At 34.0% G+C, this 60,948-nt stretch overlaps 4 protein-coding genes and 1 non-coding gene across 8 annotated transcripts; 3 read left to right on the top strand and 2 right to left on the bottom strand.

Moving 5' to 3' along the window:
* Positions 1–1,068: 1,068 nt before the first annotated feature.
* TAF2 (TBP-associated factor 2) lies at positions 1,069–16,378 on the bottom strand. Of its 2 annotated transcripts, none has more exons than XM_085733642.1 (25): positions 16,188–16,378; positions 15,628–15,991; positions 14,726–14,871; positions 14,547–14,613; positions 13,161–13,360; positions 12,905–13,058; positions 12,267–12,351; positions 12,052–12,143; positions 11,417–11,542; positions 11,229–11,282; positions 9,469–9,537; positions 9,137–9,234; positions 8,696–9,040; positions 8,530–8,620; positions 7,744–7,869; positions 7,598–7,654; positions 6,904–6,983; positions 6,776–6,818; positions 5,119–5,205; positions 4,819–4,908; positions 4,442–4,500; positions 4,264–4,354; positions 4,019–4,184; positions 3,122–3,305; positions 1,069–2,556 (listed from the first exon to the last, which is right to left on the bottom strand). In XM_085733642.1, exons 1-25 carry the CDS (start codon positions 16,301–16,303, stop codon positions 1,368–1,370), a joined length of 4,179 nt encoding a protein of 1,392 aa, XP_085589768.1. In that variant the 5' UTR covers positions 16,304–16,378; the 3' UTR covers positions 1,069–1,367. The 2 variants fall into 2 exon arrangements, with proteins under 2 accessions (XP_085589768.1, XP_085589769.1); XM_085733643.1 differs by having other exon boundaries at positions 8,530–8,617.
* On the bottom strand, positions 13,778–13,850 carry TRNAF-GAA (transfer RNA phenylalanine (anticodon GAA)). The gene has a single exon. It is a non-coding gene; the product is annotated as a tRNA-Phe (tRNA).
* Positions 16,379–19,980: 3,602 nt separating the features above from the next.
* On the top strand, positions 19,981–28,494 carry LOC146902103 (transcription initiation factor IIE subunit alpha-like). Its single transcript, XM_085737994.1, has 10 exons — positions 19,981–20,128; positions 20,232–20,354; positions 20,451–20,571; positions 21,427–21,552; positions 21,731–21,840; positions 21,950–22,142; positions 23,547–23,738; positions 25,773–26,009; positions 26,147–26,339; positions 28,037–28,494. The coding sequence occupies exons 1-10, from the start codon at positions 20,109–20,111 to the stop codon at positions 28,132–28,134; spliced, it is 1,413 nt and encodes a 470-aa protein (XP_085594120.1). The 5' UTR covers positions 19,981–20,108; the 3' UTR covers positions 28,135–28,494.
* An 8,925-nt stretch (positions 28,495–37,419) lies between these two features.
* LOC146902102 (F-box/kelch-repeat protein At3g23880-like) lies at positions 37,420–41,995 on the top strand. 3 transcript variants are annotated; one of them, XR_015021464.1, is made up of 3 exons: positions 37,420–38,753; positions 40,312–40,472; positions 41,508–41,995. XR_015021464.1 is itself a non-coding variant. In XM_085732598.1 (2 exons), exons 1-2 carry the CDS (start codon positions 37,458–37,460, stop codon positions 38,741–38,743), a joined length of 1,113 nt encoding a protein of 370 aa, XP_085588724.1. In that variant the 5' UTR covers positions 37,420–37,457; the 3' UTR covers positions 38,744–38,879. The 3 variants fall into 3 exon arrangements, 1 of the variants encoding a protein (XP_085588724.1); XR_015021465.1 differs by lacking the exon at positions 40,312–40,472; XM_085732598.1 differs by lacking the exons at positions 40,312–40,472; positions 41,508–41,995 and having other exon boundaries at positions 37,420–38,427; positions 38,601–38,879.
* A 2,761-nt stretch (positions 41,996–44,756) lies between these two features.
* Positions 44,757–46,632, top strand: LOC146902101 (uncharacterized). Its single transcript, XM_085734802.1, has 3 exons — positions 44,757–45,124; positions 45,229–45,258; positions 46,170–46,632. The coding sequence occupies exons 1-3, from the start codon at positions 44,821–44,823 to the stop codon at positions 46,502–46,504; spliced, it is 669 nt and encodes a 222-aa protein (XP_085590928.1). The 5' UTR covers positions 44,757–44,820; the 3' UTR covers positions 46,505–46,632.
* The last annotated feature ends 14,316 nt before the right edge of the window (positions 46,633–60,948 follow it).

Below are 60,948 nucleotides of genomic sequence, written 5' to 3'. Positions count from 1 at the left end.
TTAACTATGATCATCAATAATATTATTATATCATTGTATTTTAATATTAAAATGATGCAGAACATACATAGAGTAGATGTTTAAAGGAGCACCTCTATTCATTAAGCTTTCTTCTATTTTTCTTCCACAATGAAAGTACCTATGAGGTATCAATGCTTAAGAAGTTAAAGAATGTTCCTTGAATATGTATGTGTAAGTACGAGTATTTTCAAAGATATTATAGTACTTTACTCATACTCCCTTAATCGTCATCACTTTGATATCAAAATTTTGAATGATAAAGAATCATTTCTCTATATAACGACTCCAAAGAAATTGCCGTTTTGATCATTCACCAAAAAAAGGATCGTGCCATTTTAGACATGCTTTTGAGGCAGATTGGGGCCTCTAACTCTAAGTAAGCAAGTACAAGACGAAGGACGTCACATCATTACATTGCAGCCATTCTTTTTGACCTTTGGAAATGTTACTTTAAAATTCAATTTATAGACTGTACTATGGAGTTTGCTGATATTGCTGTTACTCTTAGACTAGCCATACTGTTGTGTGGTGTGGTAGGTTTAAGCAACGGTACACTACACTAAGCTTTACCATCAAAGTCGCTAAGCCAAACTCCTTTTTCAGAAACTGTCTGAATGTTAAATAAATTATATTGAGGAAATTAGTACAGTACTACGTACTGCATTTGTAAACAGAATCTTGAACAGTAGTAACATAAATCAGACTACGATTTGTGAACAATCAGCCACTCTAACTTCTTTTTTTTTTAAAAACAGTATTTAAATTTGAATTGATGTGCAATGATTAATTAAACGAATTATCACTATCATTTATTTGAAAATATATTATTCTTTTCATATAGGCTTTTTAAAATTGTCAATAGATTTTATTTGTTATTTCCTTTAAAAGGAGGTTCAATTGTAAACCTGTACTCAAATGTACGCAAGCGACTCTTCCATTAAAGTTCATTCAAACTCACAGTACCTTACCACAAAATCAGCTTTACCATCTCTTCAGCTTTAGGGAAAAACGTCATGGCAATGAACAACATTACTTGAAATGTAGTGCTGGCAGTGAACGAAATATCTATATTAAACCCACTAGATTTGATATTACAATTTTAAAGTACAATACAACAAAATTGTAAATTTACAACTGATGCATAGTTACTAATTTACAACCGTAATCAAGACAACGCTTCAGTCACAATTTGAATACTATACGATTGAAATTGCAATCCCATAGCTCTAAAACCAGAATAAAGAACTAGCAACAAATAAAGCTCAAAGAATATCATACTATGCCGGATATTCAAAATAAAACTACAACCTAGAAAATGCAAGGGCGTCATTACCTTCATAAATTCTCTATGACTTGCTGAGCATTCGATTTTTAATTTTAATTCGAATTTTGGGTGCACCTGATGTACCTTCGGGTGGCACCGGTTTAGTATCAACCTTTCCGATTTCTGATACAGAATTATAACCACTGGGTTCAACAGATTTCAGCTGTTTTGCATCGTTAACTTCAGGCTCCTCTTTCTTACATGACAAGTCTATGGAGGATTTTTTTGCTTCATTACTTAGCAGTTTTGCCAATTCTTTTTCCTTCCGTTTTTTCTCTTTCTTCAATCGTTTTCGCTCCAAATATTCTGGGTCATTTTGCTGTCCCTTGTGACTTTCGTGTTTACGTTTCTTATCCTTATCTTTGTGTTTATGTTTCCCGCGAGCAGGAACTTCTTTGCCACATGATTCTCCATCTTGATCAAATCTAGTAACTGAAAGTGTTTGAAGGCTGGCAAATCGTCGTGCATCAGCATCTATATTGTTATCTTGAATAATACTAGATGGCGAAGGATCTTCAGGCTGAACTTGTGAGTAAACTACACTTGAATCGGCAGTGCATTGGAGTTCTTTGACCAATTCATCACCATCACTCAAAATCTTTGCACTACCGATGCTGGCAGTCATGCGGGAACCAGGATCGTAACAAGAATTAACTTCCTCGATATTGTGATTACTAATGCTAACAGTCTCGGCAAAATTCCTCTGAGGTGCATCTACTGAAACTGAACTGCTAGCTCCGTGATCAGTTTCATTACGACCACCTAAAGAACGTTCAACCGGTTGATTATCAGTATCAGCCCTACTGGTGGCAGAAGATTGTTTAACCTTGATTTTGATTAGCCTTTTTCTTTCATGGCTATTGGATACAGTATCTGTTTCCTTGGAAATTTCATTGGGAGCTTCAATTGGTGCTTCAGGGGGCAATCCTGTTGAGTCCTCTTTGGGAGTCTCCAGGGGCACATCCTTTAGAACTTCGACATGTACTTCTTTGGGAGCTTCAACAGTTTGGTCCTTAGGAGCTTCATTAAGTGCATCCCTTAAACCCTCAGTTATGATCAAATCTTGTGTAAGGTTTTGGGTGGAACTTGGCAGTTCCAAAGGTTTACTGTCGGAATCAATAACAAATAGGTTCCTCTGATAGTTAGATGCACCCGTAAGACTCATATGTAATGTTCTACTTTCTCTGGGAATTCCATGTAGAGTTGGAGGTCTGCAACATCATAATGGACTTTTAGTAAAACACGCACGAAAATTTATAGTAGGAAAGTATAAATTGATACGAACTGTAAAATAATATATTTTACGATTATATTGATTTCCTATCAAACAAAATTATCAAATTTCAAATACACCCCCCAGAAAAATAAATGGTTATGAAAATATTTCCCAAAAAGACCCTGCTAAGAAGTACCAACCCTAAAAATACCACAAAAATATCCCCTTCCAAATTAATTGATTAGGCTATCAAAATTACTCAACCAGCTGAAGGAAATTCTCTACAATATTTACATTCCATTGATTTGAATGGACTACAAGAATAGAATAGACAAAGTACATGTTAGTAAATAGGTGAATAAAAACGTAGGCAGGACCCAAAACATAGTTTATGAAAATTTCACAATAAACTCTTTTCTAGAGAAGGCTACAAATGAAACAACTGGTGAATTAAAAAAAATCATAAACAACTGCCTCAGGTACATACAATATTCACACAACAGGTTAACAAATTGGTGAGCTAGCTTTCATTTCAACAAGTATATAAGAGAACATTCTACCTTTTTGCCAGTATTTGTAATATGCAGAACAAATAGTGACGAAGAAAGACATTGTTAAATGCCATACGCCCTTCCAGTAAACTTAGCAACGAGACAAGAGTTTGGCTTGTAATTTCATCATTTGAACTCAAACCATCTCTCATCTGGCATAGCTTCATAACATGGGTGGCCAGTTTTAACTTGCCTGCAAAAAAGGAATGTAAATTTAACTTGCATTTAATAATGGGGAAAACAAAAATGAAAAGAAAAAGTATATCGAGACAGAAGAAGGAATCTTGCACAAGATATAGTGAATATAGTGAGTATGTGATTTACATATAATAGAGGGTAAACTAAATGGAAGTACAGTGAAACAGAAGAGTGATTTTTGCACAGGTTATGGTAACCAAAGTTGACAAGTACACAACAAAAGAGTATTGTTGCACAAGATGTAGAGTACGTTCCTTTCATATAATCAAGGGGAAATCAATGATGAAAATGAAAGGAAAAACTAGAGGAACAGAAAAGTGAATTTTGCACAATATATAGTTAGAATTTGCAACGTTGAAAACCCAGACAATTATGAATCATGTGATCAGATATAAAATCCCCCGTGCATATTAAGTAGTAACCGATCTTCTGGCTCAATTAATTGAAATTTGTAAAACCAATATTCAAAATGATTTAACCAATAATTGAATATTAACCATCCAAAACCAAATTTTAGACAAACCAAGAATATTTTGAAACCAGTCCAACTTTAGCTAGGTTTTCATAGATGGTTTTAATTTCACCAACTCTATACCAGTCCAACTTTAAGCTAGGTTTTTATAGATGGATTTCCTTTCACCAATTCTAAACCATTTTCTAGATTGCCAAACAACATCATAGATCCTTTCTAGGGAAATCATTCACAACCTCTTAAGGAAGGCTCCTCCTCAACATATTTGGTAAATAAAAGAAGTGCGGAATCAATGCCCTTGCAGTGGAATTCGAGATCAAGGAGTGCTCTGCTTGCTTCAATTCGAACTTGCCAAATCGCTTTTTGGTCTCTAAAAGGCTTTACAAGTTCATATACGCGATCCTGTAGTGAAGCTTTGGTGTTAGATATGTTCATTACAACCTTTGGACGGCAGTATGATACTAAATAAGAAGGCACCTACAAGAGGAATGAATCCTGCAAGCTTTAGGGCAATCTGGGCCAACGTCCGTATACAACTGACAGTCAAGACTCCATTGTAGCTTGGCATGAGACTAGCAGAAAAAAATCAGAGATGTCAAATTTCGTTACAATTTAAATTGATAGATCTACCATAAATAGTCGGGAAATTATCATTTTACCTATCAAATTGTAAAAGCCGGTCAATGCGCTTGAGGAGTGATGACAATAGAAGAATACTCTGTCATTAGTTTAATCAGACAGGAGCTTAATTATCAAAATGAGGATTTAAAAAAGATTATGATAAAGGAAGTGAGATCCATTTCAATTGTAAATATAAATTAACAGTTCATAAAATATGTACTCCAGAACAACAATGTTTGCATGGTTTACATAAATGGATATTTCACAGCTTAAAATCGAACATTTTACAAAGACGTTTATCAACTACCAAATCACGAAACTTTAAATTCAATAGCTGCTGTTTTGAAAGACTCAGAACGCTAAAATGATTCGTGCATGTAATCTTGAGAATCAGACGGAGTAAAAGTCCACAAACCTGTTGCCCAAACTCAAACTCGCCAATTGATTGGACCAATGCAGCAAGCCAAAACACATCTGAGTAAGGGTTCCCAGTGTTGTCATTGTACTGTAAAAAACAGGAGGAGAAAAATGACGTGAGACATAAAGCTATTAATTGAGTATTTCATGGATCCATGGTGGCTATAGTAAATAAAACTGAAAGGCAAGACATAGTTGCATAATATACAATTAATATTACATTCTATACCAAAAGTTTTATATAAAAATTACAAAAATCATAAACAAAATTGAATCTAAAAATTAGACTAGCAAAAACCTTCAATAGCTGTAAAACAAATTCGATAGCTTCTCTTGGACTTTTCTTGTCAGCGGCTCTAATCGTAGCTACAGCGTGTGGAATGGCCTATAACAGTGAATTATTAAACAAAAAATAAGTTGCAAGGTGTAAAAGAAAATATGAAACTGGTTATTATCTAAACACAGGCAGAATATACATATCCCTTCAGAATTATCATAGAATGCACAGAGATTAGTGATAGGATAAAAGCAGATTTGCACATTCAATATTCCCATTCCAAAATTTTCAAGTCACTGAGTCTCTGTTATCTTAGATTGTTAAAATCTAGATTTCTTTGGGAGAACTATCAGATTAAAAAATAACATACTTTTGAGCACTTGAGATAAATTCAAAGAACAAGGAGATTTGCTTTCATATGAATGGAGTAGCAAAACAAAATCAATTAGTTCCATATCAATCCATAACCTTATTAAAGTATGTAAATCAAAATTATAAATTAGAATATGATCGATAAAAATGTATGCCAACAAACCATCAGTTTAGGCTTAGAACCTAACTCATCCTCGTAAAACCCGTTTGTAATTGAGGACTACCCAAGCCTTATGAGCACTACCTAAGCCATATCTCTAGTTGATGTGGGACTTCAAATGAAGGTCGAATAATAGGGATCTCACCAAAGTCATTTGGTGCAAGAAACGATGATATTCTCTCGTTTGATTATTTTTATTTGTGTTTCCCTCATGTGAAAAAGTGAATGAGAAGGTAAAATTATCAGGCTACTTGCTTGAAAAGGTAATCCGTTTTTTGCTCCCAAAAGCTGAAGCTGTCTAGTGACAAGAAAAAAAGTTCCCACTTCTTGGTACTCGTTTTTTCCTAAGAGGTTGGGCAAGAATAGGGAAACACTTGTCCTCTTCCCCACCAAGAATGTACCGTCTTTTTGTAAAAAAAAAAAAATGAGGAATTTGGAAAAAGAAACTCCTGGTAACTTAGGTGTTTATATTTCTTCAATGAAGAATTGTTACAACAGGTTTTTCTTTATTGGATTTCTCTCGTAAATAACTAAACAGTAGGATAGCGGTAGTAGTAAGCTGTATATATTTACAAACAAATTAGTACATGATTGGAGAAACAAGTTATAGTTATTCTTGATGAAAAAAGGAGACTTTTTCCAACTTCACTAGGCAGACTTACATTCTACATTCATAAGTTGCAACTTACACCTAGGGGTTGTTTGGAAATTGGAAGAGCATATTTGATCTCACAGCATAAGCACTTATATCAATATTTTGATACACCATGGTGTTGCATGTTTACTTATTCTGAGGCCTTGAATTTAACATTTATAAGTTGAAACTACGCCTGGGGATTGTTTGGAAATTGGAAGAGCTTATTTGATGTTATCTCATAACATAAGCACTTACATTAGTATGTGGGTACACCATGGTGTGGTTTGTCTGCTTATTCTCAGGCCTTACAACTCTAACAGATTGTCCTTTAGGTCAAAAAAAATGTGGCACATACCATTTGAATAAAATGCTATATTTAAAAATAAAATAAAAACATATTATAACCCCCAAAACATCAAAGATGATATGCAAATAGTGAAATCACAAACATACTTTCAACCACATCACACAAGGCATAATTTCATACACATCCTACCTCCTTGCATTACCTCAAGAACGAAATACTCGGCAAAATCATGAAAATCATTTGGCCTGGCAGAAATATACAACAAAAATAGTCACTTCATGTTCTCAGAGTTAAATGAGAGAAACTGAATAAAAATTACAGCAGCCTTACTTTGGGAGTCCAATGTCAGGATCAAATCTTCGACTCTTGTAAAATTTCACCAAATGGAGTAGACCAGAAAAATCAGTTTCCTGCTAGACAATTAAATGAGGTCAAAATAAGCCCTGTTGAAAAAAAACATCAGCACTTCTTATCAAGCTAAAAGACTAATTTATATTTTTGGTAGGAATAACAAGTTTAAAAGGAATTCAGATTTCATATTTCAATTAATCATATCCATGAAATATACTGATACTCATGCCATGCAACAGCTGGTAAAAAATTAGGCACAGGTGTTACCAATGAACTTGACTAACTAAAAAGTAGAATGAATTTCAGAGTTCTAAATGCAGCCACAGATTTTATATGCCATACTTAAAAAGACGTAAACTTCAAGTTGTTTATTCTACACAAATATTCTAATAAATTTGAAATAAGAAATGAATAATTTTATTAGGTATTATGATTAATACCTATGAAGCACGACAATTATGTTTACACTGAATTATATCATTTTCTCAAATTATTATCTGTGTCGGTGTCCGTGTCGTGTCCGTGTCTGTGTCCGTGCTTCATAGATTAATACAATAGTGATTTCCAAGTTATCAAAGGTCAAATATTATATCAACAATTATTATACTAAAACCACATCTGATAACACTTCATGAAGTCATAATGCAATTAGAGTATCCTAGCATTTGAATACCTTGGATGCTGAATTTGCCAATGCAAATGCTGCTTCGATTCTTACTCTCCAGAAAGCCTTTAAATTAGGATCAAAACACTCATGATTTTAGTGTAAGATTTTAAAAGAAATTATTGAAATAATATACACTACAGAACGTGTCAAACCTTGGAGTCGGTAAGAAAACCGTTCAGGGCATTTACAACAGAAAATGATAGCTGGGGTGAGGCCTCAAGGGCTGCAATTGCTTGTGCTTGAGCAATAACATCTTTGTCCTTCTCTAATTGGTTAATCTAAAACAATATACCAACTTACTAGAATCAATAAATATCATCAATTATAAAGATTTAATTTAATTACAAAGATAAAAAATTATGATACCAACAAAACAAATGGGTATGATTGATATCTAACAAGGCCAAAAAAAACCAGACTAAAACCCTGCATCAGTGCATGTTTTATGCAGTTGCCCAAAAACACAATAAGGTTTAACCAAACAGACCAAAATAGTTCCTCAAAATTGACCATTCTCCTAGCAATAATTAGACTATCCCGAGGACTTAAAACCATACATAAAAAAAAAAAATATTCTTCCCCAACACAGTGCTGGGACCTTTTTTACATGGTATGTCAAAATTCGTCATGCATAAGCGCGTGCGCGCGCACACACATTGAACATACAAAAATCCCGTGATTCAAACAGTAATTTTCACCATAGCTCTTTCAGTTCAGTTTTAATGATTAAATGACAGGTGAGACAGAGGTTGGAGACTAAAATTTTAGTCCTCATTTGATGAACCTCAACATCAAATCAAATATTCAGACAAGAAAAATAGTGAAGATATATAAGAAATAAGAAATTTTAATGCAAGACGCAAAACTGATCCAGTAAAATGCAATGCCACAATACTCCAAAAAATCAACTGGCTGCGCCAATATAATCTCATCCTTACCCACATCTGAACTGGTTGATTAAAATGAACTTCAGCAAGGTACTCCATGTCAGGATCTGCTCTGATCCATAATAAAGGGGACTCGGTACTGCTATATGAAAGAGAAAAGTGTAAGAAACTCAACGACAACACAGCCAAATGATGTCAAAAATAGGAAATAACGAACCTGGAGCGAGTATCCACTGGAGGCACATCGCCATTGTCATCAGAGCCATCATGTTTTACACCTTTCTTTGATTTTGTAAGTCGTCTAGCAGCAAGCCTTGAGTGGCATTGAATTTCCAAAAGCTGCCATGTTTCTCCAGCCATCGGTAGAATAGGATGGTCATACATACCATCAAGTTCATACACCCTGATACTCATCATACCAGGCCAGCCAGAATCTCCGTCTCGATTTTCACTATCTGGATTAATATCAAGAACGGCTGTACTTGAAGTCTGCAATGCTGTGCATCCTCTCAACACAGCTAATTCAACGATATTCTTTCGTTTGTTATAGGAAAACCCCATTCTTAGCAGCAGCAATAAGGAAAACATTAGAACATGAACACGGAAAAACATTCATAGAATGAAATAGAAGAATGACAAGAAACTCCTTATTTCACACCTTAAATCAGGACATCCACAAGAACTGACCCAACGAGGGAAGAAATCTTTAAGAAAAGGACGTTCAAGATTCCCAACCTTGTTAGCAAAATGTCGAAACTGCAAATTAAAACAACATCCATTAGGATGCATGCTTATCCAAATACTGCGTGGAAGATGAAGATACGCTTGCATTTCTCTGTTTTAGTGAGATTTTGCAAGGAGTCAAGTAAAGCTTTAGGCATCAATTGCAATCAACAAAAATTAATTTACAGCTTTATATTCACAAGATGATTTAAAAGAAGCCAAGAGTGGGCAACTATTCCAGAATTTAGAGGACAAGAAGCCAATTACCTCCTTCGTACTAAGTGTTTTTACGGAACGTGTTTTATCTTGAGCCCGAGTAACTATAGCTTGCAAAATCTACACACGCAAAATAAACAGAATCACAATTAATAATAGTCAAATTCTTCTTTCGAGCACATAACTTCCAAAAGGAGGGGGAAAACTTGCATGTAATCAGGGGTAAAAGGATTATGCAACATCATAAATAATGGGAAAAAGTGTGAAATGCAAGAGACCGCTAGAAATATCTCAATGTGTGCTGCCACCTCTGCTAATCAATCTGCAAATTTCGGAATATATGCGCAAAAACAAGCTCACTAGACTCGACAACTATGCTTTGATAACGATTATTCATGCTTAAAATTTTATGCTTTAATTGCTAACAGGAACTCCCACTAACATATCATCAAATCATTTACCTTTTCTTTTAATTTCAGTGGACAGGCATGATCAATGTTTTCAAAAGAATGTCATTGAATCGATGAAGAGAAAGTCGCAAGGTTTTTAAGGTCCAACCACAATTATAAGATTTTAAGGTCCAACCACAATTATAAGAGCTGCAATATAATATGCAATACTTGACAATCAATAATAAAATATCGGGTATTTGTTTTAGCTTTAAAAAAAAATAGATTTTGTTTTTAAAGAATCTAGAGATTGATTTTTAGAGATTTTAAAAAAAATCTGAAGTTATTTTTGTTTGCCTACTACTACCCATAAAAATCCATTTTTTTAAAGAAAATGAGTTTTAACATGTACATGTGTTACCTCCTTCGTTTTTAAAAAAAAAAATAGATTTTGAGAAAAGCTAATCCTAATAGCTTTTCATTTTAGGTCCAAATTTTTTTGATAAAACGATTTTTCTAAAAATCTTAAACAAACACTTAAAAATGAAAAAAGTGATTTTTTAAGAAAAATAAAATAAAATTTAAAAAAATCCAAAACAAACGGGGCCATGATGTACATATGTTGAGTGTGTGATAGAATAATAGGAAAAGAAATTGAAATACATAGAATTATTAAAAAAAAAATATACAAAACTAAAATATTTGTATTGGTAACTTTATATAATCTATGCTAGTCTAAAACAGAAACTTAACCAATTAACATGACCTCAAAATAATAGTGGAGCACCATATAGCAAAACCATGTTGTTCTGAAGATTTCAAAGTGATGTTCTTTATTTAAAAATGTTAAATTCATCTTAAAATATCAATATATATAAATAAAAATAAAAAACAATAATTATGCTAGGTTTAATATTTTACAGGAACTTAGATGGGTAAGAAAACATAATTCTATTTCTACCCACAAGACTTAAACTTGAGTGGCACCAAATCTCGAGTGAAGACCGTATGAAAAGTCATTTAAAACATAATAAAATGAGAAGTGAGAACATTATCTATCACTGTATGTGTGTTTATATATATAAACACAATAGATTATACAAATATGATTTCAGCACATGGGTTAATGCTTTCCAGACAGAAATTCCGCAATAACATTTTTGCTTATCATCAAATTTTCAGAACTGAATTGGTCAGAAGCCTTATCAAACATACCCTAAAATGGAAAGGGTGAACAGACCGAGAGAGAACATACAGGAAAGCAAATACCAGAAAAACAACAAGAAAACCAATACTTCGTCTAATTGAAAAAACAAATATATACCATGACCGAAACAGCAAAAAGACAAATCAAAACACATCTACGTATACTACATAATCGGAAGAAGAAAGAGAAACAGCGTAAATGTCAAGAACTCTTACTCTGCGGAAAGATTCGGGACCCATTTGCTTTTCCAACATCTGAACAACAGCCACCTGAACAAAGTAAGGTTTAAAAAGTGAGGAAGATAAAGAACGATGTAATTCAATACTAAACGAGGAAATATATCCACATATTGTTTTTTTGCTATCTAATTAAAAGGGGGGAAAAGGAAAGGAAAAGAACATACAGACTTCCATGCTCTTATTCTTCCGTATAAACCAATGCACTGTGTTCCATATAAATCCTTACACGAAGCTGAACAGCTCAAAATTGTTGCTCCACCATCATCAGCTTTGCAAACAGCACAATTTGCCTGCAGATTGATTTATGAGCATAAAGAAAATGTAACTAGAATAATAACTTCTGCACACTTAAACTCAGAAGATAATGCTCTGCTGCTTCAACCTAGAATGATATTAACCAACCAAGGTTAACTGGGCAAACAAAGAGCATAATAGATCAAATAAAAAATGAAATTCAACAAGCATATGCAACAAGTAGGAAAATGTAACGAGAATTTGAAATTTAATCAAAAAAGTAGTAGTAGAAAATTAATGAATCAAACCAAAACAGCAGAGAAGATAAAAGCAAATTCTGCTTGATTTTTTAGATTTAAAGTCAGCACCTATAAAACCAAAAGCCAACCGGGCGCAATATTTACAAGTCATGCATGACAACTCCTAAGAGTGACTCCCTGGTAGCAATGGTGGCACGACAGATGTTCACAGCCATAAAGTGCACATTACCATAATTTGTAACAGCCTAATGCTAGATGAGTAAACCTTCACATTTATCATATTAACCCAAAAATAAAAAACAAACCTTGTATCTCTGGTATCGTGCCTCATTATTACCCAAATGCTTCTTAATAAAAAAATCTGCCAAGCAACCAGCTAGCCCTTCCAAGAGCCACTCTGCAGCATAGAAATAAGCATCCGCCAACCATGTCAGAGGAATAACAATTTCTGCAGAACTTGCAAAAAAATCGGATTAAAGCAATAAATTAAGCAGTAGAGCAATATCTCATGCCAAGTTACCATCATTTGGTGACTCCGGAGTAATATACACACCAAACCACTGTCTTGCAAGGGCGTAAGCAAGTTTTACCCTAGTATCAATAGTCTGTCACAATAAACACTATAAATTTGTTACTTGTTTAGCATGTAGTTGGCAAAGCAGAAAAATCATAGGCAAAAATCACATTAAAAAAAAAAAACTGGTTCATTATCCACTAAGGCTTTGTTTGGGAGTTTGGAGGGGAGGGGAAGGGAGGGCTTTGGAGGGTGGAAAATATAGGTGGAAAATGAGAAATCTTTCACGTGTTTTGAAAGAGAAATTTTTTTTAGAGTGAAAATCAATGCTTATGATTAATATATTTTTAATTTTAAGAATATTATAACAACATAGATTAAATTTGAAGAATTCATATAAACCCTCTAAAACCCCTCAAAACCCTCCTCCAATACAATTTTTGAGTTCCCCAGATGAGAAGGATTTTGTATTATGAAGAAATATAAACCCCCCAAAGCCCTCCCCCTCTGATGTCCTCTATTTCTTCCATTTGCTCCTTCCTTTTTTCCAAATCCCTCCCTTGTCCTCCAAACTCACAAACAAAGCCTAAGGAAAAATTTGATAAATAAGTAGAAATGTAAAGGAATTTAAACAATGAACTGACCTGGTCAATAACCTTCTCATCATACAAAACTTGTGAACTAAAGATACTCATAGAGGCTCCTAAACTCAATGATGAAACTGCCATCTCAGGCTCTACAAAGACTTGCGTATACGAGTCAAACGGGAAATCTACAGAAAGATAATCCTTATAGCAGCTGCTCACCAATAAAAGTCCAAATATCCAATTGTTAGACAATTTTAAGATAAGATTACTAACTATTTCAAGCAAGTAAAATTGCAATTATCACATGTCAAACCTGAAGGCGCTATGGAAGAACTCCACTGTATGCCGCATTTTAGCCAGATTAGGTGGCAAACACATATGTGATATGAGGCCAAATTGGTGATCGGGCAGAACTTCAAACGGGGCAACAGCCAATGATATCCACCTTGCAGAAACGGGAACATCTAATTTATAGACATATGTTTTCCGAGGAGGATTGTCCTTGCTTAAGACCTGAAAAGGAGATTTGATTCAAGCAAATACAAATTTAAATCAGCGATGCATATAAAATATACAGTGAAAATTTTATTAGAGACAAAAGGAGGTAATTGGAGGAAACGAAGACCGTAAAAACAGAAAAACAAAAAACCATAATAGAAAAGGGCATCATACATAGTTTACATCTCATTGCATGTAGACAACAATAACAGCCGATCAACTAAAACATAAACAAAATAAAATATCTTTTCCAGCGTGGGCAGAAACCATCCTTTCCTTTCCTCATGACATGGAAGTAAAAGACAGAGTGGGAAGCTGCTTGAGAGTTTCGCAAAACCTAAATGTACTTTTCAAAATTATGAGCTAAATAATACAAGCCAAATCCAACGGGCATTAACATTGGCTACATAAATCCTTGACCGTAGAGATGCACGCGGTGAGCATGGATCGAACATGCGACCTTCAGATCTTCAATCTGACGCTCTCCCAACTAAGCTATCACCGCTAATTAAGCACCACTGGCCAGAAACTAAAACCCGGCCGTGGTATGGTAGAGGTGTACCAACTAACAAAAATGAACAAATTGACTGTGCTAAGTTGATATCAACATATGGCTGACTGAGAGCAACCCCAAAAATCTGCACCAGCCCCAAATTGAAACTCAGGCCATAACATGTCAGAGTAGAGTTGAATCAATTACAATTATATAAGTACATATAAGGGTATTTTTGGGATGAGGCTTATCATCCCAAACAAAAAACAAAAATGAGAAACAGGGAAAAGAAAAAAAGGAGAGCGAAGTCTGCATCAAATAGACAAATACAGGGAGGGAGATATGTTCAAAGAAAGTATCCTCCATGCTTAAACCTCAAATATTTAACAGCGTAATCCACAACATCCAGTAACATCATATAAATGAAAAGGAGATAGCATTCCAAATTGTACGACATTCCTACTTCTGGTCTTGTGCGTGAATTATAAGTAAATAAATAAATAGGTTGGAAAACTACAATATCCAGTATTCAGTATACAAAACAAAGTCATAGCATCACATTTGTTCTGCAGACATCTCAAAAGCTTCGGTAACAAACGGCAAAAGAAGGTAATCACTAATCGCCAAGGAAATATCATCAGCTTTTTAAAAATGTCTCGCATGCTTTCAAATTAAAATTTCAGAACACTTGATATCATTCATTTCTACCTGGTACAACAAGCTTCCAGTACTGACAGCCACAAGGTTGTGTGCTACAGTGAACTCCAAGTCATAGCTGAACACGAACACGAGAAAAACAATTCAATCTCACGCAGTACATGATGAATATTGTTATTACTATAAAATGTGAGCATGCACACACAAATGAAGTGTTAAACATTCCATACCAGCATTGCTGTATATTGTCATCTATACAGGGGAACCAACACCTTGCCCTCCTTATCTGATTATCGGTATGAAGAACACTGTCTCTGAAGTGAACTCCCGTCTCTGCCTTTTCTATGCTATAGTTAATACGAACCAGTCTCACATTCTGCACCCAACATCAACCTACATGAGAAAACACAAATAGTAAACCTCACCACAACACCTCATTCCTCACACTTAATCACCACGTCTTCTAAAATGGTTTCACACTATCCCCCCAATTAAAAACAATATCCAATTTTTTCCTATGAGTGAGAGTTTAGCAGGTATATGCATTTCAAAAAGCCAAACTAGGTGGACTCTCATAAAGGGTCATGCTAACGAGTGGCCTTAAAAAATGAAAATAATTGATGAGTTTTATGTAGAAAAAGTTACTTAGAGTTTCAATGTGTTGACTACATTATTCCCAAGATAAAATTTCCTTTTTAGATTTCTCTTAATGCACTTGTTAGCATTTCCCTATCCTAAATTATCATAAATAAAATTCATTTAGCAATGTGATGATGCGAGGGAAATCAAAGCAGGAGATAATGCTAATAAATCAAGCTGTAACCATGGTCTAAGGTTTATACGTAATTCAAACTGAAATTACCTATGCGCTACAAAGAGGCTATTTACTTTCAAAGATTAATTAAAAATTACAAACATATGTACACGTATTATTGATGAATTCGTGATATTGGAATTCAGTCTGTCTAATTACATATATATTATCATGATATAAAACTCAGCTGCCATGTTTAGGATTTTGTTTTTTAAATGGCCCTGTATTTAGCGGGTTCACGAGTCTACTTCTACTAAAACAAAACTCTCATAAACAGTTCAGCATCCAGATCATCCATCATAAGACAGCAACTATAACCTGCTTAGGAGGCTCGGCAGCGGCTGTGGAATGAAACCCATTTTCAGTAACAGGCAGCTCCTTCTCCTGCTCCTTCTGCTGTTGTTCAGTTTCAGTCTTGGAAGGTTTAAAGCAATTAATTAACAAATTCGGCACAAGCTCTTTCTCCAAAGAAGACAGATACACCGACACAGCAGCATCAGCAGCAGAGCTAGGTGAAGAAACCGAACTCCATCTCTTTTCATCCTCATTCGGAGAATACTGATGAGGATAATACTCAAACTCCGTGGGTTCACCATCAACCCATACACTCTCAATCCCTAAATTCTCCGCATGTAAACCTACGATCCCAATTTCAGGTACCACAATTTTCAATTCAGTGTACCTGAAATTTCAACAAAAACTGATCAATTAAACTAGTAATAATGATAGTAATCATAAACAAAAATGTGAATTCCTGATTTGAATTAGGTTATCTAGAATTCGAACAGAATCAATCACAGTAATGATGAAGCCTAATTTGCAATATAATTCAAAGAAAATGCAAAAATTGAAGTAAGTGCGAGAAATGAAAAACGAACCCGTAAACTAAGCGTTTATCCATGTCGATTGAGAGACAGAGCTTTTGGTGTTGAACGACGGCGCCGGAGTTTTCGGGCTTTGGGTCTTCGGGCTTGGGCTTTCGAGGTTTCGCCATGGTGATGTGAGAAAAATATAGCTTCGAGGTTGAAGCGAATCGAAGAAGAGAATCGATTGATTTCACTATCTGTGTGTAATTCTTTTGTTAGTGATGCGTTATTTATAGAGAAGCTTGCACGGTAAGGGCGTGTTTGGATGATGACGATCTTGTGTTTCTCTGTGCCCTACTTTTCTTGCCAACTCAGCAAAATAGCTTTTTCATTCATAGTCATGAAATGAAATGCTCAACAAATTTTACCAAAATTAATTTAATTTAGCTGGAATTTAAAAAGATTCTAATTTTTGTTTTTGTTTTTACATAAACATTATGTATGAAGTTTTTGTAATTTTTTTACATTGAACGGGGTGAAACTTTGAGTAAAAACTAAAAATAAAATAATTAATGAAAGAGTAGACTATTAAATGAAAAGGTTTAGCTATAACATAAATCACAATTAAATATGCTCATTTGCTTGTGGTTGGCATGTTTGATCTACACATGTCAACTTTCTTGAAAAGTCTTCCTAATGTGTTTCAAGAGCGATGTCTAATCTTTGAATCTTGTAATGGTTTAAGTTTCTATTTTGAAAAGGTCTGGGTGTTTAACAAAAGATAACATCTAAGAAATGGTTCATGGCTCAGTCTTGTAAGTTGATGTCGTTCCTAGTTTTTCAACAACGTAGAGTTTACTTTCGGGCAAGTTCATCTTTACTCCATTTAAGTTTGTTTTGTTTACTCGTTACCGATGCATAGATGTGTGGCATGTGGCAAATAGAAATACAAAGGTTGTGATTAAAAATAATGATTTACTTAATAAAAGGAAAGTACGCACTGTGGTGTTGATCCGGATGTTTCTGGATGGTGGTTGCGATTCTAGGCTATAGCTTTCAGTATCCTCCCCTCGCCGTAAGGAGAGTTTTATTTGGCATGTACTTTGGGGCTCGAAAGAGTGTTTATCTTGCTGTGCTTTGCAGGGAGAGGATGGTACGTGGATATGCTCCGTGTTGACGGTTGGTCAATTCACCACGGTCTAGACCTCTACTTAAGAGGATGTTATAATCCACTTGTGTCGTTTTTAATTTTCATATTCCCCGTTTGGGTTAACCTCCATTTGTGGATAAACTGGTCAGGTTTATGTCCCCCAGTTTTTTATGTATTTTTTTCACTTTTTTTTAATAATATATTTATGAGCATCTGACAGATTGAAGTTGGGTACCAACTTAGTTGAGAGCCACTTTTTTATGTCATTTGCTCTGGCCTTATCAAAAAAAAATCTTCTTTCCCATGGTTACTTCTCCCCCTTCCTTTCACTACTGTCGTCGCCTCTCTCCACTCGTCCTAGTGGTGGTGCTCTTCCCTCCTTCTACTCTATTCATTGCCATGCACAGACCCCTTGTCGTTGCAATGTCAACCAAATTGTCGTTTACAAAATTGATAAGATAAAACCAACCTAATAGATATTTGATTGTTTAAATAACTATGCAAGATAAAACCAATCATATTCAATTATTTGCCACACTTTACAAAATTCTATCACTATGAAAAACTTTATCACTTTTGAGGCTTAATACATCATTTGGTCCCTTAACTTAATTTTTTTTTTTTAAATCGGTCCCTTAACTATTAAACGTTTCAATTTGGTCATTTATCTTGTTTCCATCATTCAATTTGGTCCTATTTCATCAATTTCAACGCTCTAAAAAACGAGACCGTTGGATAAATGAGGTATATCATATCTAACTGTGTATCACCAACACCTAATTTATTTTACTTTTCTTCATCTTCTTCCCTCATCTTCATCTTCATACAACCTTCATCAATCTTCATCATCTTCAACTTTTTATTTCTTTCAAAAATTAATCATTTCAACTTCAATAAAAATAACATAATCAAACCCTTAAATCTATAATTAACACCACCACCACCATGGCTAAGTTTAGGCTGCCACCTTGATTGGCTATTTAGCCACGGTCAAATTACAGTTAGCCACGGGGCAAAGCGTGGCTAATTTCCATATTTCTTTTACATTCGTTTCCATGGTCGCATGATGTCGCGAAACTAAGCTTCATTGTAGGGTGTGGTTGAGGTTCAAGAAAAAACGTAAATGATGAACGAAGAAGAATAACATAATATTCATCTCCAAATCAAAACTCTAGTTTACCTAAATTCATCTCCAAACACAAAAATTCAGCTACAAACTTAAAACCCATCTTCAACCCACAATCAGATTGTGGTGATATAGTTATGCATCTAGAAATCAAGTGACCCATTTGTCGACCTGAATTTTTTTGGTTATGGTTATCTTGTTTTTAATTCAGGAACCACCATTAATCTGCTTTAATTTAATAAAAGAGTTTCTTTTATGAATTTGGTTTGAAATCTGGAAGTGAGGGTCGCTCGTGAAGAAGAGAGGAGAGAAAAAATTGGACTTTTTAAAAACAAGATTTAAGGGTTTGATTATGTGGTTTTTGTTGAAGTTGAAATGATTAATTTTTTAAAGAAAAAAAGTTGAAGAAGATGAAGGTTGTATGAAGATGAAGATTGATGGAGATGAAGAAAAGTAAAATAAATTAAGTGTTGATGATACACGGTTAAATCTGATATACCTCATTTATCCAACGGTCTTCTTTTTTAACGCGTTAAAATTGATGAAATAGGACCAAATTGAATGTTTGAAACAAGACAAAGAACCAAATTGAAACGTTTAATAGTTAATGGACCAATTTGAAAAAAAGAATTAAGTTAAGGGACTAAACGATGTATTAAGCCAAATAACTACTGATTTGCATATGTGTTATCCTAATTCAAATGAGAAAGAATAAAATTATACATTATGAAGTGACTCGTGTAAATAAAATTTCATCAACTCTTTATCTCTCTCGTCTAAGTTATGTATTCTTATCTTATACTACAAATTTTGTTGCTACAGTGAAATGACATAATTCACAAAGGTAATGTGTTAGTATTTTGTTTTAGTTAAGCAATGGGTGAACTGTTATTATTTCATAGCAAAGGAATCGACGAAATTGGTCGCCTTTGTGCGACTGAGGATGTTTATACTTCATTATGTAGTACTATTATACCCTGAACTCTGAAGTATTAGGTTAGGAGGTCCAATTCCTGGTGAATGAGAAATTATCAAAATAACTATCAAAAACACGTTTTCAGTGAGCCCCGCATTTTTTATATGGATAGAGAAATTATCTAAATAAATCAACGAACGAATAACCATAACCTAAAGTATTTTTTTCCTTACCAACCCTCCATGCTTAACGCGCAATCTACAAAATCTCAAAAACGTCCGCCGAATGTTCATATTCTATAATACACATTGAGTTTTTTCCTCTGTTTTTAAGAAAAAAAAATTAGCCATGGTTCAACCATGACTAACTAACTACTTATTGTGAGGATCTTTACAACAAGTGTGTGTAAACATTCAAATTTTAGCATTTAAGCACATGAACGGCAGGATATGACAAATTCAGATGTTTTTTGTTTGGTCAAGTGTGGCTTAAAATTCACTTTTAAGCGAATAAGTTTAATTTTTAGCATTCGAACTCCAATCCCTAATATCTTTTAACCGCGTGTGGGGAGATGTTTTTTTTTTTTTTTTTTTTTTAAGTAACCAAGGGCCCATGATTTCCAATTTCCACGTGTGTGTTGCCATCAACAAAATGCACTAGTGACGTTAATTACAGCCTTTTCTTCCTCTTACCTTTCCCGGTTATCTCATCGACCGAATTAACATCATCATCATCATCTTCAACGTTACTCCGTAGAAGAACCCCAAAGACTGTACCAAAACCCTACATCAGATCGTATCAATGATCGAACCCTACAACAAGTACCAATTTCTCTCTCCACCATCAAATTTGCTTGCATTTGAATCCGTTATTTAAATATCTGAATTTTGATTTGAATTTTATTCATTCAATTTGCTTTCATAGGCTTGTTAAACTAGCTGCAAGAGCTTTCTATGACGATCTTACCAGCAAAGGAGATAATCAGCCCAAAACTGGAAGAAGTGATAACAGAGGAATCGCCGTAGTTGTTCTTGACGCGCTCACCAGGTGTTTGAAGAATTGCACGTGTATTTATTTATTTATTTATACAGTTTCAAACTTTGAATTTTGATTGTATTGATATGGTGTTATTTTTTATTGCAGACGGCAATGGGTTAGAGAAGAAGACTTGGCAAAGGACCTCAAATTGCATACAAAGCAACTTCGTCGAACTCTGCGGTTTTTTGAAGAAGAAAAGATTATCACTAGAGATCATAGGAGAGAGGTAACTATCATTCTGTGAATTACACTTGGTTTATAAGCATTAGCTAATCAAATTATCATGTTATGTTGTATGATCCATAGTTTTATTGTACGCACTTATACGGCTTAGCAATAGCAACAATCTTTCGAACGTGTCTAACAAGTTAACACTGTCAACCAAACAGTTATCAATGATGTATGTTAGTCCTTATAATGCTTATTATTGATTGTTTGTCTATTCTGTCATGCTCTTTTTTCCCCGCCTTGTGACTAGAAGCTATGAAATCAAGGACTTAAAGCCTCTGGTCCTATACACACACCGCTTTTGTATTTTATTTTGTTTGGCGCATGATAGATTTTTTTTTTGTAGCTCGTTTGGTTCTGTGTTTGTGCAATTAAAACTCACGTCTGCAGTGTCATTTATGATTTTTTTTTTTTTTTTTGTGCCTTGAAAGCTACTACGTAGTAGCTTCTCCAAAATCAATTCCATGTTCAACTTGACGCACCACCAAACACCCACCTACCATGGTAATTGTCGTGCTTCCACAAAATGAAGTAGCATCTTTTCCCTCTATTATAGTGGCAACTTTTTCTAGATCTTGAAGAATGAAGAATATGTAAGCTCTTCTAGATTATAATTTTGAAGACTCCCTCCCTTGTGTAATGTGAAATTCATTTTTAAGAAATAAATTAAACGCTATATTTATTAGTTATTTATTGGTTATATTTACACTTTCCGTCTGTTGATGCATGTTTTTTGTTTTATTATTTTGATATTCATCTGTCTTAGATTTGCGCGTGTGTGAGAGTTGTGGTTGAATATATTTAGTCATGTATGTATTTTATTCACATGTTTCACTGTGTAATTTTAACACAGACAGCAAAAGGTGCAAAAATATACAGCGCTGCTGTAGCTGCTACAGCTGAAGCTACGACAGGAAAAGAGGGAGAAGAAAAGGTCAAGCTACACACACACTCTTACTGCTGTCTAGATTATGCACAGGTCAATCTCTCCACTGATTGTATTCTTCAGCGTAGCTTTACCAATGATATTCAGTTGTTTTATTGCAGAGAGAAGGGAAAATCAATGTTATTTTGCCTTCTTTTCAGATAATTCAATTGAATTGGTACATCAAAATTTGGGCTCTTTCATAAATAGGATACTTGTGATTTTGTTGCAGATATATGATGTGGTTAGGTACAGACTGCATCGCATGAAGCATAAGCTGAAAGATGAATTAGAGAACAAGAACACCATTCAGGAATATATATGTACAAACTGTGGCAAAAGGTTTCAATAATTCATTGTACTACCTGCATCATATTTTGTCAAGAGATTTTTTTTTTTTTGTATTGATGTATTTTGGTTTCATTGTACTTGGCGATTTTAATTATTTCAGATACAATGCTTTGGATGCACTGCGGTTAATATCTTTTGAAGACGAGGACTTCCACTGTGAACGTTGTAATGGAAAACTAGAGGTTGAAAGTGATAAGTTAGCTGCTCAAGACGGGGGAGATGGAGGAGATGGAGATGAGAATGCACGAAGACGACGGCGTGAAAAGTTAAAGGACATGCTTCAGAAGATGGAGGTATTATATGATTTATTGTTCTGTTTGTTTCTATTTGTGGCTTTATATGTTGGATCATTTTATTTAAATTTGTTATTGTTGATGATCATCACCATAGTTGTTTGCTGGAATTGGGAAGTTTCTTAATCAAAGTAATTTCTAGCTAGCAATGTCTGTTATTATGTTTCTGGTGTTAGGCTATGTATTTATAGGTTAAACAAGTTTTGAGGGACTTCATCAACATCATATGAATTTATCATACATATAGAGGTGCCTGGGTGTCAGTTCAGTTCAATATTCTAAAGACCTCTAGAGGTAATTTATAGGAAGATGATTTTTCTATCTCTGCTTGGTGACACAACTGCTCGAGCACCAATTATTTTGATATTCTAACCGAAAATTGATGTCTCAATAGAGTATTAAGTATGCATGCAGCAAGCATATATTTACTGTTAATTGATCAGTGTTAGCTACCAAAAACCAACTAAAAAAAGATAACAACAAAAAAAGGTAGAAGCAACTAGAAAGAACCAGGAGGCTATATCCCTGTCTTCCATTTGGTAGGGGATCATCAGAATTAAATTGCTTCCATTTCAAAATTAAACTTACCATTTTTTGTACCCAAACTGTAGCCGACAACATCATTTTATCGAATCAGTCCGATACATGGTCCACTTTAGGAAAGGCCCGAGACAGCTAGATAACTAGCTAAACCTATGATAGGCTCGTGAGATAAAAGGAAACAATAAGAAGGGAGAGGGAACATAACAGAATGTGACAGGGCATTTGATGAGTGGAGACAAAGACGTAGAAAATTGTTTCTATATGTTGGACAGGTGAGAGGTCGATTGTAGTTAGGCAAGAATTGGGTAGTGGATGCAACATTTTGTCCTTGGCGAGACTGATATCTTCATAGGAAGACTAAGTCTGGGTATTTTTCCTCTTTTACATTAATTCAGTTTCCTATTAATAGCCCACTTCTCTACTGATTTCACGATTAAAATAATCTGGAATTCCTTACTGTTCTGAGTTTCATTTCTGGTTTATTGAATTTATGATATCTATCAATCTAATACACAGTAAATTTTACTGGAAATCAACAATATTACGAGTTCTGACCTAGTGTATTAGTTCACGCAAGTATATGTAATAATTGTTTTGTTAAAAAAAAAAAGTAAATGTATTGTAGTCAGATTTTGTTGGGGTATGTACTTAGTAAAACTGTTAACTTTGGGCTGGTTTACAAGTCTACCAAACTCTACTCACAATTTTAAACAAACATGACTGTAGGTATCATTTATCTCATCTTACTTTAATGATAAATTGCTAAAGCTTACACAACAACGGCCTTCACTTTCTTTTGTAGCTTCTGGCCTACGATTTAATTTGCATGTTATGACTGATGTACTTCTTGTGCTAGTGCAGGTACAACTCAAGCCTTTAGTAGATCAAGTCAGTCGGGTAAAAGACTTGCCTGTTCCAGAATTTGGTAGTCTTCAAGCTTGGGAAGCCCGAGCTAGTGCAGCTGGGCGTGCAGCTAATGGAGATAATGCCGGTGATTCTAAATCTCATCTGGGATATAATGGAGCACCATTGCCATACAGCGGAGATACCAAGGTAACATCCTGCTGTTTTAAGGAATCGGAGAGAAAGGAGAGAAAATGATAGAAAGGAGAGAGGAGAGAAAATGATAGAAAGGGAAAGAAACATATACAGTGAGAGAGTGATACAATTGTACTTCAAATATTCTGCCACTGAAATACTGAATCTTTGAAGATTCCGGTGCATATAGTTACTAGCTGAGCTAACTTTCCGTTCTTAACTAACCATGCGAACTAGCTGCTGGTTAACCGACTTGCAGAACCTCTAGGTGTTGTACTTGAAAGGCAGAGAGACCAAGCAACCATACTATGTTCTTTTTCCCATCAATTTTCTTGGATCTCTTCCCCCCATTTTGGATGATATATTTTCCTCTTAGCTGTGCATTCCCTCTAGGTGTTGTACTTGTAAGTAGGGGTGTGCAAATAAACTGGATATACTGAACTGATTTATAAAATTTGGTGGACCTGTCTAAAAAGCCCAATCCATTTTGCATAAAAACTGATCCAACCCAATTTTATTAAATCCAGAAAAAACTGTATCCATTTAAAACAGATAAAGTTAATTGTTTATGGTCTGTATCGTTTTAATAATCAGCACTCAGTTGCTTAGACAGTGAACAATATCACTTTGCATTCTCCATAATAGGATGTTGTCACTTTTACAGCAAACCTGAAGTAGATGATAACTATGGACTCATCTTATTGTGTTTGTCTTATAGTTTGAATCAACGGCTAACTAAAAGTAAAATCGCGTAACTCTACAACACCTTTGAGATTTTTCCTCTTCTCATATCTATTCTCTTCCATTAATTGGCTATTTCAACCCTTTTATAAATTCTGCCTCCACTATGATTCCAAGCTAACATGTCCTCTTTTGGGTCACAAAGTCAATGTTATTTTCCTTTTAGAAATGAGAAATTCTGCAGGTAAAAAAAACGGTTCGGGTAATAAAACCGGTTCAGGTAAAAAATTGGTTCAGGTAAAAAAATCCAGTTCAGTAAAAAACCAGTTCAGAACAAAATCCGGTTCAGATAGCATGAACCAGTTCTGAACTGGACTGAACTTTATCGAACCGGTTTTAAAAAAATCCATTTATTTTGTGAAAGTAGTTTTTTGATCCAAATTGTATCCATAAATCTAGTTTGGTTCAGTTTGGATAAACCATTTGCACACCCCTACTTGTAAGGCAGAGAGACCAAGCAACCATACTATGTTCTTTTTCCCATCAATTTTCTTGGATCTCTTCCCCCCATTTTGGATGACCTTATCAAAATTTGTCAATATCTACAAAGAACAAGATAGACTCAAAATTTTGTCATGACCTTGTCATTTGAAAATTCAACATAAGAGACTCTAGTACTATAGGCTCGTGGGATAGAGGGAAACTGTTGGAAGGGAGAGGGGACATAGCAGAGCAGGACAGGTGGCATTTGATGAGTGGAGAGATATGGAATCATTTCTATATATTGGATAGGTGAGAGGTCGATGGGAGTTAGGCAAGAATTGGTAGTGGTGGTAACTGGTAATGCTTTGGTCTTAATGAGACAGATATCTTCTTAGAAAAAATAGTTGGGGTATTTTTCTTTTTCAAGTTGGTGTTGTTTTCTATAAGGAAGGGGGAGAACCTTGGCGCAACGGTAAAGTTGTTGTCATGTGACTGAAAGGTCACAGGTTCAAGTCCTGGAAACAACCTCTTGTGTAAGGCTACATACAATACGCCAAATGGTGGGACCCCTTCCCGGACCCTGCGTATGCGGGAGATATAGTGCACCGAGCTTCCCTTTTATTGTTTTCTATAAGGAGCCTATTGCTCTATTGTTTTCACCATTACTATCATTTGGAAATGGAATTCTTACAGTTCTATTTAAGTTTCATTTCTGGTTTATTGGGTTTCTAGTACCTATCTCTCGGAGGAGGTGGCTAACATGTCAGTCTGTGTGTCTCGTTTATGGCAAACATGTTTTGTTGGTTCAATGTATAGCTTTTAATTTCAGCATATCTTCCTTAAAAATAATGAAACGTTAAGTATTCTATTAATGAATGTGGACAGGTGGTAGTTGACTTCAATGGTACTGAAGGCAAAGGAGAGGGTGTTAAATCTGAAACTGACGGTACATCTTTAAAGGTTTTGCCTCCATGGATGATTACATCAGGTATGAATCTTACGAAAGAACAGCGTGGAGAGGTGAAGCAGGAAACAAAAATGGACGGGACTTCAACTTCCACATCAGTGCAATTCACAGACGATAAAAAGTCAACAGTTGGACATGATGATAAAAATATACAGGCTCGTAAAATAATATGAACTGTTTGTTATTTTCTTTATTTTTCGATTCTTTTTGTTCGAGATCCTTGTCCCTGCCTCTCAAAGGCACGCACAAGTTTTGGTTCACTAAGATTCTGTTACCTTTTATATTTTTATAGGATGAGTATGTCAAGGCTTATTACGCTGCTTTGCTTAAGAAGCAACGCGAATTGGAAGAAGCTGCAAAAAATCCCCTAGATGCGAACGCAGCAGATGATCCTTCTAGCAGTACTTCCAACCGCCAAGTTGGCTTGAAATCAAAACGTGAGGAAGATGATGATGGTACCGAGTGGGAAGAGGCTCCTGTTAGAGGTACACTTCAGCCTTTCCAATCTGATTACACTGAAATTTGGATCCTTAAAGTATAAGTCTAGAATACCCGTATATATGACTGCTAATTGTTGCATACATGTTTAATGTCACAAATTGCCTCCCATCTAATAAATTACAAGACAAGTTTTAAGCGCTCTAATAACTTACGGGTTTCATTATAGTATTTTTGTCTCCCTTCATTATAGTATCCATTTTAGAGCTTTATCATTACCCATATAATTTTGAGATTGTTACATGCCATTGAAGCGACAATGACTAAGAATGAATGATAGGAACACTCAAACATCTTAATAGGTAAAAAGTGTTGAGAAATAGTCAGACTAATCTCTAATTTCTAAAGGAGAGAAGACCAAGTTGCAGAGGTTCAGCTTGGGCTGAACCTGTTATACTTCGATTATAAATAAATAAATAAATATTTTTATTAAATGCTTTAAGCAGAGATGCGTTATACAGTTAATGTTCAATTAGTTTTTTTTTTTTTGTTGTTGAAAAAAAGCAACAACAAAGCTTTTAAATTACTCCCTCCGTCCTTATATATAAGCACTCATTTGACTAAAAATTTGTCTAAATATAAACCCCTTTTCAAATTATTAGAAGTATTTATTATTTTTTCCTAAACATACCCCTAATTAATATTACTAACTTGTCTTGAAATATGAAAAGTCAAATTTAATACACTACAAACAAAGGACAATTTGGTAATATTAACACACAAAATAAACACATTAATTGCACTAACAACTTTTCTTAAGAAATGTGAAAAAGGCAAAAGGAGCTTATATATAGGGACAGAGGGAGTATTCACTATTCAGCAATTATAGGTTGTACTTTTCAGTAATCATATTCTCTTCACAGTATACTTATACATCCGTTTAAATCCTTGCAATATATAATATATATTTTAGAAAATGGTAGCTTGGTACCCATGCTCTCAAAGTCATCCAAGAGTTTAATTGGGCTGGTTGTAATTCCTCGGTTGGTTTGGAATATGGTTTTAAATTGTAGTTAGTCACAGTTGTGTTGCATTGCAGCTGTTGCCATGCTAAGGCAATCTGTGCTTAACATATATGATATGGGTGTGGCGGCTTTTGTAATTGGGATATTGTCACTCAACAATTAATTTTTCCTGTTTGGGATTACTATTAGAAATGACACTGCCAATTTCAAAAGTATTATTGAGTGGCCATGGCATGAATGGTGTTGTTGGCCGTGGAATAAACAAGATAGATTATAAACTTAATATCTCTCAGAAAATGGGAGAGTAGGTGATGTGATGCAATAGAATCAACAACCATCTTGACACTTAATAGGGATGGAAGGCGGTTTTGTGAAATAATTTAAAATGTCCCATTCTAAAACCAGAGGTTTTTTTTTTAAAATCTTCTGGCTCAACGAGAACCATGTCCTTGCGTTAAGATTTTGGCGATGGGGTCATTTTGTAGGAGCTTGTTTGTTATTAATTGCTTATTTTGATTGTTTACTATTGATCTGAACATCTTTTATTTTTTCAGAATTGATTGTCAAATAATGTCAACGTTGAGCAAATAAATATTTTGTGTGAAATTACTACTACTAATTGAGTTAACATGAACAGTTGCACTTCATCATTTTGTTTATGCTTTGGTTGATAATTTTATTTGGGTCCCTAATTTCTGATCTGGGTGTAACTTTTAAAGGAAATGCAATTGGAGCTTACAAGGTGGATTTGAATGTTGAAGCCGATGCTCAGCCAGAAGAAGACGACGAGGACGATATCGACTGGGAGGAAGGCTGATGAAAATAATCATAACGGTCATTATGAACGTAATAGCTTATTCTGATCTGCTAGGACATGTGTTATAAGTCATTATAACTAAATAATGCAACTTCAAATTATGTACCACACAAGACCGGAGTTAGCTGCTCATTATCTTGTTGCCTGTGCATGTTGCTGTGGCGATACGTCCGTGGTTTGAGGGGAGGTGTACCGTTGACTTTTAAGTTAATCACCAGTTTTCAACTTTTCATCATATATTGGTTGACCAGACAACCCTACTTTGAAACTGTATGTTATGATGACTGGCCAGAGAATAGTGTTATCCTGACTCCATTTCACATTATTACTTACCAATGAATGGATACTTTGATTTGTGAATCGTGGGCCATCCCAACGTTTTACCTATGGTGTTGCACACATCAATGAAAAAAATGAATTTTGCTCTTCACCCTGCACGTTTTGCTCGCGCCCTGCAGCCGTTCCAATTATACCCTTGCACATGTTAACTAACGCAAGTGTAAATGTATGCGTTAGTTAACATACGTTACGCAACTTAAGTAACGCAAGTGTAAAACACTGCGTTAGTTAACTTGTGCAGCCAATTAGCCATGCGTGAGTTAACTCACGCACATTCTGTGCATACAACCAGAAGAGGCAGAAACCTCTATTTTTCCTATTTTTTCAATCCTTCTTTCATACATTCATTCAAGCATATATTTTTCATCATTCATTCAATCAAGCATTAACTCATAATTATATTACGAAAAATAACATAATAAAACAATGGAATAAAATAACGCATAATGTCATAAAAACGCTAAAAAGCGCAAGTGTGATAGGATTACACCCAAATCCAACAAAATGTCAAACAAAAAAAAACTGCACAAGTCATAAAAGCTACACAAGTCATGTTGGTCCATCCTGTGGACTCCTACTCCTCCTCCGTGGAGCCGGCACCTGCTCCAGCATGCTCCACTCAGACTGTATGCTCTGCATGATGCGAAGAACCTCTGGATTACCAAACACATCTGGATGCCCAATTGCACTGTCCATCTGGTATGGGTCGGGAGGATGTCTGGCCTACTGCTGCTCAACAAGAACCTCCTCGTAAGGAGGGACAGGACGAGGAGGGGCATCAGCTGCGTAGTCAGGAATGGCCGCAGGGGGGTTCACAATAGGATGTGATACTCCCACGTACCATCTCATGTACCCCCTAGTATGAGACCACGACTCGTTATCTTGAACCGGATGACCCCTCTGCTGATGACTGAGGACATGTAGAGCAAACTCCGTGAAGGCCTGGGCCACGTCATCCGCCGCAAGAAGCTCAATGTCTGTAGGAGGCCTGAGAATTCTCTGGAAATGCCCGTACTGCCGAAGAACCCGCTCTGGCAAGTGACGGACCATCCAGGTGACATAAGAAAGGTCCATCGAATCGATGGCAGCTCTGTAGTGTCCAGGATTAGAAAAGCCCCTGGGAGGTTTCCATTGACTCACAAGCGGGGAAACAGTATGGTCGTAGGCATCATCATCAATCGTCGGAATGATGTTCGAGAAGTGCGCCAAAGTCCATCCGTGCAAACACAAAGAAACAAATATTTATATCTCCGCAAGTATTATACAAACAACTAAACATTTACGATCCAATAAGTAAAAAAGAAGAAAAACAAGTATTACCATAAACAATGTCATGTAACCACCAATGGAGGCCACAAATGAGTCGGAGGTAAGAGATAGCTGCTCATATAGGAAAGCAAGTCCCATCCCACCCCATGACCAGCTGTCCAACTCGTCCATATCTTGCAGCGCAAGCAGCCAAAGAAGATTAATGTTTTTGCTGTTCTTGGCAGAAAAAATGGTCCAGCCAAGCAAGAGCAACAGAAACGCCTTAACGCAGGCCACCCTAACTTGAGCTCGCTCGTTTTGCTCCTCAACTGTGTCAATCTCAAGAAGCTGATTACACCTATTCAAGACTACCACATTCTACTCTAAACAACTTCTAAACAACAATTCCTAAGTTAATTCTTCACTAACAATCATCAAAACTAACATGCAAGCAAAATTTATAAAAACCTAAAAATGTCATATTTCTTCAAAAAAAACTAAAATTTCTACAAGTTAAATGCAATTAAGTAGAGTAATCATCACTTACTTGATAATGTGGGAGAAATTGACTTTGAATGGCGCAAAAATGATGAAAATCGGATATGGGGGGAAAAATTTCGAAGTTGGGAAGTTGGAGAAATGAGGGAAATGTGTTTCTGTGTTGCTGAAATATGACTTAAGTAACGCTGCGCAAGTTAACTCACGCAACGCCACTTAAGTCACGCATAAAATACAACTTGCGCAAGTTAAGGTGCGCAGCGTTACTTAACTTGCGCATGGGTAAAAATGGAAACGCTGCAGGGTGCGAGTGATTTGTGCTGGGTGAAGAGCAAAATTCTGAAGAAATTAGTGAGCTCTGAATTATTCTAGTCTCTCTATTCCCGACAAGCACCTTCATTTTGGTAAATCCTGTCCATTTCCCCAAGATATATAATGGAAGTGTAGATAGATTGGACAGTTAGGTAATTGCTGGCTTCCCATCTTCAGCCAAAAGTCTAAATTTATATCCCATAATTTGAGTTTGATAATTTTATGTGTTTTTCTTTCTTTTAACACCTTTTTTTTTTTTTTTTTGTGTGTGGAAGAGATCAAATTTTAAAATGATACGATCCACTAAAACTATTGACTTAATCAGTTTCCTTTTTCTCGATGCGATTTATTGGACTACTATGTTTCACAAGCTTTTGAATGTTCTAATGTAATCTTTTTCTTTTTTAAATAAATGAACCAAGACGCAATACTCATGCATTTTACTCTGAACCATGGAAAAGGGGACGTTAAAATATATAATGTCTACGTAAATAAACAATACGTATGAATAATTTATATTTTATATGGAGGCAGCATGCTTCCGTTACACAATCATCAAGGGAAACATAAGCAAAATATTAAGACCAACCTGCAAAATCCCTTCATAAATGAAAAGGAGTGAAAAATGTATCAATTCATTTATTTATATCAGTATACAATACAATCAAAATAAGCAATATATTTGAAAGTGGACAGATGAAAGAGTCTAATTGAAGCAATGTTTGTAGCTCCACGATGCAACTTTAGCGTGCTCCTACGTATATATATAAAATAAAATGGAGACTATAGACGTGTGATGCACAATATAGTTTGCATCATTTATATTATAAAATAAATATAAATTAAAATATTTTGTGCCAGCTCGTTTATGCTTGTACTAACTAGTGTCAATGTCGATGATATAGTTAATGATCACAAAGAAGAAAGAAGGAAGAACAAGTACATATGTGACTTTAACTTTTTTTTTAGACAAGGATGGAAGTTTACATTTATTTTTTAAAAAGGTGTATTTTCTTTGCTTAAAACCAAGCGTCGGTCAATACTCAAAAAATAAAACAATTTAGGAGTCAAAGTAATCTCTCAACCCTCTTCTCTCTTTTAATTTTCTGCCGACTACTGTGTAGCATGCTGCAATAACGTGCTTTCAGAGGAAGGATGATAAACGAATGAAAACCCAAAAAACATGCGAATATATGTAAATGTTAAAGAATATTTTAGAACTCTTGTCAATGAAACAAAAATAGAAAATTTGGCTTGAAACAAATATAACTATGCTTCAAGAGGCTGTGTTAACCTTCTATGGTAAATGTGGTTCCTTGTCTTTTTAGTCGTCGTAACCCTTTGTAATCTAGTTTAACAACTTCCATCTTAAAAAAAAAAAAGGTCTTATTCAACTTTGTAGAAGTTAAAATTAATATTTCTCGTGAATTAATAAACTTTGATTAAATTTTTAAATCGATTTATATAATTTATGTTGTTGTTAGAACAACTATGAATTTATATAAGTTTGAATGACAAATATTAATATATTAGTTGTTATGTTGATATTTTTTCATTTGTAATTCCTAAAAAGAAGTTTTTTTTTTCATCCCTCAAGATTCAAACATAAAACATAGACTTTTAACTTAGTTTCTTAGCTTAGTAAAGTGGGTTACCTATCCCTATAGTTATATATTTATATTTTGTACCGTAGTGTTCTTATTTTTTTCCCTTTTACGGATTTGTACCGTAGTTGTAAAGTAGTAGAGTACTAACCATTTTTAGTTTCTAATTTTTAAATCAATATTTAATTTCGAGCGCTTCTCTAATGATCTAAAGTAAGGGCCTTTAATCTTTACACGTAGCTTCATATTAATCGATAAATCAATAACAATGCAATGCACCATGTCTGAAATAGTTGAGATAGTAGATGCTTTATGTTTTAGGTACAAAACAAAATTGAAATTTTGTCACATGATACAATTTATTACTCCCTATCTATTGAATAACAAATAATTGCTTGGATGTCCTTCCAATTTATATTCTGATCTCATATATTTATACCCGTACATAGTACCCCTATACTCACAAACTTTTTGACCTGTTCTAGTTCTAGTGGTAATACCAATATATAGTATAGTATATAATTCAAGGTTTGACAATCTGCTCTTAAATGACCCTATGTTCCTTGAACGCAAAGGAAGCTTCATTGGAAGAAGAATGCTCGACAATTCTGCCCCCTCTCCGCATCTACTGGACCTTCCAAAATAACTCAACCCCTTTAATTTATTATTATACCATACACACACATATAAATTTATAACCTAAAGTCTCATGGAAGCAAGCACTCCCCCATGTCATATGCATATTTAGCACCTTGTCAAACCTTTAATACTTTCCTTTCTTCTAAAACCTTAATATTCATCAAATTCTTCCTAAAGTCTCTCTTTCTCCATGCAATCATTTCAATCTCTTTATACTTCACATTCATGGCCATGACTATCAAACTCCAATATGTACTTAGTTTTATTATTTGGATATTCTTATTTTTGATACTCTTTCATATGTGCTTGGATTTCAAATCCAATATTAGTACTAGTGGAAAAATCACCATTACTAGCAACACCAAGTTTCAGGTTTATCAAAATAGGAAAATCTTAGCAACCGGATTTGACTTCACTCCATTTCTTAATCGGCACCACCACAGTCATCGTCGTCATCGGGATCACCACCACCGGAGTCACATGCCGGTGACTCACCCTCATGAGCCGAAGGAAACTGAGATCGATCCGCGTTATGGTGTTGATAAACGCCTTGTTCCATCTGGTCCAAATCCATTGCACCATTAATGAGGTTCATATACTTTTTTTTTTCTTTTTTAAAATTTTATTCTTCATCATGAATCATGATAATGTAATAAATCTGTGTAGTGAATGTATATGCGATTCTTCTCTTTATAAATTGTCCATTTTTGCTACTATCATTATTCATAATTATTTTTGACTGAAACTTATATCATTATCCATAAATGTATGGTGCGAATATTATTGATACTACTATTATTTTTCATATACTATAAATTATACTTCACTCGTCGACTCGTTTTTGAATCTATAGTTGGTGCATGAACTTGAGTCTGGTTAAGATGAATAATTAACTTATACAAATTGATTTAAAAAAGTTAGAATATGTAGTATTATTTTGTTTGATTTGCAGTGGTTGTGACGGCACGGCACATCACGGGAAAGATAGAAATTAATTAATATAAAAAGATATAATGAAGCAATTTAATATTGGGGCTTAAGAAAATACGTGTGATTGTGCTAGAGGGAGATATATAGCTACAAAAGGTTTGACTATTATGAATGATTTTTAATTTTTTTGGTGAATGACTATTATTCTTTTTTGATAGAAAAATGACTAATATTCTGTGAATGAATGAAGCACACATGACGCATTCTTCACATAGATGCTCACGTAGGTATTTGCTGTAATTGTCTATTTTTCTTTTGCTTAATAAAGTATTTGTTTCAATTTTGGCTTAAAAGTTTGTTTCAAAAAGATACACTTTACCATCATATTAGGACATTTTTTTCCTCCTTCGTGTCAAGGTTGATCACTTTCAAATTTTCAATTTTGTACCTTTCTAATTTCAACATGGGTGGGTATTAGTTTGATGAGGTTTAACAACTTTTATTTTTATTTTCGTTCTCACACGATTCAATGTCGACTTTAAGACTAAGTGGAGTTGTGGTTGTGGCATCCAATGAGAATTTGAATGGATTGTGAAATGTGGCCTCCTTTTTGGTCTGTTTGGTGGAGTAGTAGTTAACATTGTGACCTTGGTAGCAATTGGGATCCTTCTCACTCTTCCTTGTGCTTCGATCATGCGTGGAGCTATTATTCAGCTATGTAGTTCACTAAGATAGATTAGATAGAGTGGTGAGAACTAAGTGGCGGTGACTCCACTTTGCAAATGAGTCTTTCTTCAAATGAAGCACATACCAAATGAGGCTTCCTGGATCAAAATTAGAAATGATCGATGAAATTTAGGTAGAGAAATTTACTTTTTGTTGTTTCAATGTGTTTAATGCACATGTTTTAAGATACAGTTTCTATTTTAAACTTCTTAATAAGTACCCTAAAAACACTTGTTAGTATTTTCCATTTAATAATTTGTGACTTAGAATCTTAGAACAGTCTCAGTTGGTTTATATCAAGTCTATAAGAAATTGAGTCATTGGTTTTTCAACACTCGATTAGGTTCAACACTCAATTGGTTTATATCAAGTCTATAAAAATAATTCACAAACCTAAATTGAATGAAATGATTAAGAAAATTAAAAGAGTTAAGGGTTTAAAAAAAGGACACAAATGTTTATAGTGGCTCATCCAAACTGTAACTGTTAGTGTGCTAATCCACTCCCAATGCAAAATTCATTGGAGTTTCTTCAATATTAAATGTCAACTATTTGATAAAATATAAGAACCAATTTGCAATTCCTTGAGCCTTTAATTGATTTGGCTTAGCCTCCAACAAATCCAATCTTGATCATACAAGATTACCTTGATTTCACAAGAATGTTGCTCTTGAGAAATTTCAACCTTGAGCAATCAATCCCTTTGATCCTCACCGATTCATGCTACTCCAACAATGCATGAATGAAAATCAAGTGAAGAAAACCCCAAATTATCAATCGAAGGTGAAAGATCACAAAATTTTTCCTTTATATTTAAATTGCCCCTAATTGCAAAACCATGAAGAATCTAACCCGACATACAAATGTACCTTTTTTTAATCTAAGGTAACTCTCAAGAATCACTAATTACTACCAATGTCTAAGAGTTTTTAAAAAGATAGAAGAGACTAGTGTCCGGGAGTAGAGAGTGAGAAAATTTTATTTTTAGAAAATGGTCATGCTAACAAGTGTCTTAAGAACACTTGTTAAGACAATTGCTGTAAGGACAATTGCTAAAAAATTAAAAATGGAAATAAGTGACAAATTCAAAGTAAAAAACGTCAACTTTTAAAGTTTAGAGGCGTTAAATACACCATTTTCAAGATAAAGCTTTTTTTAATTTCTTATCAAATGTCCTAAGGGCACTTGTTAGCATTTTCCTTTAGAAAATACTCCCTCCGTCCCATTTTAAATGACACGGTTGACTCTGTCACCTAATGCACAATTTTGAATTTTAATATCTTTAATAATCTATTAGAAAAAATATAAAAATTTAATATTTTGAAAATATTCTCCGAGACAAATCCAACAACATCTTATATGTTATATTTTGTTTATATATTAATAAAAAAATATGGTCAAAACATGTTATATGAACACTACACACTTTCAAACTAGGCCATTTAAAATAGGACGGAGGGAGTATATAGTTATGTCTTACATTGTTTTTGAGAATAGAATGAGTAAACTTGTAAAAAAATGCTGAAAAAACACATGTGCAAGTGCAACGATTCACATATTCATACTAAAACAACATGAATTGATTCAGTTATTAAAAATATCATTTAATAAAAAAAATGGAGCGAATTGATTCTTCACGAGGATGTGAATCGATTTACATTGGCAGAGAATTCTCCTTCAAAAAGTGAATCAATTCATATGTCAATATGAAACAGAGCGTGAATAGATTCATCATAACAAAAAAGAAGATATAAATCATTTTAACATAGTGAATTCTTCATCTTTGTCTATTTTGTTACCCCATTCTTATGTCGAGCATATAAAGCATTAAATTAGTGTGAAGTAGCAGCTTGATCCTACTAATTTCTTCACGCTCAATATTGACGGACGGGTACTACTTCAGTAGTACAAGGCTTTCAGACTACGGTGTCTTGTTAAGGACTCCAAGGGAATTTATGTTAGTGGTTTTTCTTGTAACCTTGCTTGATCTACGTCCGTCTTGGCAAACCTTTGGGGCCTAGTCCATGGTTTGACCATGGCTAGTAGGTTGGACTTCTTTTCATTACTTATTGAAATAGATTTCCTTGTCGTGGTTAGCATGATCATCTTTCATACGACTCATGATTAGGGGTGAAAATAGGCTAGATTTAAGCTTAAGCCTGACTTGCGGCCTGTTATAGGCTTACTTTTTAGATTTGAGTTTGACTTTTTGAAAAACTGATATGACCTGCTAGCTTGTTTAAAAGCATATTTTATATGAACATCTTTAAATAAACAATATGATCTAAGTTTATAAAGACCAACAAACTAATAGATCAATTAAATTAAACTCTCTTTTGATAATCAACATAAATTTCTAAGAATTTGACTATATATTGTATTATATTTCAATTCTAATTTATAATAATACATTAAAATATGCAAAAAAATTAATGTATACTAATAAACTTAAATCATTAAAAAAAATTAACAAATTTATATTTTAATTCCTATTAACAAAATATATCATTTCTAAAGCGTTATTACACTACCGTTATTCTTAAAGCGTTACTTCTCATTAATCCAAAAATTGAAAGTGTGAGATCAAACATATTTATCGAAAAATTAACCATTGTGCAAATTATTAAATTACAGTTAATCAATTATTGTTAGTTGATATCTAGATTGTTAGTTGATATCTAGTGGAAACTAAAGTAGAAAGTTTGTTAGAGAGTTAGTTACTCCATATTTGTATAAATAAGGTAATAAGCTACACCATTGTACCATTTCCACGTCTTTTTATTCATTTCTATTATTGTAATGTCTCCTCAAAAACAATACACAATCTATTTTTCGATTAGATCTTATCTGCAACCATGGAATCCTTATATTTTTTTTATTCTCTCTAGTTTTCATTTAATAAAAAAAATATCTCAAAAGATGCCACTTAAAAAGTTAAAATAACATCATTCAACATTAACATATCAAATTTAACTCTAAATTCACTTCCATATCTCACTCAGATCAGAACTTCAGACTTCAGAGACCATGGAGGAAGAAGCATGCATGGATCTACCTCATGAGTTGATGATTCAAATCCTTCTAAGGTTACCGGTGAAGTCTCTTATACGTTTCAAATGCGTTTCTAAGTCTTGGTTTTCTCTTATCTCTGATACCAATTTTGCTAATTCACATTTTCAAATTACACACACTCCTAGAGTTTTATTCATATCAACATCAACTTGTGAAACTCGATCTATAGATTTTGAATCATCGCTTAACGACGATGATTCTGTTTCTGCTTCACTCAATCTTGATTTTCTGCTTCCTGAATCTTATCTAAATCTTGAAATTAAAGGCTCATGCAGAGGCTTTATATTTTTGCACTGTTATCCAAACAAATACCTCTGGAATCCATCTACTGGATTTCACAAACAAATACCTTTCTCTCCTTTTGGTTCCAGTTTATATGCAGAATATTTCTATGGTTTTGGGTTTGATCCGTCAACGGATGATTATCTGTTGGTTTCAATGCTCATTGATCCGGTTACTAATATTTCATCGCAATTGGAGTTTTTCTCGTTGAGAGATAATACGTGGAAAGAAATTGAGATCGAGGGTAGTCATTTCCGTTATAGCAATCCCATTGAGGATGAGCAGCCTAAGCCGGGGTTGCTATTTAATGAGGCTATTCATTGGTTGGCTTATCGTCATGATTCACGTTTATTAAGGGATGTTATTGTTGTCTTTGATTTAACGGAAAGGGAACTTTTTGATATGGATTTGCCAGATGAGTTTGACCATCAACTTGACTATTGTGGTTTGTGGGTATTTGGAGAATTTCTTAGTTTATGGGCTAAGGATTGTTATATTGATACAATTGAAATATGGGTGATGAAAGAATACAAAATGCCTTCATCTTGGACTAAGACTCATGTTCTGTCTTTTGATAGTATGCCGACAGATTACTTTTCTCCATTGTGTTGTACAAAAAGTGGTGATATTATTGAAACAGATGGTGATACTGGATTGGTGAAGTCTGATGACAAAGGACAACTGCTTGAGCATCGCTCCTTCCGTAACGATTCACATGGATCCCATGTGGCTATATATACCGAGTCTCTGCTTTCACTTCCTTGTGACGGTTAACAAGCTTAAGACAAAGGACAACTGGTGGTATTATTGGAACAGATAGTGGTACTGGACTGGTGAAGTTCGATGGCAACAGACAGCTGCTAGAGCATCACTCCTACCATAACGCTTCACGTGCATCTCAAGTGGCTATGTATACAAAGTCGTTGATTTCACTCCCGGGTGACCGTGAACAAGCTTAAGAAGAATGAGGTTGTGAAATATTCTCCTTCACCATTTTCTTGATATTTATAATTATGTTGTATTTTGTACCTTTGGATAGCTGCATTTGTAGGGTAGTATGTGTTTCATTGCGTTTGTAACATGAGCCAATATAATACATGAGCTGATGTAACATGTCATGAAATGTTTATTGGTCTCAATTGTCTGTAATATGTTTCTTGGAAATGTTGACAGTTTTGTTTGTGTGATTCACTGTTATTTATGCATGTGTAACACGATTGAGCTCTAATGTATGATGTGGTGGCTGCTTGAAATTGTTATATATGATAAAAAGACTGGCTTGTTTATGCATGTTGATCAAGATAATGATCAAAATCACAATTACATGTCGTAATGGATACCACATATATTCCGCTTGAAGTTCTCTCTCGGTGGTCCTATTATAGGTGCTGCGCAGAAGTTTTCCTTGCTTCCATCCTATAAACCCTTCAAAAGCAGCCAAATAACAACATAGTTTTTGGAAATCTTAGAAGACCCTCCAATATAGAATGAGTAGAATTTAATTAATGAGCCATAGTTTGAAGTCATTTAGCAATTTTTGAGGGAAAAGAAAAAAGTTTCAGAGCTTGCAAGTTCAATTTATATATTGATGAAAATTGGAGAATACTGAATGATGGAAATTTTTATCAATCTTTTTGAAACTTGCTACATTTTGCATACCCAAGGCCTGAGATTCTGAATCAAATAAAGCTCCTGCTATTTGGAATCTGGGCTCATACAGTATTACATGTACACATGACTTGGGAGTTTGAATATAATAATCGACACATCAAAATGCTAAGAGTGTGTTTGGACGGGGGATTTTGATGACAGAATGTAATATTTTAGGGGAATTAAAATGCTTTGTATTCAAATCTCTTGTCTGGATACAAAATTGAGGAAATTTTGAAAATTTCTGAATTTTAGTGGTTTTTTTCCATTGACAAATTTGAGAGAATGATACAATTCTCAGCTTCTTCAGTGTGATCGCGCTCCTCACTCTTGCATCGCTCCTCACTCTCATGTGTTCTCTATCTGCACCATCTCTCTCGTGTGCATTCTCCAGCTTCTCTCTCGTGCGAATCAAACGCACCCAGAGAGTTAGCGGCTATCGGTTCACGACGAGATGGAAAGATGAAGGTTTTGTTTCCAAACAATTAATTTTGTGCTTCAAATTTCTCATGTTTTCTGGTTGAATCATATCCGATTTTTTTTCTAACGTTGGATTCGTTGACCATGTTACCTGATCTGCAATATCTTGAATATGAATTTTCTTATTTTTTTTTTCCTTATGTCCATTTCTAGAAAAATAGCAATTGATTGATCTCTGTTTTTGGTTTAAACTATATCATGGCATTTATATTAGGTTATAATCAGTTTTGTTCAATTAATTTGTTTAGATTAGGGATTCCAATTTGATATGTCAATTCTAGCAAGTAATGTGATAACTTAAATTGTAGATATGAGTGTGATGCATATGCATTATTTGATTATTGAATGTGATGCATGAATCCAAGCCTGGTTTGTAAAAACGTGTGCTTGATTCTAGGTTCATTTTGTCCCTGATGAGCAAGGTAAGCTCATTTCTGCTTCAGTAGATGGGTTGATCTGCATATTTGATACCAGTGAAGATATCAATGATGATGATCATCTAGAGTCGGTATGCTTGGGACTCAAATTCGATTCCTTCAGTTGACTAACTTGTTAAAGGTAGGTAATAAATTAAGGCTTTTATTTTAGCCTCTATTTGACTAACTTCTTATTCTTAGCTTTGTGCATCTTGGTAATGGTAACCAAAGTGGACTAGAGCTAAAGCTTGATGTAGGTAATGCATTTGTGTAGATGCTACAATGAAGGTTATAGTAGTAGAAAAGATGGCAGGGCAGGTTTATATGGACTGTGGAGAAATCATGCATGTAAATAAGTGAATGGTCTGTTTAGGATGTAGATTGTAGTGTTCTAATTTCGACCATTTGAGGAATTAATGACTGTAGTTTGTGAATATATCCACCGGTCCAATTTCCTCACAATTATCTCCTCTGGTCCTTCAACTAAAAAAACCTTTGGTATTTGAATCACACCACAAATAGCTTCTGTCAAATTTGCAAATGCAAATGGCCTCCCCACACGTTTCCTCTGCCATTTGGCTTCCGCCAGATCTAGAAATGCCTCTTCCGCCATTTAGCTTCTGTCAAATTTGCAAATGCAAATGGCCTCCCCTTCTCTTCAGGTGGCACCGTCACCCCTGCTAATCCCTCTTTTCTTTTTTGCCGTTACTAATCTATGTTGTGTGACAGTGTGAAGGTTGATTTGTGTGACTAATCACAGACGCAGTTCCTGCTTGTGAAGGTTGACTTGTGTGATTAATCACATTCACAGTTGCCGTTGATGCTGTTTGAATTATACTTGCCCATATATGTCTGTGTGTGTGTGTGTGTGTGTGTGTGTTATGGATAGTCTTTTTTCTGATTAATAAGCCACTCATAACTGATGGTACTCAATGAGTTATAGTTGCTGCTTTCTTTTCATTTTGGTTTCATGCTATATCATATTTTGCTGTTGCAGACTATTTAACCATTTAATAAATTAGATTTTAGATTGAGTCATGTGCTGTTAGATGTCATTTCATGTTTATAAGGACATTTTTACCGAGGTTTTTCCCTCATTTCTCATGTTTATTAGCAGAGCATATCATGTAGAATACCAATTGATTGTTTCAGTTTGTATTGTGTTTATAACGAACAGGGCAACTACGGAGGCATTTGCTTGCAACCGAATGGAGTGCATTTGTTAACAAGAAGCTCGTATCTGGAGATGCCGTTCTGTTCCTCGAGTAAGATAACCAAGATTCTATCAAAATATTAAATAGAGTAACAAGGACTGGACCGACATGTTACAATTCATGACAATTGACAGAGGCGAGGATGGAGAATTGAGATTGGGAATCCTGCTCAATTGAAAATCTGCACTAAGTTTGCATCCCTCCCTGGCCAGTAATTCAGTCTTACTGACTGATGTAGTTAATGCATTGTCTAAACGTACCTTTAACATTCAATTTAATGTATTTTTGTGGCTATTCTCTTTTTACTTTCTTTAGTAGTTAATGAAGATAAATCGTTTGTTAATTTTTGTTTTGACAAATAGATAGATAGATATTTAAATTGTTTGTGTGGAATTGGAAAGACAATCATTCGTAATTATCATGATAATATATTAGTTTTTAGAATGGACAATTATGAAATTTTGTTGGATTTCTATTTTTATATATTGTTTTTTTAAAATAATGTTATATATATTGTTAATAGATTAAAAAAAATGAATAATATTTATAAATTAAAATTATTTCAAAGACAAATTAATTTTTCATCCAAAAAACAAATATCGATGGAAATTTGTTATATCCACCTATCTGTGAAAGTTTAAATTAATTACAATTTTTTTGTATTTCCAAGCAAATTATATATATATATATATATATATATATATATATATATATATATATATATATATATATATACACACACCTTTTTGTTTTTAAATGAAAAAGCAAATAATATTTTAAAAGTATTTCAAAGACTTATTAATTTTGCATCCCAAAAAACAAATATGCGTGGAAATTTGTTGCATCCGTTCTATAATATTTGTTTCTAAGTCATCTTTTAAAAAACAAATAGTTAACGGAGTGTGCGACTTTGCTATCTGACATTGTTTTGCTGGACACTATTGTTGACAGGTGGCGATGGGTTCTTGATCCTATTCAAGGATATTCTGTCAGAGGAACTTATCAGTACCTAACGTCATCTGATTCACTTGAGGAGCGGGGTCGTTACGATATGGTGTGGTTGAAGCTTGTTCCGTTGAAAGTGTCAGTCTTTGTTTGACGACTTCTTCGCAACAGATTGCCGACAAAAGACAACCTAGTACGTAGGATGATACTTCATCAGGATGATATGGCTTGTGTAGGAGGTTGCGGCAGTCACGAATCGGCAGTCCACTTCATCTTACGTTGTGACATATTTAGCATTCTTTGGCACCTACTCTACAAGTGGGTTGGTATTTCTTTCATATCCCCTGAGTCGGTGGTTGACCATTTTCATCAGTTTGGCCGTTTAGCAGGCTTTTCGCGACATGTTCATTCATTTCTCCAAGTGATTTGGCATACAACTGTTTGGATCATCTGGAAGGAACGAAATAACAGGTTTTTTGAGAACAAAGCTCAGGATGTGTTTAAGTTGTCAGAGGTTGTTAAGTTTATGTCTTTCTCTTGGTTAAAAGCTAAGCTGCTCACTTCTGCCTTCAGTTACAATGACTGGTGGCGGAACCCTTTATTATGTATGGGTGTTAGGGAGTAGTCTACTTTTTTGTTTCTTCGCCGTTTTGTTTTACGGCAAGAGACTCATAACTTTGTACTACTTTTGGGTGGTTCTTTCTGGCACATCTTGTGCTAGTTGAATCACTTGCTTTTAGTTATATTCCATTTTGGCTTCTTAAAAAAAAAAAAAACAAATAAATTGATTTCATATTTTTTCCGTAAAAATTTGTTACAGTTATAATGACCATTATCCATAATTAATTTTTATTTTAGGCTTAATTGCACTTTTTCCCCTATCTTTTGCCAATTGTGTGATTTTGCACCCCATGTTTTTAACTGAGCGATTTTGCACCTTTAATTTTCCCCCTTTCTGGTTTGAAGGTCCCTCATATATTTTAGTGATGACATGTCTGATTTTGATGACGTGTCTTCAATTAATGTTTGCCATGTGTGTAAATTATATTTTAAAAAAACAAAAAATGGAATTTTCAAATTATTTGAAAACATCAAATCCCCTTCTGCATCCCTTCCTCTTCTTCGCATCATCATCATCCTCAACCATCAAATCCCCTTCTACATCCCTATGACCTAAAACAAAAAAGGCTTATACTTAACACCACCATAAACCTTCTTCAAACATAAAATCCACGTTGTTAAATCCTTAGACGCAGTAACTCCAATCAAAAAATACTCTTTACGGAAAGCAGGCGATCTCCAGATTTGAACAAGCTTCCCGGCGGCGTCAGCGATTAGTTTCCTGTCGGCCCTGAATTTCACCGCTCCGACTCAGTGTTTGAACGTGATACGATGGAGGAGAGCGCAACGGCGGAGGTTGATGAAGAGGCCGCGATTATTTTTGTCGATGACGAGAAGGAAGGTGCCGTCAGGGGTGACGGCGATGCGGGAATGTTGGAGTAGGATTGAATAGGGAGAGTTGTGGTTTGGAATTTGCGGAGGTCAGTGACAGAGACACGGTTGCCCCGACGGGAGAGAGGAGTAGCTTGTGCGATTTTTTCCATATGTCTTCATTTTTTGAATTTTGAAAATTTTCCATGTGTCTAATTTGAAAATTCCATTTTTTGTTTTTTTTAAAATATAATTTACACACATGGCAAACATTAATTGAAGACATATCATCAAAATCAGACATGTCATCACTAAAATATATGAGGGACCTTCAAACCAGAAAGGGGAAAAATTATAGGGTGCAAAATTGCTCAATTAAAAACAATGAGTGCAAAATCACACAATTGACAAAATATAAGGGGGAAATGTGCAATTAAGCCTTTATTTTACCTTTTAAAAATAATTAAATTAAATTTTGGAAGATGATCATTATGCACGTAAAATTAAAGAGATCATGAGTTTTAATGAGGATGATTATGAAATTATACTTCGAATTTTATATTATGAAACTGTGTTATGTAAGTAGAAAACGTATTTTTTTTTCTTTTGAAAGAAGTAGAAAACGTATTTGACCACTAAAATATGGCACGACTGTGACATAAAAAAACTAAAATATGGCGCGAGAGACATTAGTTGAGGACACGTGAATGGATGAGATGAACAGTGTGTGTGTGTGTAGTGTGAGTATATAATTAGTTATTCATATTCCATTATTTTCTCCAACGATATATAACGGATTGCAGCCTATCGAATCGTGTTCTGTTGCAACCATAAATATAATTTCTCAAAATAGGTTTGCTCTCTTCCCTTCTCATACCAGGTTCGTTTGAGCGTAGCAAGATGTCAAAATTGATCACTGTGTTATCAATATTTCTAATTGTGTCCAAATGCAATTTGTTGATGCCGTTTCCAACTCCACATTGTAGATCAATCGTAAGTAATGTGATGAAGGAGTGTAAGACATATTCAGTGGACAACAATTCAAATCTACATGACCATTCATGTTGTTCTGCTATTGAATCTATTATAGCTACTTCTTACGGTTGCATTTGTGATATTAAATTGCAAATCCACAATTTGCCATTGGATGTCACAAACACAACCAAATTGCTTACTGTTTGTGGAGTATCCCTCCCCTGTCAATGTAAATAATCAACTCTTACTCTTTTATCTTTTCTTCTTTTATATATCGATAATTATGTTTACATTGTTTGATGCTAATAAGGCTATTTCATGTTCATGATGCAGTGCATGTTAGTACCACTGCTCCATCCCTCGGTATGTAAATTATGCTTTTCTTTTATTATGTTTACCAACCATTTATCTCTCGTCACTTACATGAACATTTTCAATTGTATTTTTATTTGTTGTCACACCATCATTAATAGTTAGCTTATATTTGGATTAATCACATCAAAAGAAATCAATCAACATAGTGTTGAAAAAGTTGACAGCACGACTCTCCACCAGGGGAAAGGAACCTGAGTTTGATTCCTAGAGTCACTCACCTATTTAAGAGATAGTATACTTGTGAAAAAAAAGTTAGCCGATATTAACTTAGTATTAGTTGATCCGATTGGACCTTAGGAGATGATTGATTGGCTGAGATCCTTTGTGAAGAGCGATTGAGCTTTAGTTGGTTTGCTGCGAGTCCTTCTCCCCTGGTCTCGGTGTACCTACATGTTCTCCGACGCCCAAATCAATAAGGAGTTCAAGAAAGTTTGTGGCTATATTATAGGTAAGAAATATCATACTTGACCCAAGGGTTGAGCAAGGGTATATATAGTGGATACATATGATTTTAACTCATAGTCCTTTAGTTAGATAGTTGTCCTTAAGGGGACGTGAGTGACAATCAGAGTGGTCTGCTACACAAGATCGAGACTAGGAGGCGAGGAACTCTCAATTTAAACCATAATCCAATAGGATTTAGGGCATGTCCGTCGTATCATGTCACTTGCTATTGAGGCTCAGGTCGGAACCGATCCCAATCGAATTGAATCTTGGGTCATCCCAAAACATTAGTCTTATAAAGGATCCAAAAGTATAAGCTCCTAACAAATTCCATCTTTCTTGAAAGCATGTAAATCACTTTAAAACTGATCATGATTTCAACAGAGTCAAAGTTGGAAATAGTTGTATTCAATTAATAGTTTTAATGAATTTATGTTTGTTATGTGATATTGTAGTTGATGCTCCTAAACCATATGCTTTAGAGAGTTTGGTTTCCAGTTTGGCTCCTAAAAGTGCAAGTTCATCACAGCCCCCTCCACAACAGAGTTCAAAGTCACTTTCAAGTTATGCTCCAAATTCTCCATTGTTACTGCCGGCACCAGCACCAATGCAAGAGCCAAATGACATTGATGTGCCAGCTCCATCACCAAATCAAGCGCCAATACATGCGCCAGATGACGGTTCAATCAATTTTTTTGTATTATTAATTTTCTTGACGTCGATTTTTGTGATATTTAGTTGGATTAAAGTTAAAGCAGATGCTTATGCACAAGCAATAAATACGGCATAGAGACGGACATGTCGACACCAAATAGTTGTAGCATGAATATACATTTGTATCTTTAAATATGTATATTACATTTCATTTTTCCATTGCTAATTGCTAGAAATAAAATAAAATTACCACTATTAACATTATGTTCAAACTTCAAGTCATACAAATACGCTATTGAACTCATATCATATGCAATACTTCTAATTTCCAATAAAGTAACTTAGCCATTCGTCAATTCTATTTTATGACACGGACAAAAATATTATCTATGATAGTTAGTTACTTAGCTATATTTATGGGGTAAATAAACCTTCACATATTTAAAAAAAAACTTAGCAAAAACAAATGTTAGTGGGAAGGGCATGTTCAATGTATTTGTAGGCCTAAAGTGAACTTTGAATTGTTCCCATTTAAATATGTCAAATAAACATAAAAATTAAGGAGCTTAATTGTAAAATTTTATTTGAGACATGTCGAACACTAACTATAAATATCATTCACAGTCAACGTTTGAATAGTTAACATCCACAACTCTCCATTTAACTGCCAACCAAGCTAGGCGCAAAAAATGTTTAAAGAATTTGAGTAACAAAAATATATATAAGTGAAAAAGATTTGGGGGCCTAATATGAGGCCTAAAAAATTTGGGGGCCTAAAGTCCTTATTTTAGTGGTAGCCTGATGAGGACCACAATGACATGGAGGGAGGGCTTGCTAGCTGCCCATTTTGATGTTTTTATTTTAAATATGTTGTAATAAAAGTGTAAGGGGCCAATTTTGGCAAAAAACACTAAATTTGAATTTCTAGTGTGTTTTTATCCATTTTAAAGGTTTCAAAAGCTTTAAATGGCGTGCTTTCTTTATTTTAGAAAGAAAATAATATGTTGAATCAAGTAAAGTGAAAAGAAATCAAGAACATCAATGGGAGTGAGAAAAATAGCACAAAACATGAAAGGAAAGGAGGAAGTGGCGCTGCCAAACATTAAAGCACAATGAATTGTTTTCTTTCAGCCCACTCGTTGAGGAAATCAATTGGAAACGTTTTCAGTATCATGAGAGCCGTCCCACCATAAATTGTGGATGCACAATTTCATTCCAAATAAATTTATAACTGTTTTTGCAACTATTCAACCCTAGGCATTGATGTTAGACTAATGGTTGAATTCATAGAGTTTTCATGAGTTATTTTCTTTGATATTCCTTGTATTACAGCATGTGACCTCTTTCATATATATAAGGGGGAAAAATTATCAATATAACTAAGACTATTTTGAGTGAAAAACTACACTATGTGTGTTTTTGAGCAATTGCTCTTTAGTACTGGACCAATTTTGATTATATCAATAATCTTTTTTTGTGGTGATCCTCAATCCTATAGACTTATTACTTTCTTGGATTAGAAAGTATGGCGTCCTTGTCTTTCCATTCCATTCCACCATTTATGAGTCTTTTGCTCAATCTTGTCCATAAAATCTGTTTGAGTCAAAATTCTGCCATTTGTCCATTTAAACCCAAATATCCATTTTTCATTCTGGTTATTTCTTTTGTTTTCTAGTCAATCTTAATCCTTTGTTTCTTGTTTTAGTGTCTTTCTTTGTGTTAAGTCTTTGGGATTGTTGATACATTTTGGTTTCTTTAAAGAACTAAAAGAGAAATTTGAGTGGTAAGGACCATTTTAAACACTTGTTACTAATTTCACAAAATTTCACAAAATTTCACAATCATGTCTGATCCACCGTCACCTAGAACAGCAGCTATGTCGATTCAAATGAGAGCAATGCGTGAGCATTTTGAGAGGCTGTTAAGAGAACAAGGGGAACAATTCCAACAAAGAGTTGATGAGTTAGAAAGGAGGTCTCAAAATTCTAATGATGGTAGGCTAGTGGTGATGAGGATGAGAGGAGGCGTAGAAGGAGACCTAGGGAAAATCATTTACTCCCTCCGTCCCAAATTGTATGTCGCTTTGGAAAAAAAACTAGCATACACCCGTGCCAAGCACGGGCTAGAATTCCGTCAAACTTAAGGGAGATAATATTGCGATGTAGCAAAAGTCAGTTAAAGTTCAACATTAGATGAAAGAAAGAGTGCAGGTAGAACATCAAAAGAGTGAAAAACTCTTACTTAAGCCTTAAAGTTTTGGATGAAACTGTAGTTTCATTTTCACTGTGTGGTTGCCCTTTCTCTGATGTGTTGATCCACATTATTGTTGGCTCCTCCAGAAAGTCCAACTGTGGTATGATATCCTGATTCAACGTTGTAGGGGAGCGGGAGTGTTCTAGGTGGTGGATCACGAACACGGAGAGTCTGAAACTTAATGGAGAGATGTTAATGTGTTAAGTGTAAGTTAAAATTTTACATTGTATGCAAGAGTAGATGTGAACAACATATAAATAATATGATCCATGTCGTAATGCCTTGAGACTTTGGATGAAAGTTTGATGTTAATCTCACTCGTGTGATTACTCTTAGCCTAATGTGATCATACAACTCAATTTAGACTCTCACAGAAGTTCCAACGTTGTGATAATTTTATTTGTTAGTTTTTGAATGTCGTTTTGTTTAATTTTTTATCTTAAATTTTAGTTTTCAAATGTCAAAAAATTATTCAACCTCTGTTATATTTGATTCATTCACTTTTGATCTTTGGTAAGATCTGACAATAGTAAAATGTAGATGTGTTATGCTGAGATAAAAAATACATACATGTTTATTAGACATTGTAAATTGTCGTGGTATTTTTTTTAATGAGTCTAATATTTTGGTAAAATAATTACACATTAATTTTTATCTCCTTCAATAAATGTATAAAATTACCAGTAACTCGTTATATACTTTATACTCTTAGAGAAAAATAATCACTCCTTACTTGTTTCTCTTTTCATTTCTCTCATGTTCAAATTCCTTTTTCGTCTTCTTTCTTTTTCTAATATACTTTCTCCTTTCTCATGAAAGAAAGGAACAAAAACATTTCTCTATAAAACTACTACCAACCCACATTTTTTAACATGTTATGCCTCTGATCTTATTTGGCTCTCTCACCAGATCAGAAATACGGACTATCTCACACATAATAGAGATATGTTTATGTGTCATGTGTGAGTTAAACTTCTACATTGGAAGCAAAAGTATATATTGAGAAACATGAATGTGAGAAGACCAATATACATAATGTCTTTCAGGTTTTGGGTGAAGATGTGGTGTCAATCTCATTTTTGGGGGTTCTCTTAGTCAAATCTGATGATCAATCCATTATAAGCTTGCTCAAAATATGATGAACTATTTTTTTAGTTTGTAGATATTATTAGTTTAATTTTATTATATTAAATATAAGTTTTTAGATGTTCACTTTCATGAAAGAAAAAAATTATCCAATCTCTACTATTTTAAATACCTTCAATTTTGGTCTTTGGTGGGATCTAGTAATAGAAAAATTGTAGACGTGTTATGTTAAGTTAACAAATTACATGCTTATCAGACATTTAAAAATGATGTGACATTTTTTTAATTGATTCTTGATGACAGTCTGTCATTCCACATTTTTAGAGTCTTTTTATGATATTTTTGAGTTCACAAGCAAGCTTAAGCAGCAAGAAAAGCAAGAAAAATAGAAGATTTTGAAGAAAGTAAAATCGTGTCACGATTGTTGAAAACGTGTCACGATTTGGAGCACAGGATGAGGTTCATTCGACATTGGTTAAAACGTGTCACGATGGCTATTTCGTGACACGATTTTAGGAACCCTAATTTGGAAGTTTTACTTTTTGTAGTGTGAATTAAACAAAAGAGGAAAAGTGAGTCCAGGAAGCATATCATAGTGGCATATATTTTTGAGTTGGTAATACATGGAGGTGTCACTAGCATTAAGAAAACTAATTGGGCCTAAATTGAAGAGTGACAATAATAGGTCACGTGGAGAAATTGGGAAACAAAACAACTTGTGGAAAAAGAACGGAAGGAGGTTACTTACATTTATAAAAAGAAAGTTGCGGCACAAAAGAAAGGAGGACACAGTTTGGGGAAAGAAGTCACGTTTTGACACAAGGGGAGCCGCACGCATCACGAGACAAGAAGTGAGCACATGATATGGTGAAACAATATGAACAGTAGCGATTGAGAAGAAATTGAGGAGGAACGCCAACAACGACGGAACTCTATCGGTTTATTTTCTTTGCTATGTTGTTTATTGCTTTAATCATGTCTAGCTAATTTCCTTTGATTAGGTCTGAGACGATTCTTTGTAATTTTAGTTGAAACATGTTGCTGTGAAACTCTATTTATTGTGAATGACAATCTAGTTTTTATTCAATTCAATTGTTCTTAATGCTTTTTATATATTGACACCATGTAAACATGACTTAGTGAGAACGAATGACTACTGACCCTAGCTTTCGACTTAGACCTAATTGAATTGTTCTAATAAATATGGTTAGTCTAGGAATGGATAATCGTTTATTAGTGATATTAGGTTAACGTACTTAAAACTTTCAAAGATTATTAGACCACCTAAGGAATTAGGGGTTGTAGCTTGAGAAGAGGGTCCTAACTCAAGGGATTGATTAGGGCTATTTTGTTAACCATCGTGGAACTAGAAAATCATTCACAAGAATAGGCGCAGTATATCAATTAGGGGAACATAGATGATTCGAAAGACCTGATCTCATCTCTCTCTTATTCTTTAAACCAATCTTTATTTTCTGTTATTTAATTTTATGCAATCAAATCTACTACCTCAGGCATTAAAATAATTTACACATCCTAAATATAAACCTTATTGCTAAATTTAGATTAACGCAGTCCCTGTGGATACGAACTTATAAATTTTATTACTTCGATAGTTTTAGTACACTTGCTAAAAAATCTATCAAGTTTTTGGCGCCGTTGCCGGGGACTGTTGAATCATTTCAATTTGGTAATTTCGTTATTATTTAGGATTTCTGTCATTTATATTTTTGTTTTTATAAATAAAAAAAAATTACTCTTGTTGCTTTTATCTTATCTTGTGCGGTGCTATGATGGTATCTTTTTCCTTTTGTTGTTTCTGCAAGGTCAAGCAAAATACGATTTGATTTGGGATGGGAGATATGCCATCTAGACGCACCTTAGGGGACTATGGTATAGGAACACACCGATGTCTTATCACTCATGGATTTCTACCGGCGAACCCAGTTGCCTTCAACATAAAAAATTCAATTCTTGTCGGTCTTAGAGAAAATCAGTATGATGGAGGATCACTTCAAGACCCATACGAACACTTGAGTTTATTTTATGAATCTTGTTTGTTCTGCTGCCCAGATGGAGTGACTGAAGATCAAAAGAAGTTGCAATTGTTCGCTTTAACATTAACTGGAAGAGCAAAATATTGGTTGCATGCTCTGCCTAATGGTACAATTCAAAAATGGGACGAGTTAGAAGAGAAGTTTTTGAAGCGGTTCTTTCCATTATCGAAGTTGCTGAAGAAGAGAGCAGAAATTAGTGGTTTCAAACAAGGTGATACAGAATCTCTCTATGATGCTTCGGAGAGGTTCAGACTGTTGTTGAAGAGGTGTCCACCACATGGTTTTGATATACTGGAACAGATGCAAATATTTACAAACGGGATGAATGTTCAAACTAGGATGCTCCTTGATGCCTCAGCTGGGGGTAGTATAAGAGAAAAAATAGACCTTGAGGTTCAAACCCTAATTGAGATCATGGCTCAGAATGAGTATTGTGTTGAGATTGAGCAAGGTGAGAAAGGAGTGCTTGGAGTGAATGAGAATAGTATTATTCTGGCTAGTCAGGCATTGATGAGTAAAAAAATAGAAACACTTTCAAAACAGGTACAAGCCATAAGTATAAGACAAGTTCAAGATCAACAGATTCAACAACCACAAACAAAGCCAACCACACTTGAAGAAGCCTTGGATAGTTTCATCAAATTAACCCAAACCAACTTCCAAGAGATAAAGTCAAATCAAAAAAGTGTGCAAAGGAACAATGAAGCTTACTTTAAGAACCTTGAAACTCAAATTGGGCAGTTGTCAAAGCTAATGGCAGCACAATCAAGGGGAGGTTTTGGTGGCAATACTTCCAACAATCAAAAGAATGACGCATGTAATATGGTTGGAATGAGTGATGGGAGAGTAGCAGCTATCCTTATGGGAGTGGATAAAAGTAAGAAAAAGAAAGTTGAGTGTGAATCCAAGAAGGAGGGAGATAAAATAGAGAAACTCATAGATTCAAGCTCCATTTTGAGAAAGTCTCAAAGTCAGCTCCTCAAGGATGGTGATAAGCCTCAAATGATTCCATACTATGTGAAGTTGCCTTATCCTCATTTCAGTAAAAATAAGGAGAATGTTGAATATCCAAAGAATAAAAATCGCAAAGTCATTGAATTGAAAACCAGAAAAGTGCTCAAGCCGGTGAATCTTGAGAGTACCAACAGAAAGGTTGATGAAGTGGATAGTGAAGATGAAGTTGGAAATGAACAACAAGAAAAAAATAAAAATGAAAAGAGAATGCTTGTGGAATCAAAATGGAAATATCCACCCTGACTTGGGTGTTGGTGTGTCAAGCTCAATGACGTAAAAGAAAGCGCTTGGTGGGAGGCAACCCATCCTTTTCTTATTTCTTTTTGTTTTCAGTATTTTATTTCTATTGATGAGTCAAACAATTTTTCTTTAATTTTCATTTTGGATTAACTCAGTTGTATCCCCCTGTTATGTGATTGAAACTGAACTTGTTTATTATTGATGAGTTTGCTTGTTTTATTGACTTTTTCCAGTTTAGTAACAAATGTTTGTTCAAGTGGTATTCCAAAAGTTCAAAAGGAGGAGTGACTTGTGATTCAAAGGCGAAGTGTACGACAGTTAAAGATAGGTAGTCACAACTCCCAGATATCATAACTGTAAGGTTCATGGCCAAATTTTTACTTTTCCAATTTACTTATATAGAGTGTTCCATGCTTTTGCATTTCTAGAACTTGCATTGTTTCTCTACTGTTGATTGATCTTTGTCATTAGCACACTGAGGCAAAAGTGCTTGGTCCTGTGAGCCTTTTGAAGCCTACCCTGATTTTAATTGTTATATTTTATCCTTTTCTTAACCAAATTTGAGCCGGTAGGATTAGAACTTTTTGTTCGGTGACAAACTACATTACAAGCTTAGAGACTTTTTAGGACTTGTCCCATATTGTTTTTTCTGAGTTAAGCGTTGTAGAAATGTTGCCAAAAAATTAAATTTGGGGTTGCTATTGGAATTTGCAACCAACTAAGTTTGGGGCTGGGGGTACTAGAGAACAAAGAACATTATCATGAAAAATACATATAATGTATAAAAAAAAAAGATATAATGAAAAAGGGACAAAACATTGAAAACATGAGTAACTTTAAACTCGATTGTCCCAATTGTTACAAGTGTTCTCTAGTACCTTTACAAGAATTGGTTTTCCAAAGGTGAATGAATGATGGATTGAATTTTGTGCTTAACTTCCGTAGGAATGCCTAACTCAAATTTTGTGTAGCCTACTTATCCAAATATTATCCCACCTTCACCTAAGCCCCGTTATAACCCTTAAAGACCTCAACGTGTGCATTGACATTGATTTTGATTGACGTTTAGAAACTTTTCAAGCGTATGGTAATATGTAGATTGCATGTCGACTGTGTGTGAACCCTTTTCATATTGTTGCGTGGAGTTGTGAATTGGTGGATGCGTACAAGTCAAACTAGCTCATCTTTAGCTAGTACGGTGTTGAACTTTTGGGTACTATCGCTTGATCAGGTAATTGTTATTTTACTGTCGATTGTCAATATTGCAAGTAGATTCCTTGAGGACAAGGAATGGTTCATGTTTGGGGCTGTGATGACAGTCTGTCATTCCACATTTTTAGAGTCTTTTTATGATATTTTTGAGTTCACAAGCAAGCTTAAGCAGCAAGAAAAGCAAGAAAAATAGAAGATTTTGAAGAAAGTAAAATCGTGTCACGATTGTTGAAAACGTGTCACGATTTGGAGCACAGGATTAGGTTCATTCGACATTGGTTAAAACGTGTCACGATGGCTATTTCGTGACACGATTTTAGGAACCCTAATTTGGAAGTTTTACTTTTTGTAGTGTGAATTAAACAAAAGGGGAAAAGTGAGTCCAGGAAGCATATCATAGTGGCATATATTTTTGAGTTGGTAATACATGGAGGTGTCACTAGCATTAAGAAAACTAATTGGGCCTAAATTGAAGAGTGACAATAATAGGTCACGTGGAGAAATTGGGAAACAAAACAACTTGTGGAAAAAGAAAGGAAGGAGGTTACTTACTTCTATAAAAAGAAAGCCGCGGCACAAAAGAAAGGAGGACACAGTTTGGAGAAAGAAGTCACGTTTTGACACAAGGGGAGCCACACGCATCACGAGACAAGAAGTGAGCACATGATATGGTGAAACAATATGAACAGTAGCGATTGAGAAGAAATTGAGGAGCAACGCCGACAACGACGGAACTCTATCAGTTTATTTTCTTTACTATGTTGTTTATTGCTTTAATCATGTCTAGCTAATTGAAACATGTTGCTGTGAAACTCTATTTATTGTGAATGACAATCTAGTTTTTATTCAATTCAATTGTTCTTAATGTTTTTTATATATTGACACCATGTAAACATGACTTAGTGAGAACGAACGGCTACTGACCCTAGCTTTCGACTTAGACCTAATTGAATTGTTCTAATAAATATGGTTAGTCTAGGAATGGATAATCGTTTATTAGTGATATTAGGTTAACGTCCCTGTGGATACGAACTTATAAATTTTATTACTTCGATAGTTTTAGTACACTTGCTAAAAAATCTATCAATTCTCTTTTTGGGTGAAATAATTACTGATAAATCTTCAACTATCCCATAAAATTATCAGTAACTCGCTCTATTCCTAACACTTCAATGGACAAAACACACACTACTTTTTTCCCTTATCATTTCTATTATCTTTAAATTTCTTTTTTATATTCTTTCTTTTTCTAATTTTCTTTCTCTTTTTTTATGAAAGATGATCATAAACCTCCATCCATCAAACCAATATCAACCCATATTTTTTACCATGTTGTGCCTCTGGTTGACCTTATTTGTCTATGTCACCAGACCTCATACCCAAGAGTTTCACACTTATGGGAGATATGCTAAAGTGTCAATTGTGACTTAAAGTTCCACAATAGATGCAAGTAGATCTTGAAAAACATATAAGTGAGATGACCAATATACATAATATTTTAAAGTTTTGGATGATGATGTGTTGTCAATCTCAGTTGTATGCTTTGTGATGATCTAACTCATTGTATGTGGCCTTGAAACTCTAAACATTTTGATGAATTATTTCGTTAGTTTTTTCAATGTTGTTTGTATAATTTTTATATTAAATTGAAGTTTTTTGATGTTGTTCGCTTTCATGCAATATTTTATCATATCAATTTCTATTATTTCAACATCCTTCAGTTTTGGTCTTCGTTGGGATTTCACAATAGAAAAATGTTGATGTGTTATGTTAAGTTGACAAAATACATGTTTATTGAACATTTTTAAATGTTGTAACGTATTTTTAATTGAGTTTGATTTTTTGGTAAATTAATTACCCAAATATCTCAAACTCCTTCAATAAACTGATAAAATTACTATAAAATCATTCTATTTGTTATAACCTCATGGACAAAATACACAACTCTTATTTTTTTTTACCACTATCATATCTCTTAATTGCAAATTTATTTTTCATGATCTTCTTTCTTTTTCTAATTTTTCTATATTCTCATGAAAGATAGGAACATAAACCCCAATCCATTAAATTACATCAATCCACCTTTTTGACCATGTTGTGCCTCCGTGTGACCTTGTTTGACTATGTAGTATGTCACATAATTACGGACACAGAGTCGCACATTGGAGAGAGAGAGAGAGAGAGGGAGGGAGGGAGGGAGGGAGATGTTAATGTGTTTAATATGAGTTAAAATTTTACATTAGATGGACGAGTAGATGATGAATAACATATAAGTGAAATGACTCATATACATGTATCTAAAGATTTTGGATAAAAATGTGGTGTCAATCTCCTTTGTGTGATTTCTTTTAGTCTGATGTTGAATAGAATTCAATGTAAGCTCCATAGGAAGTCCCATCATTACGATGATTAGTTTTTTTTTTAATTTTTAGGTGTCATTTGTGTTAAATTTTTTATCTTACATTTTAAACTTTTGATGTCATTCACTTTAATGGAATTATTTTTTGGTGAAAGCAATATTTAAAATTCCTTCACTTTTGGTCTTTGGAGGATCTGAAAAAGGAAAAATGTAGATGTGTTATGCTGAGTTGCCAAAATACACGTTTATTAGACATTTTAAATTTATGTGACATTTTTTTAATGATTCTAATATTAGGTAGAAAAATTACCCAATAATTTCTAACTCCATCAACAAACTCATAAATTATTAAAAACTCGTTATTTTCTCTTATCTTTTCTCTCATGTTTAAATTTCATTTTCATCTTCTTTCTTTTTCTATTTTAGTTATGCTCTTCTCATGAAAGGAATGAGTAAAAACGCCCCTCTATAAAAGTGCCACCAACCCATCTTTTTTACAGGTTGTGTCTTCAACCTTATTTGGATATTTCGTCAAATCATAGACACCAAGATTCTCACACTTAGAGAGAAGAAGTTAATGTGACATGTGTGAGTTAACCTTTTACATTTGATGCAAGAGTAAATATTGAGCAACATATAAGTGAGATGTCCAATATACCTAATGTCTTAAGGTTTTGAATGAAGATGTGGTGTCAATCTCATTTGTGAGGTTTCTCTTAGACAAATGTAATGATCCAACTCATTGTAGGCTTCCTCATAGCTCTGAACTCTATGATATATTGTTTTGATTGTGGAGATATTCATTATCATTTCTCTCATGTTCAAATATTTTTTATCATCTTTCATTTCCTAATTTACTTTCTCTTTTCTCATGAAAGAAATGAACATAAACCTTCATCCATTAAATCACACTAAATAGAGTGATGTTAATGTGTCGTATGTGAGTTAAAGTTCCATATTGAGTACATCAGTAGATGAAGAGAAACATATAAATGAGATGATCAATATATCTAATGTCTTAAGGATTTTGAAGAAGATGTAGTGTCAATTAATGTGATTGTTTTTAACCTAATGTGATTGTACAACTTAGTTCATGTTAGCTCTTTTATTGGATTCGATTTATATCCCTAATGTTTTATCTGATTAGGTTTACATCTTCTAGTTTTTTTTTTTTTTTTCTCCATAAATTTTTATCTTAAGAAAACTTGTTAGAAAAGATCCTTAAAATATCAATTATTTTCTATTTTTAATTTAAAAAATGTCTAAAATACTATTTATAATGAAAGACATAAGATCTTATTGATCTTCATAGGTTAAAAGTTATATATTTAATGTATTTAATTAAGAAAAAATATATCCTATTTAACAAAGGCTTTTTTAATGGTAAATTTTAGTAAATAGTTGTTAGATTAATTTTTCTTTCTTTCTCAAAACAAAATTAGTTTTTTTCTTCTTCATCCGAGTTTGTACCAAGAACCTCTAACATCATGAGAAAAACACAATCAAAGAAAACCAATAAATACATTCAATTAGACAATTGATATTTCATTGAATGCTAAGATGATTTTGCATCTTTTGTAGAAAAATAAAATGATACTGTTCATAGCATTATAATTAAATCAACTTTAGAATCTTTTGTCAAAAAAAAATCAACTATATAATCTCACGTATTTTTAGGATCCGTTTTTTTTTATCAAAACAAATTGACCAGAAATAATCTGAATTAATTCAATTTTAGAAGCAATTCAAAGGTCCTTGCAAGGACATACACTCATACTCTCACCCATGTATATTTCTATTTTTCAGGTATAAGTCATTTTCAAAGTATCATCAGAGGCCGGATCACAGTAGAGTCTAGTTTAGGGTCTCATTATCCGCTATATTTTTAAAGGTGTCTTTTATGTAAATGTAAATATTTTGTAAATCTTTCTTCTAAATAAAGTTATTCAAAGTCATTTATATGAAGTTTTAAGTTGAAATCTTAAATTAAAACTCCATTTGAGTTGAAAAAGTTTTAAATTCTTAATACTCAAACTGAGATGTTACACATACGCATTATGTTATATCATATATTCGTACTCAATGGTCCTTGCATTTTAGAAGCAATTCAATGGTCCTTGTAATGACATCAATGATATGTTTGAGAAACGAAAAAAAATGAAAATTAAAGCCCAAGAAAAAATGTCACGTCAACATGCTAGATGAAAGTTGCGCAGAAAACATTTAAGATTTTGCTTGTTAGAAAATTATATTTGTTGTACCTATATATATATATATATATAGGGTTATGTTACAAGCCACCCTTTGGTGGTGTCTTTTATCAAGTCACACCTTAAGGTGTGATTTTCACTTTTTAGTTATAACTTTGCTAAAAGACACCTTCATAAAAGTAAGTTGGTGTCTTTTCGCAAATGCTCATAGAGTAACTTGATAAAAGACACCTTCACAAAAGGTGTCTTCTATCATAACCCATATATATATATATATATATATATATATATATGACTTACTTGTTAACAAATACGTGTATGATTGAAACCTATGATGATTTAGTTACTAATTGGTAGAAAGTTAGACCATCTACAATGGTGGGTGCTTCACCTATTTAGCACCACATTAAATAGGCACCCCCATTGTGGAGTATAATATATGGGTGCCTATGGAGAAGGGTGGCTATGGAAGCACCCTCTCTCTCTTCATTTTTCTTGGGTCCCATTTAATAAATCTTAATAAAATAAATAAATTTTGTTGAAATGTAATGATATAAAATTATTTGTGGGACCTATTTATTAATTTCTTTTAAGGTGCAGGGTTGGAGAAAATTGGTGCTTATTAAGTATTACGGTAAAATGAGTGATGTGGACATACAAATTTAATGTAAGCACCCAATTTAGGGTGCTCTGTTGTGGATGGTCTAAAGGCGAAGAGTACATGACTCCATTTGATTGATTGAGAAATCAAACAATGATGATAATTTGATGGTTGCCTTTGAAACATGATTAATAAGTGATAAAAAATTCAATTAGTTTTTTGTCATTATAAGACTTTTACAACTTTCCGCTTATAAATAAGGTAATTAATAAAATATTAATGCATATTTACATAGACACATTGCCTTGTCAAATAAATCACATGTGTAAACTTTTTTATGAGGTGAATTAGACTTTAATGGTCTTTAGAATATGAAGATGCAAAGTGTATTTTTGATTTTTAGAAAGACATTTGTATATAATAGAGATGTCCTTATAGTAAAAAAAATATATTTTATTGATGTCTGTCCTTTCTCCTTGTTCATAAAAAAAAAATTAAACATAGAAATGAAATCTTGGAAGTTGTGTATTTTTTAGTTTGAAAGTTCAAAATTTTATTTTTCAATACAAAGTTAATTTTTTCAATTATAATTTGACCCTCTTAACTTGTGTCTTCAAGGCACAGTTTAGCAATAACTTTATTCTTAGTTTCTTACAATGACTAAAAAATAACTTTAGATAATACATTTAGACAATAACTTTATTCTTAGTTTCTTAAGATAACTTGTGTCTTCTTAATGTGAAGTTCTCGTAATTTGACGTTGTGAAGTTCTCAAGTGTAATTTAGACAATACATTTGTTTTTTTTTTTGTGGTCGGGATTCGAACCCCGGACTTGCATATTATTATGCATTATCCATACCAACTGAGCTAAGCTCACGAGGACAGACAATACATTTGTTTATTATATAGATATAGATATAGATACATAAGAAGAAAAAAAACCAGATTTATTAAATACGGTGTTTGTATAAAAATTTGCGTACGGATGCCGGTTTAAAAATTTTACTCATTGCAATTTTTACTCTTGACTTTAAGCAATCAATAGCATATATTTAAAATTCCTTTTTAAAAACATATATTTAAAATTGGCAATTCATTAAACTTAATTTACTAATTTCCTTCCTTACCATTAAGCAATTTATTCATTTCATACATCATTAAACATGATTTCCGATTTGAGTTGTTTTTTTTCTTTCAACTAAACTAAATTCATAGGCTTACTTATTTTCTCATAATATTCCACAAATTATCAAACTTTAGATAAATATTGATTAAGATTATATATTTCAATTTATATGGAAAAAAAGATGATGAATATTATATAATGTTAGACTTTTATATTATATAACTTTAGGAGAAAAAAATAAGATGAAGAATTTGTGGAATTATTTGATTGCCTCACACATTTCTTTTAAAATATTAAAAATTATCGTTTTAGATACCATTCAACCATTTCTCGAGCAAAAACTTCTCTCTTTAAAACCTTTTTCTCTGACTTCTCTCTAGACATAACCCCTTTTGCTTATTCCCTTTATCCAAACCTGCCG

Source organism: Medicago sativa, chromosome 8, assembly GCF_051527215.1.
Source record: "Medicago sativa cultivar Bolivia chromosome 8, Bolivia_mono, whole genome shotgun sequence".
Taxonomy (NCBI): domain Eukaryota; kingdom Viridiplantae; phylum Streptophyta; class Magnoliopsida; order Fabales; family Fabaceae; genus Medicago; species Medicago sativa.
Note: the sequence above shows the minus strand (reverse complement) of the source record. Positions and strands in the feature narration are given on the sequence as shown.

Coding starts and splice junctions, on each gene's coding strand:
- TAF2 (XM_085733642.1), bottom strand. CDS start 16,303: ATGGCGAAACCTCGAAAGCCCAAGCCCGAAGACCCAAAGCCCGAAAAC. Junction 13,059..13,160: donor TTCTTCCATAGCGCCTTCAG/GTTTGACATGTG, acceptor ATTGGTGAGCAG/CTGCTATAAGGATTATCTTT. Junction 5,206..6,775: donor CCGAGTATTTCGTTCTTGAG/GTAATGCAAGGA, acceptor TCACTGTTATAG/GCCATTCCACACGCTGTAGC.
- LOC146902103 (XM_085737994.1), top strand. CDS start 20,109: ATGATCGAACCCTACAACAA. Junction 20,129..20,231: donor ATGATCGAACCCTACAACAA/GTACCAATTTCT, acceptor TTGCTTTCATAG/GCTTGTTAAACTAGCTGCAA. Junction 26,010..26,146: donor ATGATGATAAAAATATACAG/GCTCGTAAAATA, acceptor ATATTTTTATAG/GATGAGTATGTCAAGGCTTA.
- LOC146902102 (XM_085732598.1), top strand. CDS start 37,458: ATGGAGGAAGAAGCATGCATGGATCTACCTCATGAGTTGATGATTCAA. Junction 38,428..38,600: donor TGATATTATTGAAACAGATG/GTGATACTGGAT, acceptor TTATTGGAACAG/ATAGTGGTACTGGACTGGTG.
- LOC146902101 (XM_085734802.1), top strand. CDS start 44,821: ATGTCAAAATTGATCACTGTGTTATCAATATTTCTAATTGTGTCCAAA. Junction 45,125..45,228: donor AGTATCCCTCCCCTGTCAAT/GTAAATAATCAA, acceptor TTCATGATGCAG/TGCATGTTAGTACCACTGCT. Junction 45,259..46,169: donor TACCACTGCTCCATCCCTCG/GTATGTAAATTA, acceptor GTGATATTGTAG/TTGATGCTCCTAAACCATAT.